Genomic DNA, 72,089 nt, shown 5'->3' on the forward strand with positions numbered 1-72,089 from the left:
TATATAAGAATTTGGGTAAAATCATCATTTTTAGAACGCTACATCTGCCAAATAAAGATAAATGGAAATGATCAATGCGTTCTAAAGATGACTGCACTTTTTTAAGCATAGGTGTAAAATTAAGTTCTGGAATAGCGGCAACTGGGGATGTAATTTTTATACCCAAATAGGTAGCTGCTGAGACTATATTTAGCTGTTCTGGGGGATTCGAACCTGAAAATTTGTGTTTTTTGTATATTTAATCTATAGCCAGAGAAATTACCAAATTGTGATGCAAGGTCTTGTATTATTGGTATTGCCCCCTTAATATCTGTTGTCAATACAACTATGTCATCTGCATAGGCGAGAGCTCTGTATATTGTAGCAGACACTTGAACTGGTTTTATGTCCTCTGTATTATTAAGTCTGTTTAAAAAGATATCAATATATAAGGCAAAGAGAAGAGGTGAAACGGGGCAACCCTGCCGAGTCCCGCGATGTATACTAAAGGGCAGAGATTTCTTCCCACTAATACTAATACAAGAGAAAGGGGCAACATAGAGTGCTTTTAGAGCTGTAACCATTTTAGGGCCAAAGCCTTTTCGGATGAGAAGATCCCAGAGATATGGCCACGCCACCCTGTCGAATGCCTTTTCGACTGGCGAATTTCTCTGGTTTTATATGACCCAAATGTCCAACTAACTATAACGTCCCTGAAACCTATGGTTTTTTCAGTGAATATATATATATATATATATTTTTTTTTATATATTTCATACTGGCGGTCGCCAGTAGGTAGTTATAGTTAGAACCTTGTTTCCATAGGAAAAGCATTTTTTGATTTGCCAATAACTTTGGCGCCGTTAGATGAATCTTCACGAAATTTCCAAAACTAATTGTTCACTCAGTTCAGCTCCTGTCTTGAAAGTTTCGGGGTGATTCGTCAAGCGGGGGCCGAGAAAAAAGGGAGATCCCAAAACATGTTTTCTCCATGGTAATTTCCATAGGAAACTTTAGACATGGCTACAGTCTGAATTGCTGAACGGAAAATAACACAAATTTGGCTGAGAGATAGCTCTTGGTCCAGAAAGCACACTTTTTAAAAAATGGTGTAAATCCGTTCAGTAGTTTTTGAGATATTTAAAGATTTACAGATATCGATATTTGAGAAGTGTGAGATCTGATTGGCTGAGCCCTCCCGAGCACGAGCTTGCCTCTGATTGGCTGCCGACACTTCAAACCAGGAAGTGTTGGCAGCCATCATGTGACTCGGTACCGAGGGAGAAGGAAAAACGTGAGTGAAACATAAAAAAGAAGAAAAGGGGCAGGGTAAAAACACCCAGACCCACCAGGCCTGCTCAGGGTGTCCCACAAGGACAGCCAGGCCCAAAAAAAGCAATTTCTTTTTGCATTTTTGAGCAGGTCGCGCCGGGTGCACGAAATCCGTCGAAAATGGAAAAAAAACTTGGCCCCTGGGTGGGCCAGGTCCCGGGGCAATTCTTATTTCTGTAGCGGGCCCCCGCAGCCCCAAGGACCACTACCTACCTGGGGCTTTATTATAATAGGGTGGGGGGGCCTGGTGGGCCTCCCAACCCGCGGGAAGTGCCACCTCGCCGGGGCTTTATTAAAATACAGTGGGGGGGCCTCACAGACCCCCCAGCCCCGGGGACCCCCACCTCCCTGGGGCACTGTTTATTTAAATTTGGGCATCTGTTACAGAACCCCGGCTCCGGGGTCCACCACCTCCCCGGAGCTTTTCAAATGATGGGGGGGGGCACTCGGCCCCCCTCCAGGAGCCCTTGATGGCACTGGGGACCGCCACCCACCAGGGCAGGCTCCTGCAATTTCCTGGGGTGCCAACCCCCGGGACATTGCCGTTTGCTATGACAGGGTGGGAGCACGGCTCCCACCCTGTCATAGCAAACTCTGCTTTGCTTTTTGGGCGCGAGAGCAAGAAACCTGCTCTCGCTTCCAAAAAGCAAAGCAGATTGCTTTTGAGCAAGGGGAACTGCATGTCAGAAGCTTCCCTTGCTCAAAAGCACTGCCGGCTCCCGCAGGAGTCGGGGGGCGGAAGGGACTGTGGGGCATTGAGGCTCCCCCTACAGTCCCCAATTTGAGGGCCGGCACGGGGGATAGGGTACCCGGGGCCAGAAGTGGCCCGGGTGGGGCGCCACTCGGCCCCCCACCATTTAATAAAAATAAAAACGGCAGGCCGGCCCTGGTGGATGGGGTCCCCGGTGTCAATAGTGGCCTAGGGAAGGGAGGCCACGTGGCCCCCCTTCCCAATAAATAAATAATAAAAAGGAGGCCATGTCCCGGGGGATGGGGACCCCGGGCCAAAATCGGCCTTGGGAGGTGGGCCACGTGGCCCCTTCCCGTTTTTTTAAATAAAGGGGTCGGGCCCTGGGGGATGGGGTCCACAGGGCCCTGAAAATACTAAAAGAAGGGGTGCCACAGAGCCCCCCTTCTAAAAACATTTGTTTTTTTAAAAAGCCAGCATCTACCCGGAGGCCCTGTCCCCTCCCTGCACCACTCTGCAGACGCACCTCCTGGCTCGTTCTGGGTTGGGGAATTAAGTTCCCTTGAATACTGAGGGTCTCTGGGGGCCAACTAGACAACCAGGTACCTCCAGTAAGAGCCACAGAGCTGGATTGCTGAGAGGTGGTCTCCGGCCATGCCCCTTTTTACACCACTCTGCAAACGTGCCTCTTGGCACACTGCTGGTGGGGCGATGAGGTCCTCTTGTATCCTGAGGACACAAGTGGACTTCATCCCCCGAGCAGCAGTGCGCCAGGAGGTGCGTTTGCAGAGTGGTGTAAAAATGGTGTGTGGCCTCGGAGCACTCTCAGTAATCCAGCTGTGTGGCGCTTACTGGAGGTACCTAGTGGGCTAGTTGGCCCCCAGGGACCCTAAGGATTCAAGGCAACTTAATTCCCCAACCCAGAACGAGCCAGGAGGTGCGTCTGCAGAGTGGTGGAGAAAGGAGGTGTGGCCTGGTATGAGAAGTTAGCAATACCACTGTGTGGGACTTACTGGAGGTAATAGGAGGGGTAGTTGGCCCCCAAGGTTGACGTTGGGGGCTAACTACAGCCCCCTGTTACCTCCAGTAAATTCCAGACAGTGGGATTGCCATGAGGTGTTCAGAGGCCACCCTCACCTTTCTCCACCATTCTGCAAATGCGACTGCTATGCTATAGTTAGAAATTAGCATTTAAAAACCTCCGAAATTCACTGAAAACACCAGAGGTTTTAAGGACATTATAGTTAGAAATTAACACTTAAAAAACCTTAGAAATCCACTGAAAATATCATAGGTTTCAGGGACGTTATAGTTAGTTGGACATTTCACTCGTAGAGAACCAGAGAAATTCAGCTGTTATAGTCAGTAGAGCTAACCATAACTCGCGCCCCCGCAATGCACTGATGTTAAGCACTAATGAGTCTACATGCACCTGGAAGAATATCTTCCTTCCAGTATAAAAAATAGCAAACTGTCATGTCTAGTGGATGATATCATCAGCGATGTGATCAGTGAGTTATCAATTATGTCAGTTGAGATATCATCATTGATGTCAACAATTAAGTCAGTTGAGATATCATCAGTGATGTAATCAATCATGTCATTTAACAGAGTATAAGTGAAGTAATCTGTAAGGTCATAAGCAGGGCATGGCTGGGCGAAAGTTACAGGTAGCTAGGTAAACTATAACTGTTGGGTGTCAGTTTTTTTAATCTTTAAATGCTGGTTTTCATTTTATTACAAACACCTACATATAACACTTTAAACTTTGCTTTTCTCATCGAATTTCTAGGTTTTTTAAAACACAAGCTAAAATCTTATTAGCTTACCTAACCATAACATCACTTTGATTTTGTTTTATCAGTGAATTTTTAGTGCTTCTTTTAACATAAAGTAAGATCTGATTACCATACCAAATTATAACATCCCTTTAATCTTTGGTTTAATCAGTGAATATCTTTTTTTTTTAATCCTATTCAACCAACTCCCTCACTGCGCATAGTTTCTGACAATGCATAAGAGAGGGTTGGATGCAGGGCCTGGATAACCCATATTTTTCATTTTTTTATTTTAATGTTTTTTACGGTATTGTGCTACTCCCACAATACTGCCACATACATTACACCAAAAAAAACATGGGGCATTATAAACTTCACTTTTTAGTGGTTGCATTACCCGCAGGACTCCTGTGGAACTACACAAGAGGTCCGCACAGACCTCACATGGGTCCCACAGGAGTACTGCAGTACTCATGGCACAATTTGTTTATTTTGGCCCCAGAGGGCCCCACTGGGACCCTACCCCAGGGTCAGGGAGTCAGGCCACCCCTACCCTACTCCCTTGTATGTTACTGTTTTAGAAACTCAGGACATGGAACTGAGTCACTGAGACCATGAGTCCTGAAATGGTGGCTGCAACATTTCTGTTGATATTGAGGCCTCCCAATAAGACTGCTTGGTACCGCGGGAACGAATGGGCATACAGGTAAATCAGCCAATCAGAGCAGTTTATTCTCTGAATCTGCAGTACTGCACTACCATCCGCGGTACCAAGTGCCCAGATATCACTATATTTTGACCTTTCATTTCTCAAAAATGACTGAACTGATTTATATCAAATCACAAAAAGCATGCTTTCTGATTAACGATCTAGGGCCATATGTACAAATTTAGGGATTGCCATTTCCTAATTGCGATTCTATGCAAATCACAATTAGGAAATCGCAATTCCTAATAACGTACTTGTAATTTGTGATTCCTAATGGGATCGCAAAAGTCCTACCTTATGAAGTTAGGTCGCATTTTGCAAACCATTTGAAATTTCAGTCATCACAGGGATGGTGGCCTGCTTTCAGCAGACCATTATGTCTGAACTGCTTTTTAATGAAGCAATCTTTTTAAAAAAAAAAAAAAATACAGCCCGTTTTCCTTTAAGGAAAAAGGAATGCATTTCAAAACATAAAACTAAACTTTTAAGTTTAATTTTTTTTTAAGTAGGCAGTGGTCCCTTGGCACAGTAACAATTGTTCTATCATTAATTTCTCTATACTATGAATTAGGCGCAGGAGCGATATGTTTCTTTTATGTCTACAGTGGTAAAAATGAGGACTTAGATAATCCCCTCTTTATGACAATGACGCACAATAGCATTTTGCAAGTTGTATTTCACTTTTTTGTAAGCTGTATTTAAACTTATTTGTGGGACACACACTTTCATGGTGAACAAGGCGCTAGCCGAAATGCCTGGTCTTCTGTTGCTGCATTAAATAAATAAGGAACTTAGAGATAGATATACAATTGATAAAACACCAGGAACTGTTCAAGGAAAATAGGGAGGCTGCAGTAATCTTTCCTTTATATTTACCATGACCATGACCAAGACAGAAAGGAGAGGCCCACGGTGTGGAAAAAAATAAAATAAGAGCAGAGTCGAGCGGCCAAACTAAATAGGAAAATGAGTAGTGAGCTAGGAGGAAAATAAAAATTGTGGGAAAGGAGGCAGGAGGGTGACACCGCTTTCATGGGAGGGAGTGTGGTGAGGAGGAGACAGAAAGAGGGATTTAAGGGAGAGGAAGTGATAGAGTTTCCATCAACAAATTAGAAGGGAAAAAAATACAAGGTGGAGAAGTCAGGAAAAAGAAAAACCTGGAAAAAATAATTTTTCACCTAGATGGGTATTCACCAGGTTATTTTTGTCAACCTAGTGAAAGTCATTCTTGGTGACAAATTAGTCACAAAAGGTTTGAAATTTTTTTTAAGCAGGATTGATTTCTCCAGGTTCTCTTTTTTCTCAAAAATATATACAACCACTGCTGGACAACTGAGCTTTATAATCCTTTACTGTCCTCTGCACAGGCTAGATACGCATAGGAAAATGGTTCTCAATTCTGCTTCTACAAGATCTAGAAATAAAGAAGTCCCTGAAAACATTCTTATATTTCTTTTGTTTTATTTTGCATATTAAAAGTGTTATCAGTCTGTAGCATTTTTTTAACTGCGAAATTCAAGACCCTTTTTCTGTTTTATGGTTCTTTTTATTTAGTGTAAATAATTTAGTACACATTCTCCCACCTACTGCTTGTTGCCAGTGGGGAACGAACATCAAACAAACAGCCCCCACCGCTCAACCTTCACTTCCTACTTTTCAAAGAGGATTACTCTAGAGGTATGCTCCACATGATTAACCTATCTCAGAATTCCTTCGTACTCCTGTCCATCATGGGTCACACTTGTCTCTGCCGATCCTTTTTGTTGAACTATCGTCAGGTTCTGTATATTTGAGTGCATCCTGTCTAACTCTAATCAATAGTATTGTAAGGAATCAGATGCAGGATAATCCCTTGAATTTTTGTGCCAGAAATGGTATGCAGGATGCTTTCAACAAATTTGGTCAAGTGCTAATGAGTGTTTTTCTATGCTCAACAACTCTCATATCTTATCAAATCAGCTATGGGGTTCTGGCACTCTCTCAGTACCCCACATAGCTGTGATAGTCTGCCTAAAGGCACAGAGAGTAAGTGTAATCCCTTCATCTCTGGGAAAATATTGTGGATATGTTTGCTTGTTCTAGAGGTCCAATATCATGTCTGAAGGAAATTATGGGATCTCCATCGATCTCTTTAAGACAGTTTGTACATCCTCCCAATACCTTTTTAACTTTGGATTGTGCCACAGTAGATACTGCAAAGTACCAGCCCCTTCGCTCCCCTCCAGAACTGCCCAGGCTTCGTGGCATCCATGTATGTATCCTTGCAGGTGTATAGTAGCAATGTAGTGTGGCTGTCCCCCTGTGTTCTATAAAAGATGAGTGACCATTATTTTTCTGTAAGTGAGCAACCCAATTCCTCCTTCCATCTCTACTACGCTGGGGATATGCCTAACTGCATCTTGTGTGTGAGAAATCATTTATTTTCTCTTTTTGCATGAAGTCACTTCTCAGATGTCAACATGGGTCTACTAGTGTATGGTCTGATAGAGCCCAGAGCCTAATCTGGAGGTGTTTCCGTATCTTCCCCTCTTGAATACCAAAGTCCTTCTTTATCTGTTAGAAGGCACAAGGGTCTTTTTGGTTGTAAAACTCTCCAATTCATTTACAGACTGCTTTCTGCCATGCACTGATGGCATCTCCTGTTGCAGCTAGGGAGAAATCCAGGTTGCCTTTGGTAGGCGTAGGTGGAGAGGGAAAAGGTTGTGATTGCTACCTCATTCCAGGTGGCCAAGGTGACCTAGTGATCAGAGAGAAATACAAGCCCCACATATGATATTTTTGTGGCCCGGCTGCTTCCTGGATATGAGTCACGCCAATTGTCTGGTCTATGAAACACCAGTGTTTTTCACACACTTTCTTATTCGTTATTTTAAAATAGATGTCTCATTGTTCATGAAGAGCAAATAAGGGAAAATGCTGCGGTTTTTTAAGAAATTAATTATTTATTGTTTGCTTTTATTAAACAGTCTGCCCCTTGCTTGTCCAGGGGCTCTTCAAATTAGGAAAGTGGCAGTGAAAAAATATAACACATACGCGCAATGTTTTCCAACTATGAGTCTTCTGTAGTTAACAATCAAAGACAGCACTATATTTAATGTTTATATGTAGGAAGCCACATAGGTAGTCATCACATACTTTGTAGAGCAAAACACCACAGAATTAGCTAAAATATAATTTACTGTGCCACAACAGAATAATTTCAGTATGCGCTAAAAGATGGATGCTCCCTATCCAAAGTAGTGTCTATCTTGTTAGTTACCCACCCATGCAGCAAGATGTTCTGCTATATGGTTAAAGAACCTTATTCGAACTAGAACATTACTTTTTAAGAATACATTATAATTAACCCTGAATGTGGTCATTTATAAGACAAAGAAGCTGACACATTTTTTCTCGACACTACATACATTTAAAGATATATTTGTCATTTCAATTGTACTTAACATAAAAACATCTAAAACCAGTGCACTTTCATATAACTTGCTGTCCCTTTAAAAATCTACGCCTATGTATTAAAACAGAAGACAGAAATACCTGCTTTGTCTGCCAATTTGTTCCTATTTTAAAATTAAGGCCGTATTAAGCAATGTACAGAAGGAATAGTTTTAGGAAACAGCTGTGGAAAGAATGTAGGAGAGGATCTTTGCCATTAACTGTTTTAAGAAATTAAAAAATATATCATGCATAAATGACTAAAACTCTATTCCCTTCACATTTTTGGAACCATCTGGTTTAATTTATGAATTAACAATATACAGTACATTTAATGCCCATATTTTACTTACTTATGGCAACCTTTGCTATAGGAAATGCTTTAAGTTCAATAGGTTCTATTTCAGTAACATGGTGTTCAGGTGTGACTGAAGTTTGTCGTGAATATAGAATGTAAGCACTTCAGCTAATCATTTGAAATCTGTGGTGAAGCTGTAGTTAGTAATAGGGAATCGATTGACAGACTGCTGCATCTGTTGCAAGTATACAATTTCTCAGTGTGTCAAGATTTTTCCTCATATGGATGAACAAGAAAAATCATGAGTCAAAACTATTTTGACTCAAAGAGGACACAAACTCCAACCATGAATGAACATTTTTACATGGTTTAATCCCTTTAAAATTCACAATCAGTAATCTTAGTGTGGCACTGCCAATATACGATTTAAACTGTCACAAAGATCTGTCATCACCCTTCTGATTTGCTCCTTTACTGTAACCGCCAAAAATAGCATTTACTCCTATGCATTATGACGGAAAAAAATGGTGGCAACTTACCATCAAAAACACAGAGTAATGACAAGTACATTTCTATCCATAGAATACTATGCGAAAACACCATCTAATAAAAAACATTTTATGAACTGTACTAAAAATTGTAAATGTGTGATTTACAAGGGAGAGTACTCCTAGGTATTGAACGGGGTGGAATAGGGCTTTTGGTTTCGAGTCTGGCATTCTAACTCCATCTGCATTAATGATTATCAGGGAGCTCTCCTCAGCTAAAATTGTTTTAATATTAACCTCCACTAACTTTGCTGTCTTCGGCAGAGTACTCAACATTCCAGATCTCAAATTAAGCATCACAGTTCACTGTCAAGGGCAATAAGTTGTTAAACACCCTATTCTTGAGATATGGGCCTGAGCCACAGCCCGCAGTCAAGGAACTATAACAAGGTATGCCTTTACTACTCACAACAGCAGGCAACAATAGCTGGCAAATACCTGCCCTTGTCAATATAGGACAAAGCCACAGGAGAGAGCATATAATGTGAATATTTAACAGTCCTTATTTCTCTGCAGGTCAGTACAATAAGGCTATTAGAATTTCCGAAGCCAAAACTAGGGAGGTAGAGCAACAGCGGGATCTGTCTCACCTGGAATGTAGGAATAAATACTCCTTTCCCCGTCAGCACTCCTCCTGCCTACTTCATAGAAGCTGTTATTTCAGACAGGGTGCTTTGCTTAAGGGGGATCTAAGCCTGATTGCCACATGGTAGTAGAAAACATAAACAAACACGGCAGTCTGTTTACGTTTTTTTACTTTTTCCCCCACAGTGCGCTCACAAAGGCATAAATGAAATGGTAGCAGCTTTTGAGGAAGCTTGGGGCGCCATGAGCGGAAAGGAGACAGTTTTCCCTAAAATCAAGGTGAGAAGTAGCTCCTGCTCCAATCAGGGTAGGGAAGTTAAGTAAGGACCACAGGTACACGAACATTAGAGGGGCAGTGAGCTGGCAGTCACAGTATGCTCCCTGGGCAGACCTTCGACAATTGTTATAGCCCACAAAGTGAGCATTCTTACAGGCTGCATGACTTTCAATATTCTATCCTCGGTGGTAATATTGGTTAATATTCAGAAACAGTATGTATATGCACTCTGCTGTTCTGATAGACCCAATCTACAGAGCATTGCAATTCCTTTGCCACAATTTCTGAAAAATTAATTTTATATTAGTGAAAGATAGTCCACAAGTAAGGAGTCCACAAGTAAGGTGTTAACTCATTAAACTACAATGTTGCACAAAGAACACCAAAACAAATAGAGATTCGTCCATAAATGGATTTGCAGTGTCCAAATGGTAATAATCACAGCACAACACTATATAAAGTGTATGCATTCAATGATGTATCTATAATCCAAAGTCTTTTTGTGCTTGAAAACAGAAACATCAAGGTCTAATATGGGAAAATGGATTAACACTGCTGAGAGTCACCAGCTTAATGATGTATTGACAGTCTATGGGTGGCTTCTGCTGACAGTACTGCAGATGCTTAAGAAACTCATGAGAACCTGCCTTGTTCAGGGGTGTCAAATTTAACAAAATATGTAACTGTCCACGGTGCAGGTTGCTTCACAAATCTACTTGTCCTGTAACACAATCCACTTACCCCTTTTGGTGCCATGTAGTGCAGCGACAAATTATGGCAGCAATCTCATTATATAAGAGCTCTGATATAGCCTCTCTGAATATGCCAGAGCTCATACCATAGTAGTGTTTGAATACTTGCAATCCCCTTATGTTGCCACGTTTACGCAGATCTACATACTGGGGCTGAAGGTAGTGGTAAGCAATAGTTCCAGGGTTAGAATGCCCTTTTGAGTCGGTGCAAACCTACTAACTTGCATGTTTAAGGTATTTCAACAACTCTTCTCCAATCTTTTCCCATACTGAGAAATGTTGGAAATTTATTCCTGACAATGGCAGACGTAAACCTTCCTCCAGAGTTGGGAAAAAAGTGGTTGGAGGGAAAGTGAACTTGCAAACACTCAGAGTTTTGCATGAGCAAATCTACACATGCAGATTTGCTCATGCTATAATTCAGTTCACAAATATTTTCTAGGAGTGCTATTTCTGGTCCTACTTCTGAAAATTCTTGGGAATTCACAAAAACTGTATAGATGCACTTAATGCAAGGACATATACCATGGGTGCACTTTTGAGACTTTCTTTAATAATTGGGCCCCTAATTTGGTCTGGCATTGACCATGACATTTGCGTTTATTAAAATTCTGCCTCTGTGAGTAACAGCATTCTGCTCTTTCACAAGAAGCATATCGGCACACAAAGCAGTTTTGTTCAGTACCAGTAACTACTGTGGAAGTGTGAGCTTTTTGGGACCCAAAAAACGTTTTTGCTTTTGTCAATGTTTGTTATAATGATGAGGGCCCAGCAGCTCCCACAGCAATAAGGTTTTACAAACACCGTGCCAAAACAAGTCACACATTGACAAAACTAAAAAGCTGACCACCAATTTCAGACCTACTGGCTTTGCCAATGCTTGTTTATTTGTGTTTTCCATAATCTTATTGAAACTGGTTACACTGATTTTCCATTGTGAATATTTTTGGGAATTACTAGCATGCATCAACACATGTTAATAAATGATGCAAAGAAATGGTACCTGAACTTTTACAGTAATTTAGCAAAAAAATGTTTTTCCTGCTTTCATTTTTTATGAACATTTTTTTTTTTTGAAAGCAAAGAATCATCAATCTTGCTTTCAAGCTTCTGCAATATTTTCATCCAATCGGAGAGCATTCTGGGAGCCTCATATTGCAAAACTTTGAAAACGTGTACACATTTCTTCACTGGAACCACTGTCAGTAGTGCAGTTAGAGCTTACAACATTTGCTTAGAGCACTCACCCTAATAAAGGCTTTCAATTAGTGAACCATATATACAAGTTTGAACAGCATTAACATATGGGGAAAATATTACCTTAACTGCAGACAGTGCCCTTCCCTGATCCATAATGTGGTACCACAAACTGGCAGCCAAAGGGTTTGTGCTACAGGGGGTTGGGCCTACTTGTCCCAAGGACAAAATACACATAAAACCTTGCTGCCCTTGACCCCAAACAATATGTCCTGGGCATTGGGCTATAGGAATTCCACATCCCTGCTTGTTGCACCCTCAATACATACCATATTTGTGCCAATGCCACAATTTCAATCATCTTTAGGCCATAATTGTATATGATTATCACATTAAGTTGACCAGTGGTCCGTACAAGGGATATTGACACCTATTAAAAAAAGCAATCATTAACTATTTTTCAAATCTCTTATGGCTAAAGGTGGTGTTCAGCTCCTCTTAAGACTTTCAAATTATTCTGGGTTCCTCAGAATCTGGAACGGGAGCATTTCAATGTGAAGGTTTATTCAGAAAATATAATTATGAATTCTTACCTGGAGGTGTAGAAGTAATTTAGGTACACTGTACCAGTAAGGCCCTTTTTAGGTCTCGCCTAGGCAGCGCATGCGCTATCTCTCCAAGACCTAAAGTAATCTATATGTTGAGTGAAACTCTGCCTATTGGTGGCTAATATGTCCTGCTGCTTGCCATTTGTTTAAATGTGGCAAACCTTGTTATCTGGGTTTTAACTGGCTGTTGATCGGATACTGACTTCCGTTTAGTCCGGAAGCAGCAACACCTATGTACTGTTTTCATTCGCTTTCCTGTTTGATGTGTGCTTCAGGGGAACTTTGTTGTACGTTTTTGGCAGCCCAGCATGCTGAGTTGCAGTTAATGGGTTCACTTTCTGGCCACTTCGTTTACGGTTTATTTTTTTTGTGCCTTTGTACGTGATGCTAGGGACTGTCTTTTTTTGTTTTTTAAATAAAACATAGTTTGCGCTTTTCAGAACCGCTACAGTATACATGTTTCTAGACTCTTCTCTTCCATCCCATGTCTCAGCTCTGGCTCCCCCTCTCTTTAATTTAGCCAGCAGGCTGCAGCCTGAGCCAACGTCGCAGAAGAGCAGCGGAGCCAGGCGGATGAAGGAGGGGTCTGCTAGGGTGAAAACACAGCAAGACGTTAGGGGGCTCATCGCTGCCTAACACTTGCCTGCTGGCTTACTACACTGCAGTCTCCAGCTTGAGACGACATGGGCTGTTGCCATACAAAAGCATGCTAAAGTTAGACTGCCTAATCCGACAGGAACACCTAAATTTACAGAGCCAGGCTCAAAGAGGGTCTACCAGTAATTTAAAGACAAGCACCTAGAGAAGGGCTTCACATTTTATCGTACAACTCTCTGCTTGCCCACAACAATACAAAGTGAATCCCTCAGAAGTGTTGCATAACATCACGAAAGAACACTTTGTTACTTGCTTAATTACTGTGCACGGGCGACACGCTTTCTTTTAGCGTGGCACCCTCTTCTATATTTACAACACAGGTGCTGCACTTTATGTTTAAGCACGCCGCCCATTTTTATGTTTAAAAAATAAACAATACCTTTAAGTCTTGTAAATACTTGGGAGAAACTTTAACTGCTAGCGAGGTGTCCGTGAACATACTTTAATCGCGGCTGCTGTTTTAGGAGCGCTTTGCTTAGTTGAACCATCATTTAAGTTGGCGAAGGTTGTTTATGTAAGTAAGTGTAAATGCTTAAATGTACACTAGAATTGCTACAAAGCTCATTTAAAAAAAAAAAAATCATTCAGTAGCGCTAGTACATTTGCTAACGTGAAGAAGTGAGTTTTATTTTTCACCGGAAATGGCATGCTAAACTCTGTAGTTCCACCCGCGATTTGGTTTCATCCTGTCGAATGTTCTGCTTCCCTTGGGTGTCGCTGCACGTTCTCAGTGGTTGTCTGTACTCCGGGTTCTCAAAGGAGGCAAACTAGACTTTTCTGCACTAGGGAAAGTAAAACAAGTGATTTTGTTTATCATTAGCAATGGTTATTGTTAATACCAGCACGGAGGAGGGTAATGAGGGACTTCAAACAGTATGAGCACTCAGGCTCAAAAGGGCTCAAATTATATTCTCAGCCGTGCCGACCCGTTTAAAGCACTGGTTTTAACACCCCTAAAGGTGCGAGCTTTGTTTTTTTAAGTATTCTGGGCTGGCGAAATGCACACTCCCCACACTGCATGCCATGGGCACCGTGAAGCTGCTTGGGCAAACATAGAAGCTACATCTCACATTAAGCAGGTACTCAGTGCAAACCCATAAGATGCAATCCCTTCTAGCCTAGAGCTTCTGCAGCAGTCCTGATGGGTGTCAATAAACAAGGCAGCCGCTTTGTAAGAAGAAGGGAAGTTATTTATGGATTCTTCAGGGCCTGGTGTCGCTGTTGCTATGAACAGGATAGAGGCACCGCCCGCTGCGCAGCTCTAGGCACACAAGTACATTAATTAAGAATCCCTTGTCTGGGATGGGGGCGGCTTGTGCCTGGCTGTCAGTTGATTTCAAAGCTGGAATGGACAGCCGAGCACGGCCTGAAAACAGCCTCCACAGCCCGCTGTCCTGGTAGGATAAGACAGCGCAAAAAACAGCACACAAGGAAGTGCTGTCAGAACAATCTAGCACAAGTGAGGCTTGCAGCAGTCTTTTTTAGACGCATTTTACAGTGCTGGGCTTGCATCATAACAAAGAAGTGTATAAAAACAATGGAGCATAGCTTTTAGGTAGGTAAAGTTATGCTTTATTTGTACTGGTTTGTTCTGACAGCATCTGCTTTTTTGTGTTTATTTTCTTGGGTGATTTTTAATGTGTTTCCCATTAATTACGCGAACCAGGAGATCTACACTTTATTGAAATCAATGTGTAAATATCAGGCAGTTGCTTCCTTCCGAAGTGTCTGGAAATGCAATGTCTGCCTTGAAAGGAAGTTGCACATTGCAGAATTGGAAAGCTCGAACACGCGCTGAATAGATTTTGGAGAGGTTCATAGCAGGTGCCATGTTGAAATTTGCATGAAATTGTGAATGAAGTCAACATGGGAAGCAAGTTGCGTCATTGATCGTCTATAAAGTTTGTGCAAAAAAGTCTTATTGCCACAAGTCAGATGAGCATCAAGGTTCAGATGGTAAGGCCCACGATGTAGATCTGGGGGTGTGATTGAGGCATACCCAGCAGGCTGGCTCTCCAGGGCTGGGAGCCCCCTCAGGCCTGAAGAGCGAGCAAAACAATCATTTGCTATGCAATAGATCTCACATTTACGCAAGTTTGAGCTATTGGCATTGTAAATGACAATGCCTTTTATTTATGTTTTGGTTTTTAAAACATAAATCAAAGGCATTACCATTTACAATGCCAATAGCTCAAACTCATGTAAATGCGAGACCTATTGCATTGTAAATGCTTGTTACTTTCTGGTGCCCCATGAAACAGTTGCATTTGATGGACAAATTGTTTTAATGCAAACATCAATGCATTGGATACATACTCAAATCATTTGCCACTGATGCAGTCCCGGATAGTTTTCATAATCATAAGAGTAAACAGCACTGAGTGATAAATAGGAGGAATTATTTATTTAAAGTTACACACTAACAATAATGTCGGTGGGATCAGCTCACTGGAAAGAAAGACTTTACTTTCAATAGTTACTCTTTGCTGTATCTTTCTTGTTCCTTATTTAGCCTCCATTTTTTCCATTGATTTTTCAGATAGCTAACCAGTCTGTGACTAGGAATAGAAGACAGTATCAGCAGTAGAGCGGTGATTATAAAATGGAGCCAACTTTGATGCACTAGTTAAGGTCAAGTAAAATGTTTGTGAAGGGGTTTGTGCTAGAAATACTGCCTCCGGATTGAAAACTGACCAAAAGAAGCTAGAAATAATAATTGTCTACCAAGTTGCAGTATGAAATGGCTCCTCTGGGGAGCAGAATTTTAAATCTCAGCTCATATGCTTGGTTTGGAACACGTTTAAGAAGAGTAGGTAGGAGTAATATGATGTGTAAAATATATGTGTTTACTTTCGTAAACATAAGCTACAGAGGTATGACTTCAATAGAACACGTGCCCAGAATTTCTTATAAAGTTCCATTTTGGAATGTGTGTGAAAAATCAAGATTGACAAAAATAGCTCTTTTTTTAGAAACAAAAGTCTGCCCTGAGACAATTTTGGGTACACATTCCCGCCCAGTTCTAAAATCCTAATATTAAGTGCAAATTATCAAGAAAGTGAAGGAGCAACATTGTACTGTCTCACTCTATCTAGAAGTAGAAGACATCGGCTTTGTGAACATTCTGCTGCAGTTGCGTTTAAAAGTAAAATGTTTTCTAGTAATATGTAATGGTTATAATCTTACTCGCTAAAGTGCACATATCAACTGAAGCAGAAGTTAAAAGCGGTCACACTTCTGGATACTAATCCAAAAAGATGACAAAAGGTAAAAGATGAGCGCACATCCTAACGTATATTAAAAGTGAAACAAGACCCAATTCCAATCCAACGAGTGCTACTTGTGGTACGGAAATCTGTTACCAAACGTTGCCCATGAGTTCACCAGGTAAACAAACAGATTCTTCACAAAACAGGTTGCACACCACAAATAGTACAAGTACTTAAACTCCTTCAATAATTGTATTCATATGCTCCACTGTCCATCTGAACTGTATAAGTCTTATTTTCTTTCACAGTGTTGATGGATGAGCATTTATTTTTCTGAAATCCTCCATAGTATTCATTCAATTTTAACCAACACACACTTCGCCATAAGGCTCCACACTATTAAACCATCAAGTCTATCATTTATCAATTCATTTTACTCTTCAGCTGTTAGCAACTATGGACTTAAGATGTTCTTCATATAATTAACATGCAATTCCAAAAATCATCTTCCTCCGGTACAGTGTTTCATTGACTCTACTTGTTTTATCCAGTAACCACAAGTATTACACCTACAAATCGCCCCAAGAGAGTTGCATTGCCAGGAAACACCAGGGCGGCGGCCTGTACCTGACAGTGTGATGTGGTCTACACACATAAGCCTTAGGACAAAGTATGTGTTGGCTAAGAATTCTACATACATTGTGGTAGAGTCAGAGAAAAAAAAATCAGTGCTCATACATCAACTCTATGAAAGAAAAAAAATTAACTATGCAATACGGATGTAGGAGACAACATATGAATGACATTGCTCGGATACTGTTTATGCAGAAATCGATCACATACACAAAAAGAATCCAGATTGATGCGAGGTCATGAGGTGGTGGTCAGAGATTTCATGAAAATGTCTAGGAATATGTCGGTACCACTGATCATCTGTGATTCGAGCAAAAATCTGCAGTGTGTACTAGGCATGCATGCATATATGTTGTATGTATGCGAGGGGAAAAGAGATCCTCATCCCTTACTCATCATTTAATAAGCGAATAGCCTTCGTGTACTGGTTCTTGCCCAAAGACAGGGGGAGATGCCCCTTTCCCCCTAAATTGAAACGAGTTTTTTGATGGTGTATCTGGGCTAGAGTGTAAATTTCCGTTGTTTGGGATAAAATCCAATTGATGCAAATAGATCCGGTTAATGTTTGTATTTTTTATTCTTATTAGTAGCTGCAAACGAAAAAAGGATGGCACAGCCAACACGTGTTTCGCCCCCTAATTGGCCATCAGGCCTGGGGCTTCCTCAGGGCAGGTATTCAAGTAAATTGGTATTTTTGAGCGGGGGTTTGTAAACCCGAAGATTTCTCTGGTCTCGGCTAATGCCAGGTGCTGCTGGTGTCCGTGTTGTGGTGGTACAACACGGACACCAGCAGCACCTGGCATTAGCAGAGACCAGAGAAATCTTCGGGTTTACAAACCCCCGCTCAAAAATACCAATTTACTTGAATACCTGCCCTGAGGAAGCCCCAGGCCTGATGGCCAATTAGGGGGCGAAACACGTGTTGGCTGTGCCATCCTTTTTTCGTTTGCAGCTACTAATAAGAATAAAAAATACAAACATTAACCGGATCTATTTGCATCAATTGGATTTTATCCCAAACAACGGAAATGTACACTCTAGCCCAGATACACCATCAAAAAAATGCATGCATATATGTCTAGCCATCCATTGGTGTGTTCCTCGAGCAAATCTCTCTAACGCACATCAGAAAGGGGAAATAGGATGCTCTCATATCTGGCATTCAGAAGAGAAAAACCGTGGCAGAGTCCAGATTGAGGTCAATGGGTTCAGATACATGCACTGGTGGGTGTGACTAACTTATGGCCTGGCAAAGGTGACTGAAGGGTGCCAGGGGGTAATTAACAAAGTAGCCCCTGAGATTCACGTTTTATTCAGCTAGGAAGCACAAAGAATTGGTGTTAGTTAAAAAATTAGTGTCAGTTAAAAAACACAGGTGTAAGATCAACCTTATTTTACCATTTTAAAAACAAGATAAAACAGCAAATCTCCCATATGCTTGACATGAACTGTAGATTTTTTTTTCATGTACAGATGGATTATTAATCAGTGATGGATTACAGAAGCATTTCCCAGTAGTGCTACCTACACCCTGTAATATGCACGTGATTCTGAGACCAATACAGCACAGGTTTCATTTGTCTCTAGAAACGAGATAAAAATAGTGAAATATGACCTTAAGCAAATGTTCTGATTTGTCTTAATAGCAAATGGCACAGAAGTAAAGGTGTGCACGTGTGTCAGAAATATATGTGAATAAAATTCATATGTAGTATCATTCCAAAGATTGAGCTCCATGTAGCGCCTCGCCACCTACTCATAGTGGTATTCAGTCTTGGGCCTTCGTAGGCCGGAATATAGTGCAGGAAATACAGGTTAACAATAATGTGCGCACTCGTCAGTGTAAAGAGTTACAACGATCTAAAACCCTGGGATAGCCACAACCACAGATGCAGGAAAACAGCTTCTCGGTCTAACATAAGTATTGGAGCATTATATCGCAGATATACACTTGTATAAAATAAAAGGGTACGAAATCAACCTTAATACTTATAGGAGCTTTGATGCTGCATATAATAAAGTTAACATTCTGAGAGCCTGCAATTTCTTGTTGAGGTTGCATCAAAATGGGCCAAGCAGACACTTTATTTAAAAATAAAGTCGATGTATTTGACAGTGAATTCCATGTGTACTTGGTGGTCCTTAAACAAAACAGGATCACATGATGCAGAATCAAGCAAGGGGTTTCGATTCATCATTGGAACACCACTAAGATCTCACCAAGATGACTATTTTTGCAGTACTGTGTGTATCCTCTGCAGCAGTGGTGAAACACTGGACAGGAAGCACACTGAAAGGAACTTGTCAAGCACCGTTTTCACAAATACCAGGTAAGCACGGCACCAATCAACATCTAACTCCTTTGCTGTGTTGTAGCCCAACTGATCAGAGCCCCTGAAAGACGAGCGACGAATACACATACTAATACATACACAAATCCCAGACAACCATTCACTTTGACACCATTTTGACAGAACTAGGGTATTGCACTCCCTTTCTGCTCGATATTGTTTTAGCATATCTACAACACGTTTCCTATTCATTAGCAGCTTATTGGCTTAAAGTTGGGGTGAAACCTCGAACTAATCTACAATTTGAGTGAGGCTTAGCAACTACACATAGAACAGCCTAGCTTAGAAACACTTGAATCGAACACACAGAACATTCTTGCAACCACGAAAACAAACAAAAAACACTGACTTGGAAATGTATACACTTGTGGCATAAGTGAGCAACATTTACAGAAAACAATATATCATTTTCTGGTGAAATACCAACAGCCTGCGGTTCAGGAGCCATAACAATAAGCTATTTGGTATTTGCACTTTGCAAATGTTCATATGTTATAGACCCACTTTTTCTAACATTAAGATACAGAAGGTTTTAAAAATATATTAACCTTTTTTCGACAAAGAATCAACTTTCTGTACAAAAATAGCAACTAGTGAAATGATACAATGTTCCTATTGATTCACCAATAGGTGTGCGGACTAGCAGCAACGTACCAAAGAACAGCTTCATTAATGCAAAGTTACTCAGTAATGGTGCTGGGAAGGTGAGCCTGTCAGAGAGGTAAAGACATCAGTTACAGCACTTTAGGGCTAGTGGGATCTGGGCTCTGCTTCATCTAAAACTACAGGAGGAGCACTAGTTATGTCACCTAAAAACTTGACCCTTTCAGTTAAGCTGTCTTTAAAAAGTGCAACCATCGAACCCAAAACAGCCCTTCAACGACATAATATTGTTACAAATTTCTCACAAAACTGTTTTTCTTCAGAAGAACACAGCCACACGCTCGTTGATGATCCGGAAAGCATCATGAGTGTCCACTGGGACATTGAATAATGAATCTTTGAGAAGAGCGCAATTAACATCCATGGAAAGACATGAATCATTGGGGACAAAGCAAAGGGAAATTGCAGCAAGAAATCAAAACATCCAGACAGCATTTCAAAATCCTGTAGCAACTACCCCAACCACGGAGACTGAATTTTGAAGTACTGAGAAGATACTGTTTGTGTTCTTTGAGGGGACAAATATTTTGAAAACCTGTTCTCAGTACTAAAGGGTTGCTTGGGGAGAATGCATTATTTATTTTAAAATAGTCCTTTTGAACCGTCCAGTGGAATACTCTAAAAAGTTTGTGAAATATGAATAACCAATGCACTTGGAATCCTTATGGGGGAGATCAGTGAAACGCTGTGAAGCATAGTTCTGAATCTCTGAAGAGAAAGAAAACAAAATCACTGAGGAAAATGCATTGCGTTTTTGTAAAAATGACACTAAAGAATGGGTCAGTTCTTTAAAAAACATTATACTTTGGGTTTTCTTTCTAGGTCTCCCCCATTTGCACGACTTACCAAAGAGAATATTGAATCGGACATATTTAAGGAGGTTCCAATGAAACTCAGACATTAATGGAAGCCAAGGCCACCTTAAAACAGAATGTTGGTGCCTTTAATGCTGAAGGCAAAATGCAAGAGATATCAATGGCAGCCCCTTCTCTTAACTGGAATGGTTTCACTAGCGCTCTATCAAGTGACATGGGTTCATGGTGGGTGGAATTGGCTCTGTGATAAGATGCAGGTCTAAAGTGGGGCGGATCAACACCATCAGGCCAGTACTGTAAGAAGTGGAGTAGCCACAACAGCCAGAGAGAGCTTACGTTTTTTTACCACTATCAGTTAGCAGTAACCATTTTACTTGGGAAATCCTATTTTTTCTAAGGCCAGGATTGTCTGAAGTGAATGTGTGGTTATTTGCATCAGCCTGGCTCATTGTTCCAAGAACTGAACTCTTTAAACTTCGGGTACATCGAAGTCTGCTTGGGTGACAGAACATAATCCGAAAGCCAGTGTATGAATTAGAGCGACTGTGTTCTTGGGCTGAGCCTGAGTGAAGTTTTACATGAATTAGTCTGTCCTAAACCATCAATTACTTGGTCTATTTTCTATGAGGCATTGCAGTTTATTCAATTGCCTATTATTAATATAAGTAGTCTTAATCTTTGGTTGTGTCTACCATAACGTCTAGAATAAATGATCCAACTGTATTTAACTTGCTCTAAATTATCAGGGACCACATATTTCTGTTTGGACATTTTTTTCAATCTTCTGGTGTGTTAGTGAAGCAACAGTACAACTCACCGACTACATTAAAGTGCTAGAGAACTAGAATGTGTAGCCTAGAGTATGAGAGTGGGTACAAACACCAATATTCTACATTGCACTATGAGATATATGAAGGCGCTGCTTTGATCAAGATACCAACAGGCAATATATGAAGTATAGTTAGGTGTTGTTCTGTGTAGGGCACATGGCATGAAGTAACTCAGACAGGTGCTGTATGAAGAGTATCTAGGTGCCACCATGGTGCGGCCCACCCTGGGAGAGAAGCGAATGTGGCCTAACGGCCAGAGCTGCCGACCTTGGAGCTGAGGAGCCAGGTTCGAGACTGTGTCGACTCAACATCCTGTGATTCTGGGCATATCACTTAATCTACTCATACCTAGGAACAGCTCCTAGAAACCCTCACTGGTGATTAACCGCGCTATAAAAATCTGAATATTATTATTATTACAAAGACGATAAACCCTAGTACATGGTACTATATAAATACATCTAGGCACTGTTCTCTAAGCTTCAGACAGGTTACATATAAAGAACATGCTGAACCTTATCTCTGGGTGGCCTTTGATAAAGTGCATCGAAGTGTTGTCTTATGAGGCCAAACAACTTTCCTGTTACAAGTGCCTGGGAGTCCCAGAGGGTGCCTTGTCTGAAGCATCCAGAAACTGTTCCCTGATGATCTCAGAATGGACATACATGAAGTGCATCCAGGTGCGGCTCTCTGAGGCATATATGACAGCCCATATAGGAAGTGCACCCAAGAGCTACGAACTTCCGACGGGCCAACATTATTTACCCAGGCGCTGTTCTCCAAGCTCTTCAAGGCCTACATGAAGTGAGGTCCAACAGAATATGAACTGTATCCAGTCGCCTTTCACTGCGGGCCTCGGGGCGCCCACACGTTCTCCTAAGAGTATTCCTGTGCTCTTCTCAGAGGGCTACAAGTGTCCTCGGGATGGTCCAGAGGCCACGTGGAGTGTTTCCAGGCGCTTTCCTAATGGGCCTCGGTGGTGCTATATGAAGTGTATCCAGGCGCTGTCGCAGTCCCGGGGCGGGGACAACCGCAGGCGGTGGCTGCGCACTTTGTAGTTGTGGCCCTCGTTGTTGTCCCAGTACTCGGCCCCGCACACGCAGTAGCGGATGGCGAACTCGAGCAGGCCGCCCTTCTCGAGCAGCGAGGGCGTCACCAGCTTGAAGCTGAAGCGGTCGGTGTGAAGGTCGCTGGAGCCGGGAAGGTAGGAGGCGGCGCAGTCAGCCGAGGTGGCCCAGCGGTCCAGACTGTAGCGCACGGTCACCGTTTTCTCGAAGGACTCGTTGATGACCCGCACCTGGCCGCTGACGCTGAACTGGTCGGTGCGCAGGCTCTCCAGGCACAGGTGCTGCTGCCTCACGCGCTCCAGGAAGCCGGGGTCGGCGCCGGGGTTGGGCGGGAAGAGCGGCTCGAGCAGCACTGACTGGACCGGGGCCTGCAGCAGGACGCTCAGCTCCCCCAGCGCCGGCGGCCGCGGCGTCTTCCGCAGGCCTATCAGAACGTGCGCCGGCACGCGCGGGGCGTCCGCGTCGGAGAAGTGGCGCACGGCGATCAGCTCCAGGCCCAGCGAGTCGGCGAAGCGCACCTTCTTGCGGCGCGACGGGCTCTGCGCCGCCGCGATCTCCAGCTGCAGCCTCCTCTCGCCCGGCGTGGGCAGCGACTTGGCCCTACGGCGGGCGCCGGGGCTTTGCGGGGCCAGGGTGGGCTCCCGGCCGCGGCTGGGCTTGTCTGGGGTGGGCTCCGCGTTGATGTCTGGCGGGGACTCATCTTCCAGGTCTGGCTCCTCTGGCTGGGGCGGGGGCAGAATCCGGCATCCGCGCTCCTCGTCCCGCTCATCTGCGCCCTTGCAGGGATCGCCCAGGCTGCCGTACAGGCAGGCGGTGCAGCTGAAGTTCCGAGGCAGGTAGAGTCTAGGAGGCGGCGGCATGGCTGCTGCCTTTTCCATGCAGGGGAGGCCCTATGAAGGGCTGTTGCTGGTGCTCTATTTAGACGTGCAAGGCTTTGCTGTCCTTACTGGGGCTAGACCTTGCTTCTAAGGGATTTCAAGTCCTAGGTGCCCTCTCTGTTACTTGTGGCAGATCCTCGGCACCCTGATGTTAGTTTCCGGGTTTCCCAAATTCGACCCGTCTCTCCTTGTCACAGTCTTCCAAGGGCAGCGTCAGCTGCTGTGCCTACAACCCGGTGTTTGCTTGTCACCTAACTTCATCTCCCGTGTTCCTAGAGAGCTACTAGATAATTCCCCCCCTCTCCCATCCTATCTCTAGTGATTCATGTGCCATGGCCCAGTATCATTCCCTAGTGGTGCTGCATATGTGACGCACTGCAACTCGTTTCTACGTGTCTGTCACCCAGTTTCTCGTGCTACCGTCACTTTTTCCCCGCTGTCTGCACCAGTGCACAATTCTTAGTGCTGCTGTCTTACTCCCCGCAACTCGTTTTGCTGCTGACGTGTCGTTGCCGCGCTGTCTCATTCGTGTGCGCTCAATGTCACTTTCCTACTACTGGGTGTCTGACCCCCTATTTCTACTGCATGACAGACTTCTTGTCACTCTCCTGCTGCGGGCGCCTGTCTCTCTATTGCCGCTGCCAGTCCCCTGTTACGGGTGCCCGCTTCTCTGTTGCTGCTGCATGTCTACTCGCAGCCCCTCTCCTGTTGAGGGTCCCTGCCTCGCTATTGCCGATGAGAGAGTGCCAGTCTCCCCGCCACTCTCCTATTGCGGGTGCGTGTCTCTCTATTGTTGCTGCGTGTCAGCTTTCTTGCCACTCTGTTGCTGCTGCATGCCTACTCGCTGCCACTCAATTCCTGCGAGTGCCCGCTCCTCTGTTGCTGCTGCATGCCTACACTCGCCGGCTGCGGGTGTCTTCCCCCAGTCTCGCTCTTCCTTGTTCTGCTCATTTGACTCAGTTGCTGCCTCTAGTGAAGTTGGGTACTACCTTCTTGGAAATAGATGCCGACTATCCGGCTTTCATGCCGCCCGCTCCTCGTACCGAGTCCTTCTTCTCTCCTTGGTGCTGAAGTGTTCTCGCCCCTTTGATGAGTATTAAGTAGCGTGGTTCACAGGCCATTCTGTCCTGCCCAATGTCTGACTGGTACTCGCTGCTGTCGGATGTATGCCATCTGTCCCCGGTGTCGAGAGTGCCACGATCCAGTTCAGTCTTGTCCTCCGTGACGCTGTAGAGGATTCTTTCCTTCTCCAGCCGGCCCTTCCCTCGCCCAGGTATCGGGACTCCCTGCTCCGAACGTGTGGCCCCGTTTCATTTATTCCCTCTGACTGCCTTCCGCCGGTTGCTGCAGACTGTGCAGAGATGACGCGCAGGCTCCGAGGAGGATGCCGTGTGTGGCTCTGACGCTCCTGCTCCTCTGCTGGCTGCTGACGCACTTAGCAGGAATCGCGTCCAGCACTCCTTCTGCGCCCCCAGGAACCTTGTCATCTTCCCTCATGATCACCCAGGACCGCCCTCTGCTCCCCCTCCCTGTTAACCCCAGATTCGAGGTTTCCCAATGAATGCGCCAAACTGAATCAGGTGCTTGCTAGTGCGGCCAGACACTGGCGCCCGGCGCCCATTCATACAGTACTGAGGAAAGTGAGTCTGGAAGTACGTTAATACCCGACATCACAGACTTGACATTTTATAGCAGGCCAGCTTCATTATCCAATCGGAGTGGAATCGGAGGCTGCTAGCCTATCCGCTGTGTGCTTTTTTGTGATACGTTTCACAGTGTTGGCGTTTTAAAAGGGAAACTAAGTGTTTTTGGAGCGTTACTATCTGGCGCGTCCATTTTAATGTATGTTTGGACAGTGATATATTGTCTCACTGCACACGTTTACCCGTCTGCTTTGTTTGTACTAGTACACGACCCTTCAGCAGAACTTTGTGACATTATTCCTTAAATTATCCCTATGCTGCAGAGTGGCACGTCCCAGTTGTCAAAACTATAACAGCAGTAGCAAACGTGAAGGGGTAGTGGCACGTTCACTGTCTCATAATAATACTCTAGCCTGGGCTTCAGCTCTTAACCAATTACTGCCCTCATTAACATTATGGAATTAGCTTTTCAAGAATCGTCAGCAGTGGCTCACTGGCTTCTGTTCGCTGTACTGCAGTGTACAGCGACGTTTCTTCCCGCTTCCCAAGTTCACATCTAGTTTTCTTTCATACCTTGCAATATCAAATAAATAGGAAGTTGCGCCAAAGAGCAAAGTCAGCTGCGGACTTTGCAAGGCCACACAAACAAGTAATATTTGTACTGAAAACCGTGCTCTTTTAGTTCACAAGGCTGAGGAAAGAAGGGGGTGGGGGAATTCAGTGTTTTTCTCCAGGTGGTTGTGTTGTACACCTGTCGAATATGTAAATGACACCTATAATTCAGGGTCTGATTCACGAAGTGCTCTTGTGAGTAGTTTTGTATGAATTTTAGCTTAGCTGGGATTTACTCATGAATTTACAGAATTAAAACTTGCTTAAACACGGAAATAAAGGTTTGTGATACAAAAAGCTTTCCCCCCATAAGTAAGCATGCCTTACTCCCACAGATGTATGATTGAGCCACAACTAAGCTTAGAGTAATCACAACCTCTGACATAAATGACGTGCGACTCAGTCCTGGATATTCAAGTGTCATTCACATGGAAGATAGGAATACATCGCAAGTACTTAGAGATAACGCTTTTTTAATTGGGTGCATATTTCTGTAAGAAAAGTAGCACACGGCAACAAGATGAGTACACACCACGTAAATGAACCTCATGGCCTGGATGCAGGGCTTTAAGTGGGCCGGGTCTAAGCACCGGCAGTTTTTAAAGGGGGCTCGAAACGGAGCTCTATCGGGTTCTGTTTTGTGCCCTGGCACAGGCGGTCCGTTTTTTTCTGGACTGCAGTGACAGCAGGCAAATCGTGCGGGTGTGTACACCGCTCACTTCTCACTAGTGGCGAAGTTACGCCATGACGTCATGCCAGGTGAGCGTTTTAGGGGAAGGGAAATTCTTCAAAGCGTCATTTTCTCTCTGGATTTCCCTTCTCCTTTTGAAACTCAGGAGCAGCAACATTGTCGTGGTGTCACCAGGGCTTTAAGTGGAAGCTTTTTCAATATTATATACAAGCCATAGTTACTGCTTATTTATTTTATGCAACTAACAACTATTGACTAAGCCAATAGTATTGACTTGTTGTAGGTATGATGTTACTTGTAACATATATCTGGATGCAATGACAGAAACAGCAAAAAACAAGTCGGGCAGCACCCTATGCTAAACACAGATTTTTAGTTTACCTGTTTTAAGCCACGCCCTTAATTACACTGGCCACGCCCCTTTATGAGACCCCCCAATTTTGTAATCCCACTTAAAGCCCTTCCTGGATGTCACTCTGTAGAGCCGCGCTGTCTCTGTTCACTCCAATGCCCGATGCACCTTTTTATAGCACCTATCTATAACACTGTTGTTATTTTTAATAGGCTATACAACTCAATTAAAACACTTAAACCTCTATCTCCCTTTTCCTGTTTGTCTCATTTCTTAATTCCTCCACCTCTTATAGTGAAAAATTCTTACACTCTCCCATTTCTATTGCTCTGGTGTCACTGTCGCTCCCCCATTCCTTATGTTCACCATCACACTCCTCCCCCCTCACATTGCCTTAATCCTCATCGCCTGATCCAAAGTCCTGCTGTAAGTAAAGTGATCAGAGGAGAGCAATTCTGCATCCCATGTCGAACCGGAGGTAATAATCAGCATATTTAAGACAGATCAACAGTGTAGTTTAAATCCTGATTGCTGTTCTGTTTTTTTCATTCTGTGCTTTGGAAAGCATCCAAATATGTCAGTGGCCGTGTGGAAGAATTGTCAGGGCGGTTTACCTGGACTTGGGACTCGAAAATTCTGCAGTTGAACTGTAAACATTTTGAGACTGAGGGTGCTGAAATTAATGTTACATCACTGAAGTCATAGGAATTTTGAAAAATGCAAAGAACAAATGTAGCAAATGAGACGTCCATTCAGCAGGAGAATGGCAAAGGTGTAGTATGTAGGCAATGATGCATTTTGGAGCACACAGTCATAAATATATTACTAAAACATGGTGTGGTAGCACACAGTTATTTATAGACAGCACGTCTGGCATTGAAATGGCCATTACATTTACACAGATAAGCAATTTTACTGACAAAAGTATATAGTGCACAAACAACAGCGTTTGGAAATTAGGTTCAAATGAATATTTTTAATTTATGTATTACCAAGTAAAGTGTCTAAAATGTATGTGTCCATCAAATTTCAGAAAAAGCATATGTGCATAATTTGTGCTTTCCCAATTGCGAATATATTTTGGAATATTTGCACAGCTCAATTACAGGTATTAAAATGTCATTATTGTGTTAAAAAACATTGACATCCTACAGCCCTTCCTTCCACACCCTGGTACACCGTCAAGATTGTCTCATAGTTCACTTTACAAAATTCTCACAATATGTATGTAGAGGAAAAAAAAGTAGACCGAAAACCATGTGTTAAAAGAGTAAGCAGCAGTTGTCACAATGTATACCCTGACATTTGACATCTGTATTTGAAGGCACAGCAAATGTGATAAGATAAAAACAAAATTTAAAAGCATCTTTATAGCTCATTCTCTTCCCGAACTCCAGAATGGTTATGTTAGGAGTGCTGAAGCAGCCCGTGTAACCCTACTTCCTGTGGCTATGCTGGACACGTTTGTGGCAAGTGTTGCTTGTTGCCTCTCACCTCAGAGCCTTGGTACTGCTGTGCAACTCACTAACTTAGTAAGAGCTTCTTATAGGACCTTGACTCGTAAAGTGGTAGAGTTAGCTGTGGGGGGACGGTGGTGACAGAATAATTATTGTTTAACAGTTTTTAAATCTTTTTTGCCTACTTTCACAACCATGAAACCTAATCTTGTACTACATAGCTGTGCAGCAGTGTTTTCAAAGTGTGTCATTTATTAGTGAATTCGGTGTCAACCAGGAGGTAAGCCTGGGAGGATCCAGACAAGCTGCACATAAGTTTGTAAGATTGCAGTCCTGCATTCTAATTTTAAGACTCCTTAAAAAAGAAGTCGATTGCAACTTTTTAATGATTCTGTTCTCAATTAAATTTTTGTTGGGTTATATGCTGGGCCAATGGAATTGTTTTGCAAGAACGACTAAATAATGAGGCAATAAAAGGCAAACAATATGGGGCTATTGCAGCACCTTCTGTGGCATTATTTTGTGATTTTAGCAGACATTAGTAAGTCTGGTTAACAGTGTCATGTCATTGGTATCGGTGAACACATCAAAGGGGCATGGATTGGGCCTGAGCAAGATGGCCGCTTGATCCGACCACTCTGCTCCCTGCCTTGCAGTACCAGAATCCTGGTGGATAACTAGTGCTGCAACTCACTCAAATACGAATGCAGGAGGTGCCTCCTTCCGAGGATCAACAGATGTAGTGCAAAGGCACCCCCTGACCGACAGATTATTCTGGATTAACATACCCTCTACACAAGCCTGAAAACGAAACATGGCGACAAGATGACGGCCTCCGATGCGACCACTACGGAGGCCCAGTTAACTCAACTGTGATCAATGGTGCTATAGATGCTCAACCATAAGTAGGATGCAAACTGGGTGCATGCCCGTCTTACTAGTAAAACGTAACTCTAAGTGCTTATGCATCCTGAACCCTCGCAGTATCCACCACCCATCCAATATATGCGAACCTGCCCCCTTTCCTGGTGGAAGTAATTGCAATCAAACACAATACTCACCATCCACAAGGGTGGAGATCCCTACTGCAGAGTTAGACCACCCAGCAAGGGCAGAGCTGAGGCTGGCCACCCTGACCACGCCCCTGAACCGACCGCAGTGAATTCCTCCAGCGGTATCGTCTGCTAGCACAACAGATGCCGGATCAATGCCACGCAATTCACTGTGCCCCACCTCTCTGTGCAATGGGACGGGCAGCCCTAAATGTGATTGTTAACATCTGTAGCCCTACGTACCACTGAAGCACTGCAACGTAAGGGAGCCAGAATGCGATTCCTGCAAATTAGATTTCCGCTTCTAACAAGTTCCCTATTCATACCTAACACTCTGAGAGCACTGCTCACCACTGAGCTTCCCCTGGTGAACTGAATTTGACATAAATCTGCATTTCCTGCTTGCTGCCAAAACTCAATGCAAAAAAATTATTTTCGGCCTCACAGGTACACGCCACTCTGAAAGGTCCTCGCAGCTGCTGGGAATGATGCTGCTCTCAGATACCGGCTGGTGACCTCTTGGCGACTTCCTCTATCCTTAACCCACCATACCCAGCAACTGCTGCCTAGCAATTTAACACAGTGCAATGATCAATAACCTCAATTAAGGTCAAACCCTATGTCCATCCTTCTTGCGACATATGCAGTGAGCACCAAATAAACAGAGCCAGCATAACCAGAATAACCAACAACAGTGAGCTCTGGCAATCATGTGGTGGTAAATAACTCTCACAAGGTAGTGCCCCCCACCATTACTACTCAGCAAGGTAAAACAAGATGGTGGCCGCCTATGCCTGATAGCTCAGTGCTCTGTCTACCACATGACTACCCCTTAACAGCACACCTCACAAGCGCACTATCCAATTTTGATAAAACCATAATTCGCCACGACATGCCAGAACTACCAAAGTTATGATGAGACAGTTCTACCCGTCTCAGATCTGGGGCACGACTCATCAAGCTCACTAATCCAGCTCATCAAACGCCATACAATTCACCGGCAATCAAGTGTGGAGGGGTGTGACTAGACAGCTGGCTATCAACATGCTAGCCGGATCCACAAAGGAAAGAAATAAGATTACAAGGGACTGAAATACCCCCCTCTATAGACTGAGCAAGTGATACCACCTAACGACCCTATGATGGCGGTCCAAGGTAGAACCTCCCCTGTCGGAATCTCCAGTCAAATCAACGCAAGACTCGGGGGCCTGCCTACAAATGATTCTCCAGCATCCCAGCGCATTTCATGACTTGGCTCAGGACACTAAACGGAATATGGATACAATGCATCTGGTCACACGAGCTCTGAGAAGAAACTTCAGAATATGTCAGGGAGGCTCTCAGAAGCAGAAACAAGAATTGTTACACTGGAAGTCACCGCAGCTCATGAGAAAAGCAGAGTTAACAAAATCAGATCACTCATGAAAGATATCAAGGAGTTGGGGGATCGAAAACCGCAGAGGGAATCTGTGCATCTTTGTATTACCGGAAAAAGCAGAGGATGGCGCAAACTCGTGTGTGGATTCCTGGAATCCTGGCTACCACGCACGTTGGGTATCACATTCGATAGGGAATTCGAGATAGAACAAGCCCACCATGTACCAATGGGCAAGCCACGCCTCTCTTCTTCCAACACCCGACCCAGAGCCATGATTTTGAAATCACTGAGTCTGTCACATGGAAATCATACTTGCTCATATGAGAAAAATCAAAGAGACGTACAATGGCTAAAAAAAACTAACATTGAGCTGCAGAAACTTCTAAACTCCTCCGTTCCATCTGCGATCTTCACCTTAATACCCACACCAGCACCCTCCATTTACAAGGAACACTGAGCGGTGAGCTGTGAACTGAGGAACACACGCAAATTATCAATGTACAATGATCAAAGTATATCAGCTAATGATCAATGACGGTGGGGTAATGCTGTATGGATTGAACAGCAAACAATGGTGTCAGAAAAAAACAAGTCTCCGTTAAACTGGGATCCGGGGCTGCCCTGGACCCAGCATCGTTCTAGGATTTCGTCCTTCCAGCATGTATCTTGACAGGACCAACCCCCCTCGACCATCCTGATTTGAAGCCTTGCCACTATACTTTTTTCTTTCTTAGGCCCTGTCAGCGATGACTCACTCTATCACTCGGGGCCTGCACCTTCAAGTTGGTCCTACGAAGCAAGCGTGGCACCTTTGGCCAACTGATTGGTTATGTAAGAAATGCAAGACTGATATGTATGTATGAAGTTACATGCCTGTTATCTGTACCTATGTATATGCTTACTGTAGTACTAAGTTTCACCTGATATGGCACCATGCAGTATATACAGCCACGTGTTATTATAGACTGTATGTCAGGATCCACATGGTTGCTGGCTGTTGAGTGCTAGCCTAAAGGTAGGAACTGTCTGAGGGATACCCTACAACATGAAACCTAACTGAAACCTAGTCACCTCGACTGGAGGATTTACCCCCCGAATAGCAATTCACGGGCACTCGCTTGTCTCTATATTTTATTAATCTGGAACAACATCCAGTGGTTCTTATTCCTCTCCCATCGCTGCACCAGGATACACCTTTCCCCTTACCCTCCCTTATTTACCCCATATCCCCCCTCACACTATACCCCTCGCTCTGACCCTCCTCAAGAGTTTCGCAACAATTGCAAGTAAGTGCCGGGCTGGGTAGCCCCCCCTCCCTGTCCAATCTTGGAATTAGGCCTCCTTGTGGCCCAAAACTCCCCACTTAGAGCATGGATGGGAGAATGCATCATCCACATTGGGGTGGCGGGTGGGCAGGGCTGGGGGTTGTCAGTTTTGTTATGTTTCTGTTTTTGCATATAGTTCTCATGCCTCTGGTTCTTCTCGCCACTATCCCTCTCACTTGCCCCGTCCCTCTTATCTTTGACCAGCAGGCTTACCTACTCTCTCAGCTACCTGTGACACCTTCTCGATATTATACACAGAGCAAGACTCTCAACCTTTCTTCCTCACAAAGCTACCAAACCCTACCAAGAGACATCTGGGATGATCTGAAAATCGTACCTCATCACCGACCTGGACTTATAGGCTTAATGCCTTTCCTATTACTACCATCCATTCTCCTAAACCCCCAACGTCTTGTTTGGCCCATGCACTGAACTTACTCTCATTAAACACAAAGGGCCTCAACCCCCCAGTCAAGCGAAGAGTTGTGGAGGAATATTGTCACAAACTAAAAGGAGATATCTTCCTCCTACAAGAGACCCATTTAAAATCTATCCATGCCACAAAATGTGATAGTCCTTGGGTCTTCGATGTTGGCATCTCCCCGGCCCATCACAAAAAGATTGGGGTAGTAACACTAATCTGGAAAAAATAAGATTTATCCGTCATTTCTCACACACATTATCAAGGGGGCAGATAGCTTATCTCCAAGATGAAAAGGAGGGATTTCGAATTTTATATAGTGAACATTTAAGGAGCAAATGAAAACGCCTCTGACTTTTGGAGGAATCTTGACAGACCATTATCGGACCTCCCAGACAATATGGGCATTATCCTAAATGGTGGCTTAAATCTACCTATGGATGGCAACTTAGATAGGATTTCGACCCAAAAATTTAGAACCCATAGAGCGCATAAGCAAATGTCTTGCTGCTACAAAAATAATCTAGTGGACATATGGTGCCTCCATTACCCCACTTGGAGTTCACGCCTGTGTCTCAACTCAAATATCACTCAGTGACTCCTCTCCACCTCCTTGCCTATGGCTCCTAAAAGATGATTTACTTGAAAGGTTTTATATAGCGCTGGCTAGACCCGTTGGTATCAGAGCGCTTTACAGGAGCAGAAGCAGTACAAAAAATAAAAACAATTGCTTAGGGTAAAGCATAATCAGTCAATAACCCCACCACAATTGAATTAGAAATAAAAAGGGAGAGGGAAAAGAAATTTACATGAGAGGAGGGAATAAGGTTAAAACATAAACAGTCAATTACAACATCACAATTGGATTAGAAATAAAAAGGGACGGGAAGAACAATTTACATGAGAGGAGGGAATAAGGTAGAGCAATTTTACAAAGGTAATACAAGCACGCAGGTAGAGCTCAACAATTGAGTAAAGAGGGGGGCCAAAAATCTGGGTGGATTAACGTGATATGAGCAGCTAAATAATATAAGTGTAGGAGAACAATTTTAAGGACTAGAAGAGAGAAACGATGGAGAAAAGATAAAGGTAGTGATGGGGGAATGGTAGGAGGACAAGGGGAGGGGGCAGAATGGGGGACAGGTCGCAGTAAAGAGGGTGGATGTGTAACATGGGGAGCGAGGGGAGGGCAAGGGAGAAAGCAAAGGATCATCAATAAAGGGGAGGTAGAGAGTAAGGTCCAAGGAGAGATTATGGACCAAAGTATTTGTTGAGGAGGTAAAATTTAAGGTCTTTTTTCAAGCTGAAGTTGGAGGGGTTACAGCGCATGTCCTTAGAGAGGGAGTTCCAGATGTTCGGGGCGTTCCCGGAGAAGGAGCGGGATACAAAGGAGGGACGAGGAGGAGAGCATTGGTGCTCTCATCGGTCGGGAGCACCCCGCTTTGTTGAGTTTATCTGTAAGGTACAACGGTGTTAGTTGGTGAAGAGCTTTGTGCGTAATGCATGCAGTCTTGTAGAGGCATCTTCCTTCAATGGGTAGCCAATTGAGGGCTTTGAGGGTCGGAGAGATGTGGTCAAATCGTTTACAGTCAGTGATGAGCCTGGCCGCCAAGTGGAGCACAGATCTAAGGGGGGCTAGGTGTACTTTAGGGGTTCCGGTGAGGATAGTGTTACCGTAGTTGAGTTTGGAGAGAACTAGAGATTGGACAACCCATTTGAAGTGATCTAATGAAATGAAGCGTTTGATTTTCTTGAGGTGTCGGAGAGTGAAAAGAGCTCCTTTGCCACGTTTTGAGGTCTCGCCTGAGCCAGCGCATGCGCTGCTCTGCGAGACATTTAGTAAGTGGGTTTTCAAAGTGCTACCACAGGGTTTTGCCGGCATCAAGCTTGCGGTTACGCGCGCGGCCATGCGCGCAGTCATTATCTGCCTTTCCGTCATGCCTCATTAAGCACATCGCTTGCAGCACCCTTCCAGCGCGATCACTTTCACTTTTTCCTACTCACGCGCATCACTAAAGTTTTTTTTTTTACAACTCCCGGTCGCAGCCGCACGTCTTGCTTGTTATCAGATGGGCTCTCTTACTGCGCTGCTCCCTGTTCAGCGGCAACACCCATGTCTTCAGGCATCTCAGGTTGGCACCTGCGACATAGGCAGGTGTTTAAGTAAAGCACCAGGAAAGTCAACCGAGATGTGTTTCTTGAATGCTGACCGTTTCAACAAGTACTTTCACAAATATGCCATCACTTACACATACTGCCCCCCAGTTAAAGGCATAGTGCTGCTTGCCTCCACAAACCAAATACAAAATACCAAAGACGACAGACTGCCCGTAGCCGTCCTTCACCTCAAAGGCACATAACTTCAGGTAAAAACACTGTACCTCAATCCAGCCCAGATGGAATGGCCACATCGTGCAGCACGTATTGGGACATTAATACACACAGTATCCCAAACACCACCAAACGAAACTACCCACAAGAAAAGACACTTCCCCATCCCCACTTAAAATGCTCCAAGCACGGCACCCGCCGCTGCCTAACACCGCCTTCCCACAGACTGCACGCCAACTCTACGCTGTGCTTTCTTTACACAGCCTTACAGCAAAGCCAATCTAAATATATCACAGCGAAACATGACACATTGCATTGGGCCGGTATGTTTTGACAGCTTTTCCATGAGAGCTACATTAATGCAAGTAGCTGCCCGCTACTTACGCGGACCGTCCAGGCATTTGGTCTAATGTCCGCCACCCGTTGTTCAAACCCATGTCATTTGCCTGCAATTGCAACACTTCCGAGTCGTCTGGAAGTGGGCGGTAATACCACAGAGTAAGATTACCTTGGAATGGAGCACTGGAATGACTTTAGCCAATCCTAGTACATCGCACAAAATTCCAAAGTGCCGATTGGCTATGGAATCCATACTTGCTTCTGTCTAGGCCTATCTACAATAGTAGGCGGGTGCAACTTGCTCGGTTGGAGCAAACTGAGCCTGGTTGGTGTGGATCACCTGAGGAGTCAGGCACGACCCGGGCAGTGATGGCTTTGGTTTGGCTGTGTTGGCACATGCCGTCCAGCTTTGGTGGTAAGGGCGGTCAAGGGTTCGGTGGCTCTAGGGTGATCGATGCTGCTGACCGAGTTCCCCGATTTCTGGTTTTCCTGTTCATACCGGCTCTGTCTTTTCCAGCCCTCTTACTCTCCTGTTGCCTGTCTTTCTATCCCGAGTCTGTCTCCTTCCACCCTTTGCCGTTCATTCTATTTCGTTCTCAGCCGCTCTTAAGAAAGTGCTTAAATCAGTGAAATTGATCTTACCTTTTGACTTTTTAAAAGTTCGTCCTTTCGTTTTACTTCAGAAGCACCACAGATGTACCCAAGTAGTTAACGGCACAGAGACCCTATTTTTCCCCTTCCACACTGCCATCAACTGACTACGATCACTGCATCATAGCCAAATTATAAAATAAAACACTGCAGCCCCTTACCAAATCCGACCACCAAACTCCCAACATTATATCGCAATTATTAGAACGTCAGCACACCCAAAGCCGACAAACGAGACTCCCCATGAGTAAATCCACTTTTCCACTCCTACTTAAAACTATGATCCAAACACTTCCCTCCTCCTTTACCGAACACAAAACACTGCCCGTCAACAGCAGGTTGTTTGACAACTCTAAGCTCTGTTTTCTTTCCTTTACAGCCAATAAACCCTAAACATATTACAGCAGAGAACAGGAAATTGTCTATTTTTGGCAAACATTTTCTTACATACTTGAAGACGCGCTTCACCGCTGCTTCGTTTAAAGGTCTTTGCTTTTTCTGCCTGCCATCTGGCATGCATCTGGTGTGCAAGTCAGCACCACCACAGCATCACTCAGGGCCACCACAGCATTACTCAGGGCCAGCACAGCATCACTCAACGCCAGCACAGCATCACTCAACGCCACCGCTGCATAACTCAGGGCCATCACAGCATCACTCAACCACTGCAGCATCGCTTAGTGCTTCTTACACTTTTTAATTACAACTTCTCAACATGCTGCACAGCAGCCTCACTTCTCTACAGCACAGCTTAGAAACATTGGCAAAGTCAATAGCTCTACCTAAACACTTATAAGGCCCCCCCAATGCATAGCCAATAGGTCTCGCCTTTGGGACATTATGAGTGCTTTGTTAGCCAGCACAATATCCTTCATTAAACAACATCAAGTGTTGCATGGCTAATCACTTATAAGGTCCCAAAAGCGAGACCTATTTGCTATGCCAATGCTTGTTTATATGGTCATTAAGAGTAAGGTATTTTGTCAAGAGTGAAACCAAGTGATTTTGCCGAGTTGGATAAGGAGAGCGAGCAATTGAGGGCATTGAGGTCCGAGATCCAGCTTTGGATGGGGAGACGGTTGTTTATTGGAGAGAAGAGAATTATTTCTGTTTTTTAGGGTTCAGTTTGAGATGGTTAGAGAAGAACCAGGCTTTGATCTTACTCAGGGTGTTGCTGAGATGAAGTATGTCTGAGTGGGATCTAATCTTATAGTAGAGTTGGGTATCATCGGCATAAAGGTGATAATTGATTCCAACTTGTTTCAAAATGAGGGTAAGGGGTTCCATAAAGAGGTTAAAGAGGGAGGGGGAGAGAATAGAGCCCTGGGGGACACCAAGGGAGACAGGTGTAGGTTTGGAGAGGCAGTCTTTGATTTTGATTTGTTGTGCTCTATGTTGAAGGAAAGAAGCAAACCATTTGAGGACCTGACCATTAGGGTCAAAGTGAGCTTTAAGTGAATTCAGTAAGGAAGAATGGTTAACAGTATCAAAGGCTGCAGAGAGGTCAAGGAGTATATGAAGGCAGGTCTCACCATTGTTGAGGGAACATCTCCTGGACAAACCTGACAATGTAACACAAATAGAAATGGGCATTACTAACTTAAAAGGAAACCCACCAGAAGACACATCTCCCATGACACGTTGGGATGGTCTTAAGGCTACAGTAAGGGGGCTACTAATAAACATCACTGCAGCTAAATCTAAGACCCCTTTGAACTGCTTCAAAGAACTTGAGCACTCAACTCAAACAAAGAAAAGGCTCAGCACTTCTCCCAAAACTGCGCACTTAGTTGTATGAATACAATAAAATTCTGAATCAGAGGCCATAGGAGCGGATTGACGTGATAAAGGCAGGTAGCCTTTGCAACAAAAACAAGGTGCGTAAATCCCTCGCAAACGATCTCAAATATACCAAAGTCACAGTCTAGAATTGATCATCCACCGACTGATCCCCAATTCTCAAACAGGCTTTCTCAAAGGCAGACTGGTGGCAGATATAAAATAAAGACCTTCTGCCGTGTCCTAGAAAGAGCTAAGTTATCCCTCTCCCCAACTGCTGCCTTGGCTCTGGACGCAGAAAAGGCTTTCAATAAGGTCTCATGGCCATTTTTACTGGCAACCCCACACATATTCAATTCAAGTGGGAATTTCATACCCATAATCATGGCCCTCTATGCAGAAGCGACAGCTAGAGTATGAGTTATTGACCACCTTTTACAACCCTTCTCTCTCTCCCAAGGAACCCGCCAAGGCTGTCCCCTCTCTACCCACTACTTTTCCTATTGGTCATTGAGCCACTCATCTCCTCCTTTAGGGATAATCTATGAATCCCAGGCATCAATTTTGCCTCTGGCAGACAAGTCGCTGCCTCCTATGCAGACAATGTCCTGCTGTTCACTGACGATGCCCGTGAGCCATTCCAATCATAATGGAAGAAATAATAAATACTCACAGGTGGCGAGCTATCTTCTAACTATCCATTGCAGGGCTACAGCTACTGGTGAATCATGCCTGAAATGGCAACCGAAGCCCTTAATTACCTAGGCATATGGTTTTCACTGGACCTCAATGTGAGAAGTTGGCCTGGCCTTCTGACCATTGATCATAGGCTCTTGTCTGTACCTGCCCAAGATATTGTGACTCATGGTAAAGTTGGCAAACCCCATGCCACCATCACAGGCTAGAGTTGCTTGTGTAGGGGACCTGGTTAGGCCAGAGTCCACCTGAGTTCCCCAAGAAATCCCAACTAATTTTTTGGGTGCACTCCCACCACCTGGGGGATTACTACTGGTAGTAACAGGAGGTGTTGGAGCTGCAGAGGGAGGAACATTTTCTTTATTGCCATTCTTTGGACAGCTGGAGTCAGTTTTCCAGTGTCCAGGTTGCTTGCACACATGGCAATATGGTTTCTTATTGGAAGAGGAAGGATTTTGGAACCCACCCCCAGAACTGGGTTTTTGGGGCCCTTCAGAGGACTTTTCTGTTTTATCATCCCCGCCTTTCTCTTTGGGCTTAGTGGAATCTTTCTTCTGGTCACCACCTTGGTTCTTGGGCCTAACCCTGGTTCTGACCCATTTGGCTGCCTTCTTTCCCAATTCTTGGGGAGAGGTCAGATCAGAGTCCACCAGGTACTGGTGTAAGAGTTGGTTTTGACAATTATTAAGGATCTGCTCTCTCATAATCAAATTATACAACCCTTTAAAGTCAGTGACTCTACTGCCAACTATCCAACCCTCCAGAGCCTTGGTAGCCCAATCTACAAAGTCCACCCAATCCTGAGTCTGTGCTTTCTGGGTGTCTCTGAACTTGAACCTGTACTGTTCAGTGGTTAAGCCAAACCCATCTATTAATGCACTCTTCAGGGATTCATAATCATTTGCATCCTCTTCTCTAACAGTGAGGAGCTTGTCTCTCCCTTTGTCTGAAAAGGAGAGCCACAAGATTGCTGCCCACTGTTTCTGGGGGACCTGTTGAACTTTACAGGCCCTCTCCATAGCAGTTATCCATTTGTGGATATCATCCCCACTCTGGTAGGGAGGAACAACCTTGGACAGGTTCCTATGATCTGGCATGTAATCTCTGCCTCTAGGGACACTGTTGCTGCCACCAGGGGCATCTAACCCCTCCTTCTTTGAAGCTCTTTGGAGCTCGAAGGCTTCCCTATCTAAGGCCAATTTCTTGGTTCTGAGGGCAAGCCTAGCTTCCTCATACTGGAGCATCTTGAACCTTCTTTCAGAGGAGGACTCCCTGGGAAAGTTGGAGTTCCTCTGTGGAATAGATTCTCTTCCAGAGTGATATGACCTGTCAGAGTCCCTTGAGAGGGACCTAGGCCTGTCTCCCACTCTGTCAGCTCTCTTAGGGAGATTTCCTCTATTCTCTTCAGACCCTTCTGGGTCTGTCCCTTCACCCACAGAGTCCAGGTCATCTTGATTGTCATCATCAGACCCAGAGACTATGTTTGACCCACCCCCTGATGCAGACCCACTAGCTCCTAGAGCTTGTCTCAGGTCATCTGCTACTAACAGATCTATCAGGTGTTGTGATGAGGGACTCCTGCCCACCCTCAGATTTCTTTAAAAGCATAAGGCCTTCAGTTCAGTGTAGGCTATATCTTTGTACTGAGATGGGGTGGACCCTCTGGCTCCATCCTAGTGAGACATACTAGTTTTGTGCAGTGTTGTACTACCTACACTAGTTGAGGCCTAATGGACCTAGCTTGAGCTGTAGCAAGGGTGTGCTTGTCCCTTCACAAACAGCTCTAAGTTCAGTAGAACGTATTGATACTAGCTTGACTTTACGTGTACCTTGAGTACCTTAAGTGGTTTTCAGTTAGTAATTCAAATAGAGATTTTCTGGTAAAACAATGGCAAGCTGGAATCCCACACGCTGCCCACCAATGTGAGAAGTTGGCCTGGCATATGCTGGTCACTAGTTATAGTGGCCACCTTGCACCAGTCCAATTCGACTCTTGGCAGATAGGTTTAAAGACAACCTTTTAAAGAAAGCTATCCTAGTGGTAGCTGTGGAGAGCAGCCTTCAGGCCAAGTCTCGGAGGAATGTAAAGCAGCTTGTTTTACCTTATAATCTCTTGAATTACCAAATGAAAAGTCACCACACAGGTATATATATCAAATATATATGTATTTATTTCTAAATATACTCTACTAATCTCTTTATGAGATTAGAGCCAGGTAAACATTCAAAAGATGAACAGTTCTCAATAAATTAAGCACAAATATGGATGTAGCCCTAGGGGCGTACCAGACCATATACTAAAATAGTGGTTTAACAAACTCGACTTGCAATATGAAGAGGCCTAGTGCCTTGGGAATCGCTGGGGCTTCACTTCTGCAGTGTTAACAGGTAAGTAATCAGCCCACAGGAGACGCGTGCAGTGTCTAAACACACACAAGGGTTTTCAATGCGTTTCAATGGCAAATGTCGCGGTTTGTATTTTACAATTCTAGGGCACTTCGGAGTGGACAACAAGCAGACAACTTACAGGGTAAGTACTTTGAGAGCCAATGCACACTTGGGCACCGTAATGCAAGAGTTACCTCACCCAGGGAAGCTGGGTGCATACGTGTCCTTTGGTGTCGGGTCGCGATGCTGTTTTCAATGGAGATCGCTGAAGACTTGCTGCTTATGTCGTCAAGACAAGTGTCCGCTGGAATCCGAAGATGGATTGGAGTTGCAGAAGACCTAGAAATTGAGGGGACAGAGTTCAAAGTCACTTGCCAGTGACCGGTGGCCAGCAAGATGGATGACCACAGCTGTCACGTCTCTTCAGGTCGCTGATGTCGTTTTGTCTCTTCGCTCACGAGGACCAGGAGGGATCGAGGAAGACCAGCAGCTGTATTCGGAGGGTCCCACGACGTCTGCAGCTGTTGACGTTGTCGGCACTTGGTTTGGAGCCAACAAGCCATGGCAACTGCAAGTCTCGTTTGGATGGAAGATTGTTGATGGAGCAGACCAGCAAGGTCTGATGGACCTACCCAGCGATGGTAAGTGAGGGCAGGCCCAGAGCAACCAGGCGAGCCCTTGAAGGTGATGTGGAAGTCTTCTGGAGAGTCACTAGCCAACGGGCAAGCAACCGCGAAGACGCCTGTGCAGGAAAAGTTCACCAACAGCCCACGGTCACTCGGGACGAGGTAGGCCGCTGATCTTCCATACTAGACCTGCTCGGGACTTGGACAATAAGTGGTCCAAAGCACAACTTCGTTGGACGTAGTTTAGGGCTTGCACTCGAAATCAGTGCATGGTTCCCTGGTATTGCTGTTCCTCGCCACTCGTGGGGTCCAGATGCCACAGCTTCGCTGGGGACTCAAAACGGCCGTTGAGAGGTCAGGAAATCCGCTTCAGGGGACGCAGGGACTTCAGGCTCCGGCGGGAGCGGTAAAGTTTGCAACCGTTGTAGAGAGTTTTGGTGCCTGCCAAGCAGGGAGTCACTCCTTGACTCCAAGGGAGATTCTTCAGTCTTCCAGAGATAGTGGAACGTCGAAGGGCCAGGATTCTTCTTAGTTGAGCGTCGTCCAGGTGTAATCTAAATTACATTGGCAATGTGTGGTATCTTATAGTGAAAAGATGGGAGGGACTAGCTCTATGACCACTCCTCTAGGAGGGTCAGGGTAGTGGGTGGTTACACCCACTTCCCTTTGTCCAGTTTCGGCCCAGAGCAGGGGCAGGTAGCCCCTGAACCGGTTTGAGCTGGCATATGCACAGAGGAGCCTACTGCTCCCCCAGTGCAGGACATCAAAGCAATCTAAGAGTGCACCCACCCAGCTCCAATACACTAAATCCTGTCTGGGAGGTGGTGACACCTCCCTGTGACAGGAAACCCTTTGTTGGGCTCCCTCCACTGCGAGTTTCGGTCAGCAGCAGGAGGGCAGCCCGGTGTCTGTGCTGGTGGCATCCATTTTGTGATGCCAGGGCTCTGAAAGATTTCTACCGTGTAGTACAGTGTGTACATGTCGTCCCCTCTAGAAGGGTGGGATCCTACTCCCACACCAGTTACTGGTGTGGGGGTAGGATTCCAAGTTGTTTGACACCAAACACGACATGTTTTGATGCAGTCATTCCAAAGTTAGCATTTACCGCGAGGTTATAATGCACTTAAGAGTATATGGTTTAACCGCATCCACAAACAGCAGCAGAGAATAGACTCTGCCAGCTTCAGAGGGGTCCTGCTCAGGCAGAAGCACCCCCTCACATAGTAAACCAAGCACCCTGCCCTTGGGATTGATAGGGCCTACCTTAGGGGTGACTGATAGGTTTATATGTGTGTGTATGCTGAGATATAGGAACCTATACCTCAGTGAGGAGTGCTAACACTACCTCACACAGGCTGCAGTAGCAGGCCAGTGGTGTCAGATTGTGAATGCTTCCCAGGGGTGGCATAATACATGCTGCAGCCCCTGGTAGGCCTGTGAAGTACCAATGCCCTAGGTACCTAAGGTACCATATACTAGGGGCTCATAAGGTACCACAGTATCCAATCACTAGTGCATCTAATATGCACGCCAATCATTTAAGGGAGTAAGCAGATAGGCTGGGGTCCTGGATAGCAGGATCCCAGCCAGACTAGTAAAAAACCATTCAAACACCAGGAAAAAAGTGGGGGCAACAATATAGTCAGATTCCACCTTCCTACACTCAAACACTCAGTAGCATTGAACGAGCAAAAGACTCTGACCAAAATTAAAGAACTCCTCTCCACATGGTGTCCCCTAAAAATATCACCTGGTGGGGTCGGGTAAGTACGGTGAAGATGATTGCTCCCGTGATTAATTTCACATCCAGCATGCTTCCGGTATCCCTATCCCCTGCATTCTTTAAAGCTGTGGACACCACTATCTCACAATTCTTATGGAAAGGGAAAACACGGTGGATCTCCATGAAGGTCCTGAAGAGTAATAAATCCTCTGGAAGTATAAATATCCTGGACTACTCCTGCTACCAAAACTGCACCCAAAAGAACCCAACCCTCCACCATCTCTTAACATTGAGACTTACCATCCACAACATCTCGAAGCTCCTGCTCAGACACTCCAACCAAATCATAATGGATACTGTTAATGCCCTTCTTCTTGAGAAGCGATTACAAAACCGAATAGGTGGCTCAATGCTTGCCTCCCTATGGGTTAACGGCTCAGTTAAACTAGATGGGAAAACTCTCTTTTGGGACACATGGGGACAAAAGGGGATAAATGTCATACTCAGTCTCGGATCCCCTGTCGATCCGATCCCCTTCTCATCCCTTCAAAAAGACACCAATCTACCTAATATTGACCTCCACAAATTCCTATGTCGCAAGAGTGTGCTCAGTAAACTGAAACCACCCCATGAACCAGAACCTCCAACTGTGTTAGGCACCATTAAAAGAAAAGGCCACACCGCATCCCACCTTTATATATTACTCAACAACATAATGGACACACCTTGAAACTATTTAAAAGGAAATAGGAACCATACACCCACCGGTCGGGCTCCCCAATATTGACGAAAATATTTGGAGGAAAATTTGTAGCTCCCCCTTTGAAGCCAGAATCACTCCTGTCTTGGCACTGTCCAGATTCTGGTCCACCCACAAAACTTATTGGACTCTATCCAAACTAATAGAGTTTATTCATGTTCGATTAATTAAAATCATTACATGTGCAACCATGTGATGCAATTACACGTAAATACAGTAACCAGCCATTATTAATAAAAGCTAATAAGAAAATGTAAAATACTATCAATAATAGTTCTAAACAGAGCACAACGCCCTGTAAACAGTGTTTAAAATTATTTAAGAATAAAAGGATGAAAAATAAGTCTCTATAGTATCAACAGTTGTGTACTTTGGAGGTCCATCCAAGGTTCTGGAAAAAGGGAAAAAAGGGAAAGGTGCAGGCTTGTTGATCCTAGTTCAGTTGTGTAACTCAAGGTGCTTAACAAGTGAGTGCATCAGAATGTTGGGCTCGGCTGGATTGGTGTCATGGCCCCTCTTAGAAGGCCCACAAAGATGGTATAGAAAAATAAAATATACAGGGCAGTCCTCTTGTAGTGCACTTGCAGTAGGATTTTCCTTTGTCATGATCAGTTAGTCAAGGCTTGTATTTACTTCACCGAGAGTCTCGCTGTTCTTAATTGTTTTCTGCCAAATGGGCTAGCCTTGCAAGAGACTGTGGGGTGCTATTAGTAAAGCAATTCAGATGCCTCCCTGCAGGGTCTAAGGCTATTGCCTCGACAGAGAGGAAATAGGAGACAACGTCATCATTTGCAAGGTGGGGACAGCAACACAGCAAGTGTAGTCAAGTCTAGAGATAGTTATAGCATAACCTCAAGGAGATAGCCTGTTCCTGTGTGCCCAAAACGGATTAAAGTTAACAATTGGTTTCACTAGAAGCCTCATGTATGTGATTTTGTTTTGAGTCTGAGGACATGGTGGGTATTTGAAATATGGTTGGGCTTCCCTTAATGGAGGAAGCGTCCGGAGCTGTGAAGAGTGACCAGCGTTGGAGCTTTTCAATGCTTCTTTCAAATGAGGCTTGAGTAATTTGCTCATTCACTGTCTTTTTCCATGTTGGCAGGGAGTTGCTCGGATTGGTCAAATTTGTTATTTTGATCTTCAGGACACTGATGGCTTGTAACAGCTGTAATTGCTATGGAGAGCACTCGTCTGCAAATATTGTTTGTAGTTGAGCTTTCAGAGATGGAACTGGAGCATGCAAGGTTCTGATCTAATATTTCATTAGGTCTCCTAGCCAACTCCAGCTTCATCCTGGCCCTCCTTGCATGCAGAGGATAAGCAAATATTTTTTGATATGCCATTATTTGAAGATTTGTGAGACACCTGCCAAGTTTCCCTGGTAAAGCTAAATGTCCGTAGTTCAAAGCAGGCACTGGTTTGGCTTGTAAAACATTTAGTATAGGATCGGCTGTTGGACTGTGTAGCTGATAGTTTAAACGTCTCAAGTTGTGGATGACCCCAGCTTCCTTTGAACTAAAATGTTTAAGGTGTACCCCTGTGTTGGACCTATGTCCTAGGGGTAGCATGACTTACGTTAACAGGCGTTCTACTCAACATGGCGTTTCGTGCTTGCATCCTCCTCAGTCCGCAATCTAGCGTGACACCACTCAAAAAGGACACTACACTGAATATATTTTAACGTTTACTAGAATTCTTCCACTTTTCTTACGTTACAGGAACTCTCAGTTCCGCATGACAGAAATCGACATTTCACATGCATTTAAAATGACATTAATATTCCAACAATACAGTTCCTAGAATAGTCTCTAAAACACCCTCTGAGCTTCTCCTCCCGCCTTGAATCTGGAGACCCAGTTACATTTCTACATGGTGAGTTTCAAACCACATTTCCAAAAGCACATTTAGACTCCTCTAAACATTCCCCTCACAGCTAAACCTCCTGACTCCTATCCTGCCAACCCGATCCAATCTCTGCCTATGAGGTATTCAGCTGGAGGTTGCTTGTTGCTGGCAACCAAGGGGGACCCTTCAAACAATTCACCTGTAGTCTACATGTGGCATAGAGGCGAAACCATTACGTTCTAGCCGTATCTTTAAGTCCCGGTTTTTACTAGACTGGAGACGGTTGTTCTCAGCACTGGAGATCTGTACTCCCCAGAGTTTAGTCTCGCGTAAGGATACTTCAGCGCTCCCGTCCCCTTAGTCAAAATTCGGACTCCCCGCCCCTCCAAGGCCCAGCTTACTTCATAAACTTGAGGTCCTCCTCCGGCAGCGGGGCTCGTTAGTCTCCACAGCAAGGGGGGCTTCCTGACTGGGGTTAAGGGAGAAACACCTATAGACTACCCCCACCCTCAAGGGATTTCCCGTGAGGTGAGCTTCACCGATCAAATTCTCCTCGGGCACTTCCCGACTTCTCTCACTCTGTCAGGCGCTCCCGCCACTGCCGACCGCAGCGCGACTTGCGGGAGCGCAGCCCTGACTCCGTCAGGCACTTCCGCCGCTGCCGAACGCAGCGCGACTCGTGGGGGGTGCGGCCTCGTCTCACGGCTGCTGGGAGGGGCGGCACTTCCTTGATGGCCCGGCTCACGTGACCCGGGCGTCAGCTTCCAGGCCAGCCCCGACTCGGCTTCCTGGCCGCAGCTTCTTCAGACAGATGATCGGCGCGTTGACAGCTCTCCTCACAGCTGATGTGCGCGATGGATGCAGGCCACACCGGAGAGTCCCAGCACCCCACCAGACTTTACGGCTCTCTCAGGCCTCCACCGGGGACTTGTAGATAGCCCCACGCCTCGGAGCCACGGAGGTGAGGATCTTAGATAGGGGCCAGTGCCTGTAGGCAGAGATTAAGGGGGCATGGCTCACAGTAAACCAGATGAGCAGATCTACTAGCCCGGGGAGTATTTGGCACAACTCCCTGCCCTAAAGCCCACGATGGTGTGCCGTCGTTATCGCCACTGGGGGAGGTCAGATTCCCAAATGACAACCATGGAGGTCAAGGCAGTCCCAACGGCAATTCATCCCCGTGATTCCTCTTCAGGCTTTCAGATTACGCTAGGGACCCTTGACCAGAAATCAATGCCTCCCAGGGTCGTTGGCTGAGTTCAGGGACTGGTCAAATGGTAGAGGGTGGTGTCAGCTAAGTAGGGGATTCGCGCAGACCCTAGGATCTGTCCACTCCCAGTCCAGCGCAACCACCTCTCCACTCAGGTGCCTCACTCCTGACTACTCCACAGCCCAACTTGATTCTAAAATGGCCGCCCTCCTGCCACCCCTATTTATCACCTTGGGCTTGACTTGCCAGAGGGGTCCAGAAGGTTCCGGAACCTCCCATGGCAGTCATGGCCCGGTTGCTGAAGTGACAGTTGGAGCCACCATTTTGTGAATCCCACCTTCCTCATCTATTTACCTCAGTGAAGCACCTTGCGCCTTTTCCTCAGGTGGTGAGGATGAGGCACCCAGAACCTCTACACCAGACCCCAAAAATTTTGGTAGACAGGAAAAAAAATGAGAAGGGGAAAAGGGACAAAAAAAAAAAAATATGAGGGGGGGAACTGCAAAAGGGCTGACAGGTCTAACACGCGTCCCCCCCAGCTGAAAGTGGGGAGAGCTACCCAACCCCTTGGGAGTCCTCTTCACTAAGGCGGAAATACCTGGATAGACCGTCAGCATTGGCGTGGTCCACTCCTGGGCGATGTTCCACCCTAAAGTCCATTCCCTGTAGGGAAATGGACCACCTCAATAGCTTGGGATTCTCACCCCTCATTTGCATCAGCCACCTGAGGGGCCGGTGGTCTGTCTGAACTAGGAAGTGCGAGCCAAACAGGTATGGCCGCAGCTTCTTCAGAGCCCACACCACAGCAAAAGCCTCCCTCTCAATTGCACTCCACCTCTGTTCCCGGGGGAGTAGTCTCCTGGACAGGAAAACCACCGGTTGGTCTAGACCCTCGTCATTGAGTTGCGACAGCACTGCCCCGATACCGTGCTCCGACGCATCTGTCTGGACAATGAACTCCTTGGCGAAGTCAGGGGCCCTGAGAACAGGTGCAGCACACATGGCCTTTTTCAAGTTGTCAATAGCTTGTTGACATCCCTCGGTCCAGATTACCCGTCGAGGGTGCTTTTTGGAAGTGAGCTCAGTCAAGCGGGCAACGATGGTACCGTACCCCTTGACAAAGCGTCTGTAGTAACCAGTGAGGCCCAAGAAGGCCCGGACCTCCGCCTGAGTCTTGGGGGGCTCCCAGGCCATGATGGTTTCGATCTTGGCCTGGAGGGGTTGCACCTTACCCCGACCCACCAAGTGACCGAGGTACACTACCGACCCCTGCCCGATCTGGCACTTACTGGCTTTGATCGTCAGACCTGCCTGCTGCAAGGCCTGAAGAACAGCCTGAAGGTGACACAAATGGTCCTCCCAGCTGCGGCTGAAGACAGCGATGTCATCCAGGTACGCAACTGAAAAGGCCTCCATTCCAGAGAGGACCTGGTTCACCAACCGCTGGAACGTAGCAGGGGCGTTCTTGAGCCCAAAGGGCATCACACAGAACTGGTAGTGACCCTCAGGTGTGGAGAAGGCTGACCTTTCCTTGGCTCCATCCGTCAGGGAAATCTGCCAGTACCCGGATGTAAGGTCAAAGGTACTGAGATATTGGGCAGCTCCCAACCGGTCAATGAGCTCATCCGCCCTCGGGATAGGATGAGCATCTGTCTTTGTCACCGAATTCAGTCCCCTGTAATCCACACAGAACCGGAGTTCTGGGGTAGTGCCCGGTGGGGCAGCTTTAGGTACCAGTACCACCGGACTGGACCAGGGACTACTTGATGGCTCAATCACTCCTAGCTCTAGCATCTTGGTAACTTCTCCATGGATGCTAGCCTTCACTTTATCCGACAATCGGTAGGACTTGGACTTCACAGGTGGGCTGTCCCCTGTGTCCACATCATGGGTACACAGATGAGTCCTTCCCGGGATAAGTGAGAACAAAGTCGCGAACTGCTCCAGTACCTGGCGACAGTCCTTCCGTTGTTCAGGAGTTAGGGACGGTGAAAGGATCACTCCCTCCACCGACCCATCCTTCTCATGGGACGCAAACAGATCGGGAAGAGGTTCACTTTCCTCTTCCTCTGACCCATCAGTCACCATCATTAACGTGACCTCGGGTCTCTCTTGGTGAGGCTTGAGGCGGTTGACATGGAGCACCCGATGGGGCTGCCTGGGGGTCTTAAGATTTACCACGTAGGTAACCTTGCCCTTCTTCTCCACCACCTCAAAGGGGCCTGAGCAGTGATCCTGGAGGGCGCTAAGCTCTCCAGGTTCCATCACCCACACCTTCTGGCCAGGCTCCAGCTCCACCGGGTGAGCGTTTCGGTCATACCATTCCTTCATGACCGTTTGGCTGGCTTCTAGGTTTTCAGAAGCTTGCTTCCACAACCTAGCCATTTGGCTACGAAAGGCCAGCATGTAGCTCACCACATCCGGGGGATGTTTTCTGGGAGTCTTTTCCCATCCATCCTTCACCAGGCTGAGGGGTCCACGCACAGGGTGCCCGTACAACAGCTCGAAGGGGCTGAAGCCTACTCCCTTCTGTGGTACTTCTCTGTAAGAAAACAGCAAACAAGGTAGGAGGATGTCCCATTTCCTCCGCAGGCTCTCGGGCAGACTCCGGATCATGCCCTTTAAGGTTTTGTTAAACCTCTCCACCAGACCATTGGTCTGGGGGTGGTAAGGAGTGGAGAACCGGTAAGTGACTCCACACTCTTTCCACATGGCCCGCATATAGGCCGACATGAAGTTGGTTCCTCTGTCCGACACCACTTTCTTGGGGAATCCCATCCGGGTAAAAATTCCCATAAGGGCCCGTGCCACCGCAGGTGCAGTAATGGTCCTCAGAGGGATAGCCTCTGGGTACCGTGTGGCATGATCCACCAGAACCAGGATAAACCTGTGACCGTCAGACGTTGGTGGATCCAATGGCCCGACAATGTCGATGCCCACCCTTTCAAAGGGGGTACCAACAACAGGCAGTGGTTCCAGGGGAGCCTTCAGCTTCACCCCTGTCTTCCCACTAGCTTGGCAGGTTACACACGTCCTACAAAAAGTATCGGACGTAATCCTCATCTGAGGCCAGTAAAAATGAGGGACAAGTCGAGCAAAGGTCTTGTCTTGTCCCAAGTGTCCTGCCAAGGGTATTTCGTGAGCCAGTCCCAATAGGAAGGCTCGGTAACGCTGGGGAACTACCAAGGCCCGGGATGAACCATGCACCGGAGCCTTGGGTTCGCTATACAGGAGTCCATCTTCCCAATATATGTGGAAGTTCCCCGAATCGTTACCCGCTGCCTGGGCTTCGGCCTGCCGCCGTAAACCCTCAAGGGTAGGGCACTCCTTCTGGGCCCGACAAAACTCTTCCCTAGTAGGTCCTCCCTCCACCTGCCAGTCTGCAGGGGTAGGTAAGCCCTCCAGGGAAGTTACATCCCCCTCCGTAGACTCCGGGACCACTTCAGTTGCCCCATCCACCTTTGGAGGGTCAGATGCCAGGGCAGGATTCCCCCTACCCCGTTTACCCTTTCCGACAGCTGCTTGGGCCTTGGTCCCAGACTCCAACCTCGGCGTACTCCCTCTTCGGGCAGTCACGGACCGGGTGTTGGCACACGTCCATTCAGGGGTCCCCAACATTTCCATGTCTATGTCTATGTGTCTATGTATTGAAATTTGTAAGGCGCATATATCACCCGAAGGTCTCATAGCGCCAGCAGACTCTCAGATGTAAGATGTAAGATAAGCAGAATTTAGAAAAGCCATGTTTTTAGGAGTTTACGAAATTTCTGATGGCTGGGTTCCAGTCTTAGGTGAAGGGGGAGAGCATTCCAGCTTTCAGGTGCAATTTTAGAGAAGGACCTGTCCCCATTTTTGACAGTACGTACTTTTGGCACCCTTAAGAGGTGCGAGCTAGAGGATCTCAGAGTTCTCGTTGGATGATAGTCAATAAGTTTATTTGCTAGATAGACTGGGCCTTTGCCATTTAGGGCCCTGAACTGAACCTCCTTCCACGCCGAGTGTTCAAGGTCGTTTCCCAACAGGCAGTCGACCGGCATGGCAGGGCTGATCGCAACTCGTAGAGGACGCGCAACCCCTCCCCACTTAAAGGGTACCTGGGCCACCGGATAGTGACCCTCTCGGTTGTCAGCCATCCCAACCGGGTGGACTACATTGGGAACCACCTGCTCTGGGGACACCAGCTGACTCCTTACCATAGTCATGCTGGCTCCTGTGTCCCTCAGAGCCTCCACCCTCTGGGCATTGATGGTGACCCATTGCCTGTACTTAGTAGTATTCGAGGGCATCTGGGTCTTAGGAACCATCTCACAATCCCCTAAGGACACTAGGGTTAGCCCTGCCCACTCACCTCCCTTATCTAGGGGCAACTCCTCCCCGAGCACTACACTCGCCACCCCAGGGGTCTTTCCTCCAATGGGAGGGTGTGGTCTCTTGGGACACTTGGCATCCCCCTTATAATGCCCAACCTCGCCACACTCATAACATCGGACAACCCTAGGCTGCTGACCACGGTCAGGATAAGGGGGTTTGCGGGGGCCAACCTTAGGGGGGAATCCTACTCCCCTCCCTTGTGAACTCTTTTGGGGGCCTTTAGAGAACTCCCTCTTTTTGTCTCCCCCCTCTTTCTTCTGGGGGGTGCCCTGTCCAGCCCCTTGGAAATTCCCTCCAGTCCCTTTTGAGGATACCCGGGTACTCGCCCAGATACCCGCCTCCTCTGCAAGCTTCCTGGGATTAGTTAGCTTGCTGTCTACCAGGTGCTGACGCAGCTCCAGAAAACTTTTCTCGAGGAGGTGCTCCTTTAAAATTAAATTGTACAGTCCCTCATAGTCCTTGACTTCACTGCCCTGCACCCAGCCCTCTAAGGCCTTCCTGGCATAGTCCAAGAAGTCCACCCAATTCTGGGTGGACAACTTCTGACTGCCCCGAAACCTCTGCCTGAATTTTTCAGGGGTCAGCCCAAATTTCCTCACTAGGGCTACCTTCATGACGGGGTACCTGTTCTGGTCTGGCTGTTCTAGCGCTAACAAGGCATCCCTCCCCACCGGAGGCATAAACCTATACAGGCCACCCCCCCACTGAGCTTCGGGGACCCCTTGGGCTCTTAGAGAAACCTCATAGGCAGCCAGCCATTTTACAATGTCATCCCCTACACCATAGCTAGCAACTACATCTTTGGGCAGGTAGGGCCTGGACTCTCTCGGGATTTCTCTCGGTATGCTGCCACCATTAGGACTGCTGGGGGTTCCAAGTTGAAGGGCTTTGAGCTCTAACTCCTTTAAGTGGAGCTCATGGAGGAACCTCCTCTCCTCCCTCTCCTTTTCCAACCGGGCCAGATCCATTCTAAGCTGCCTCTCTTCCCTTCGGTCAACTAGGTCAGCAGAGGACAGGCTCCCCCCTGAGGCGCTACTTCCCACTCTTGATGGGGCCTGGGACCCAACGTCCATGTGGCCGCTCCCAGGGGGAAAAAGGACTTCCGGTTCTTCCAGGGGGTCTAGTCCTGGTTCCTCCTCCCGTTTCCCGCTAGGGTGGGCCATGACCCAGGCTCTTAAGCTTGCTTGGAGCTCTATTTTCTTCGCCCCCTGCTTAAAGAAGACCTCCCGCTCCTGGCAGAATTCCTTCAATTGGGCCACCGTATATTCCTCCAGCCTACCCAATTCGAATTCCATCCTACCAGATGGGACCCCAACACAGTCAAAAAGAACTTTACACTGGAAAACTTTCCCAAGAAAGGAGGTAAAACACAGGACAATTTTGAAAACCCCCAATCAGAAAAATAATCTGGAGAAAACTCCAGTTAAAACAATCCAGTGTAGGTGGTGATGCGCGCCAAACTGCCACTAAGCGGATGCAAGCACTGAATAAGTAATCCCACCGCTGAGCACCAACTTGTTGGACCTATGTCCTAGGGGTAGCATGACTTACGTTAACAGGCTTTCTACTCAACATGGCGTTTCGTGCTTGCATCCTCCTCAGTCCGCAATCTAGCGTGACACCACTCAAAAAGGACACTGCACTAAATATATTTTAACGTTTACTAGAATTCTTCCACTTTTCTTACGTTACAGGAACTCTCAGTTCCGCATGACAGAAATCGACATTTCACATGCATTTAAAATGACATTAATAGTCCAACAATACAGTTCATAGAATAGTCTCTAAAACACCCTCTGAGCTTCTCCTCCCGCCTTGAATCTGGAGACCCAGTTACATTTCTACATGGTGAGTTTCAAACCACATTTCCAAAAGCACATTTAGACTCCTCTAAACATTCCCCTCACAGCTAAACCTCCTGACTCCTATCCTGCCAACCCGATCCAATCTCTGCCTATGAGGTATTCAGCTGGAGGTTGCTTGTTGCTGGCAACCAAGGGGGACCCTTCAAACAATTCACCTGTAGTCTGCATGTGGCATAGGGGCGAAACCATTACGTTCTAGCCGTATCTTTAAGTCCCGGTTTTTACTAGACTGGAGACGGTTGTTCTCAGCACTGGAGATCTGTACTCCCCAGAGTTTAGTCTCGCGTAAGGATACTTCAGCGCTCCCGTCCCCTTAGTCAAAATCCGGACTCCCTGCCCCTCCAAGGCCCAGCTTACTTCATAAACTTGAGGTCCTCCTCCGGCAGCGGGGCTCGTTAGTCTCCACAGCAAGGGGTCTTCCTGACTGGGGTTAAGGGAGAAACACCTATAGACTACCCCCACCCTCAAGGGATTTCCCGTGAGGTGAGCTTCACCGATCAAATTCTCCTCGGGCACTTCCCGGCTTCTCTCACTCTGTCAGGCGCTCCCGCCACTGCCGATCGCAGCGCGACTTGCGGGAGCGCAGCCCTGACTCCATCAGGCACTTCCGCCGCTGCCGAACGCAGCGCGACTCATGGGGGGTGCGACCTCGTCTCACGGCTGCTGGGAGGGGCGGCACTTCCTTGATGGCCCGGCTCACGTGACCCGGGCGTCAGCTTCCAGGCCAGCCCCGACTCGGCTTCCTGGCCGCAGCTTCTCCAGACAGATGATCGGCGCGTTGACAGCTCTCCTCACAGCTGATGTGCGCGATGGATGCAGGCCACACCGGAGAGTCCCAGCACCCCACCAGACTTTACGGCTCTCTCAGGCCTCCACCGGGGACTTGTAGATAGCCCCACGCCTCGGAGCCACGGAGGTGAGGATCTTAGATAGGGGCCAGTGCCTGTAGGCAGAGATTAAGGGGGCATGGCTCACAGTAAACCAGATGAGCAGATCCACTAGCCCGGGGAGTATTTGGCACAACTCCCTGCCCTAAAGCCCACGATGGTGTGCCGTCGTTATCGCCACTGGGGGAGGTCAGATTCCCAAATGACAACCATGGAGGTCAAGGCAGTCCCAACGGCAATTCATCCCCGTGATTCCTCTTCAGACTTTCAGATTACGCTAGGGACCCTTGACCAGAAATCAATGCCTCCCAGGGTCGTTGGCTGAGTTCAGGGACTGGTCAAATGGTAGAGGGTGGTGTCAGCTAAGTAGGGGATTCGCGCAGACCCTAGGATCTGTCCACTCCCAGTCCAGCGCAACCACCTCTCCACTCAGGTGCCTCACTCCTGACTACTCCACAGCCCAACTTGATTCTAAAATGGCCGCCCTCCTGCCACCTCTATTTATCACCTTGGGCTTGACTTGCCAGAGGGGTCCAGAAGGTTCCGGAACCTCCCATGGCAGTCATGGCCCGGTTGCTGAGGTGACAGTTGGAGCCACCATTTTGTGAATCCCACCTTCCTCATCTATTTACCTCAGTGAAGCACCTTGCGCCTTTTCCTCAGGTGGTGAGGATGAGGCACCCAGAACCTCTACACCAGACCCCAAAAATTTTGGTAGACAGGAAAAAAAATGAGAAGGGGAAAAGGGACAAAAAAAAATAATCAATATGAGGGGGGGAACTGCCAAAGGGCTGACAGGTCTAACACCCTGGGTTTGCCCTTTCATTGAACCAGGCGTCCAAGTAATTATACCTGGTGCAGGTGGATATTTGCTGGTCACCTATTTGCCATTGAATATATTGCTTGTGGGTGTGTTTGCCAAGCACCATCACTTTGGTCTTCAATTGGTTCACCTGAAGTTTTTTCTTTGTTATACCTGTGGAGGGCATTAGGGCTCTCTGTAGTCGTATTTTTGTGTGGTCCAAAATGATGATATCATCTGCATATTGCAGAATCTATAGGCGTGAGCTCCTTAGTCTAGGCGTTATTAGACTTGCGCTTTCCAGAAGTTTCGGCAAATCAGTGGTGTAGAGATTAAGAAGTAGAGGGGCCAACACGCAGCCTTGTTTGAGAGGGTTATTTGATGGTATTTTTGCAGTTGATGTCGTAGCGCTAGTTTTAATCTTGACCCATTCCCCCTGATACAGTGACATTATGGCTTGAAGAAGTTGGGGGAGATCCCCCAGGAATTTAATTTGTTCCACAGGATATCCCGGCCTACTCTATCGAATGTTGGGCGGTAGTCCACGAAGCGACTGAATAAAGGTGGCTGCTTATCCCGTGTGGCTTGTCTGGACAGGTAGGGAGTGCTAGTATGTTGTCAATAGTTGAGCAGTCTGGTCTAAATCCTCACTGGGTGTTGGGGAGGATGCTGTTTTCAACTGCCCAGGTTTCAAGTTCACCCAGTAAAATACAAGCATAGGCTTTGGCTTCGAGGTCCAGTAAAGCTATCAGTCGATAGTTGTCCGGGTTTGTACACTCTTCCTTTTTGTATATTGGAAGTAGGATTGACCCTTGCCATGTGTCTGTAAGGAAGGCATGATTGAAAAGCGGCATGAGGACCCCTGCCCAAAAGGTTTGGGCAGGTTTAAACTCTGCTGCTGGAACTCCATTTAGTCCCGGCGTTCCATTGTTTCTCATTTGTTTGATGGTTTTGTTGACTGTGTCCTCTGCAATATGGAAGTCTTGCGTGTCTGGGGAATTTGATGTCAGTGTGGGGCTCTGAGTTGTTATTTCCCCTGGCTCTGAGCAGTAGAGCTGTTTGGCAGAATTGATCCATACACTGTCTGCTACTCCATTCTCCTTTGACTGGCTGTGGTTGTTGAGTTGGTTGATATGCTTCCAGAATAGGTAGTGGTTCTTCTCTTTGAGAAGGGAGAACATTTTTAGCCATTCAGTTTCTATCTGCTTGGTTCATTGTTGCCAACCCTTTTCTTGTGCTCTGCTTGGAGGGCTATGAGGTTTTGGCCTTGGTATGTGTTATCGCCTCTCAGTCTTTCCTTTAGGGCCTTTTTCAGAGCTTCCTCTTGTTTGCCAGCATCTCCTTAGGTTCATAGGATGCAACACAGGTTGATTGAATTTGCTTCCGCCGTGTGTGAGTAGCGGGGGGCCTTCAACGCCAGTTGTAAGTGGGCTAAGAAGTCGGCACAATGTTCTAGGAGGGACTCTGTCAGAACCCCACAGTTCCTTAGTAGAATTGGAAGGAAATCAGAATACTTGCCCAAAATTAGGCATAAGAACATTTGCAGGAATCTTAGAAAAAGAATCAGAAACTCCAATATGGCCGCCGGAAGACTACGATCCTCTTTACATTCTAGTGTTGCCTCTCGGAAGACAGGTTTGAAATGTCAAGCGCGCGAACCCTCAGAGCAGTGCACTTCACTAAAGACCTCAACCTAGTCAGGTGTAATTCCCGTGAGCTCCGCAAACGTCTAGTCAGGGTAGTGACGTTGCAGTAAGTAAGGACGTTTCGTTTGTGTTTTAATTATCCATTCTCTGCTAATTGAGAGACGCTAATCCAGTGAAGCTCCATATGTTGGTGAGCATAATTAGCGTTCCTCTCTGTCGTTGAACACTTTTTCAGAATCAGTCTGGTATTAAATGCCCCTAGTTTTCTTGACGTCATCGAATTAAAATCAAATTCTGTGGAGAGTCTTATAAGTCTTTCCTAAAATTACTTGCGGCTAGGCTTTTTGGACGTTCAATGTACCACGGCTAAAAATAAATATAAAAACTGAAGAACATAAGAAAAGAAAAGCGTAACGTTTACCTGAAGAAGGAGAAGTTCTGTTCCTTTTTGTTTGTTTCAAAGACACACATGTGCCCTACAGGAATACAACCAAAGATAACATTTATGTACATTGAAAAAATGAACAGTTGTGTTTAGAGAGTTCTGCAAATGTTTAAAAAAAGTACTAGTGAATGAATATTGAGAGAATTTAAGAATTGACAAGAACTAACAAGAAGAGAATAAAATGAGATAGAAAGGCAAGTTAACAGAAGAGGGGCAACAGTCATTAAAGAATTGGGTAAATAGAGTCAAGATTAAGAGTCATTTGGTAGGAAGAGTAGTAGTAGGGGATAATCATTGTATTGTGTTGTGTTTATTTATATCTCTTCAATGCAGATTTCCTAATAATAATTTGTTGTTATCCAGGCAGTTAGTGTGAGGCCTAGGTTTGTAGACCATTTTATTCTGTGGAGAACTTTATGGCTTTCCTCTACTGTTGGTTGTCCAATTGATGTGAGATGGAATGCTGCTTTTGTAGTGAGCCTGAGAGCCACTCCAAGGGGTCTGTGATCACTCATATTCTGATCATCAATGTCAAAATGGCAACGTTCAGTTGTCAGCAATCTGCTAATAAAAATGCAATCAATTATTGAGATGTTTCTGAAGGTTGGAAGCTGGAGCCATGGTGGATCTTGGATCTATTTGATATTATGCGCAGAGAGTAAGCAGTATTTGTCTTTAAGGGTTTGCAGTTGGATGACCTCTTTTGGTGGTCTGTATTGTTTTAATGGCTTGCCAAGTGATCTATTATTGACGTCCCTGACTATGATTGGGTTGTGATATGGGTAATTAACAAGGAGGTCTCTGATGATGTCAGCAAAGTAGTCCAGGGCCTGGCTCTTTGTGTTTAGGGCGTGGTTGATGTAGCTGTTGAGTAAAAGCAGTCAGAGCAAATGGTTGTTATTTTTTTAGTCCATTTATAAGTAGAGCTGGTATTTCAGAAGAGGTAGTTGAAATTGCTGTGACATCAACCCTTCAGGCGTGTTTGATTTCGGTGGAAAGTTCCCCAGATAGTCTCCTAAATATATTCGCTTGTTGGCCACAGTGTGCATCAAAGAACCCTGTAAATAGTGTTGCGTCCATTGCCCAAGTCTCCTGCAAGCAAATGATGTCACTATTTCGAAGATACTCAAGAACTGAATTTGCCTTGATGAGTTTCTGAATGTCAGCTACATTCCAGGAAGTGATGGATAGATATGTATTTATGCCAGTCTGGGAGCTGCTATGGCTAGGGAGTTTGGAGATGCCATTGACAATTATGGATGCCTGACTGGGCCTGGCGTCCAGGTTGGTTGTAGTTGCCAGGTTTGCCAGAGAGAACTGTCTTTTGATCTAAAGAATATGTGATTCTCAGAGCGTCATGGTGATGGAGTTTGTCAGAGAGGTAAAAGCCCAAGCGAGTGCCATCAATGCATTTTAAGATGGAATAGGTCCCCGGCTTTTGGGCATCAGTTGTTAAGACATGGGGGTATCTGCCTTGAGGCTGCGAGGAAGGCCACGGGAACATACATCACATGCTCTTCCATTATAAGGTGACTCATCCCCTATGGATAAAAATTCAAGACCTGCTGCACCAGAATACCAACAGAGATCAATTTCCTAACAAGTGCCATAGAACTATAGGCCAACCTCCATGTGGGAGATTTTGACAGCCACACCTCTTCACTTCTCCTCTCCCTAGGCACAAAAACTGTCCTATTGGACTAGAAGTCCACCACCCCAAGTGCATTTGATAAATGGTGGAACTTGCTCTGCTCCGTCAGGGGTGCTGATATCACCTTACAATCCAAATTCCATGGCCACTCGAACCCTTGATGATTATGGGATGCGTTTGCCGAATATCTACAGAAGAACAAACCACCATAAAACCCCAAATCTCCCTCACATCCCCTCGTGTGGAATAACATCCACCCTGGACCCCACTTTGGACTTGCTCGGTATTAGACACTTTCTTAAACTCAAACCCATGCCACTCAGTGTAGCCATACCCTCCCACTCCTCCTCTCGTCTCTTTCCTCTTTATTCTATCTCTTTCCTTCATAAGCGAGAGGACTTGGTGTGTGGTACAACCCACTTTGTATATCTCCATTACAACTACCTTGACTTATCGATACCAACTGTAAACACTTATATACCTATTTTAGAATGACACTCTCATGTTTTCTTTCATTCACCTACGATCTTACACATACAGTTGTCAATGATACCTCAAATGGAGATTGATGTCTTATTGTTCATAACCTTGGACTCCTAGTGTTTACGGCTTCCTTATGGTGCTCTGCTTCTTGTTTTTTATTGTAAACTTAATAAAAACGATCTGAACAAAAAAACACGTTAACACATCAATAGTAACTGAAAGGTGACCAGTTAACCTTTGCAAAGTCTCTACAACTCCAATGCACCATGTTTCACTTTTTTAAAGTAACTTTTGATCGTGTTTGAGCTGGAAACACTTTTTGTTTGAATCTGCAAATTATGCATTGAATAATGGATTACATGGCAAGTGTGGTAAATCTATGACCAGAGCAGTAAAAGTGCATAATTCTCGTACCCTGGGATATATGGAAGTACATAGCTAATTCATCACTTATATTTAATGGGATGTTGAACAATATCACATTAAACTATACTATTCAGTTGAAACTGTGAAACTTAAATATGTGTATTAGTTTATTCAAATTGCTAAAAGGGGTAGACAAGGGAATAGTACATTGCCTGATTCTGTTTTCTGCATTGGCTGTTTTCAAGGTATTTATTGGTTAGTGCCAGTTGGCCAGAAACCTGTAACTCACTGTCCCGTAAATGTGTTGTTGCACGGACTGGTTATTATCATTATTATTATTAGTAAATCTTTAGCAACAGGTAGGGTCTAACCAAATCATGCTGACTCTAAATATCCATCTCTTCAAGTGTTTTTGAAAAGTGGTCAGTGAGATGCAACTACTCAAGAGTTCTGGTAGGGCATTCCAAAGCTTAGGGCCCTTGTATGGAAAGGACGGCCTCCCATGTGTGTCCATTTGACTCTGGGAACAGTGCATAGGGAAAGTTTGCTGGAACATAGGGGACGAACCGGGTAACATGGCCTCACCATTTTTTGAAGATATTGGAGGCCGACCACAGATCTTGCTCTGTGCACATAGCACAGGGCTTTTAATGGAATCCGTTTCTTCACCTTGAGCCAATGAAGCTTGTGAAGCAGAGATGAGGCTGGTGAACTTTTCGGGAGTCTGTATAGCAACCTGGCTGCTGAGTTTTGGACCATTTGCAACGGTTTCAAGGATGCTTTATCTCTCCCCAAATAGTATAGTCCAGTTTCGGCACGATGAGTGCCTGGATGACTTCCCTTTGAGTTGAGAATGGGAGTATCCAGATGACTTTCCACACCCATTTCAGGACGGTGAAGCAAGTAGCGGCCACTTTCACTACCTGAGGCTTCACAGACACCTTTTTGTCCTGCAGAAAGCCGAGGTTCTTAAACTTGGGAGCCGGAACAGGAAGTGCTCCCAAGGTTTCTGGCCAGTGCTGTGTACCCTAGCTAGATGGGTTCTTTCCTAGCACCAGTACCTCAATCTTATTTCCGTTAACTTTAAGTGACTTATTATTAATTCACGAGGCAACCAGGCCCAAGCAGGAGTTCAGGGCCTCAGGGTTGCGGTCCTGAACGGATGCCAGTGAGAAGATGATTTGTGTAGCATCCGCATAGGGGGGTAAGCTTTCAATCAGGTCCGCCAGTGAGCATACATAGATATTAAATAGCGCTGGGAACTCTTGAGGTGAGGGAATGCCATCCAGTATAAAGCTGTTCCTTGGAGACCCAGGTAGGCCAGTCTCTCTAAAAGCGTGGCATGAGACACAGGATCAAAGGCAGCGCTGAGGTCAAGTAAAATCCGTGCTGCCATCTCGCCTTCATCCAGGAGTCTTCAGGAGGTGTTCTGTGACTCCTAGAAGGACTTTTTTGGTGGCTCTGCAGTTTGAAAGCGTGGTCCAGCAACCACTGATATTTCTCTGTAGTCCAGTGTTAAAGAAAATTGAACGGTTTCCTGGGGCTGTTATCCTAAGAGGAAGTGGTGGACTTACAGTGTGTCCTTGTTTTGTGGATTAATTTCAAAGGTGTTAACAATTGATTACAGTGTGTTAGCTGATCTGACATCATTGGCACTGGTAAGGTTGCTAGGGAGAGTCTGTTTTAAGGTGATGGCTATTTTTGGCATGGTTTTTAATGTGAACATGGACTTAATCCTACATTTGGGACAATGACATTGGAAGTTCAGGCCTTGCAAGGACTGCCTTTGGTAACCAGCTGTTTTCCACCTTATGTATTATGCCCTAGGACACTGTTTCCCAAACTTTTTAGAACCACAACCCACTTTTTAGAACAACAAACTTTCGAGGCCCACTTACCTTTTAATGGACAAAAGGCGGGGCAGTGTTTGATTTTAACTAAATCATTGGATGATAGGTTATTGTCACTTACAAATAGCACATTTTCCACTGAAATTGCCACTAAATTTGCACAGGCCAGCAGCGGTCCGTGGAGGGAGTTCCGTGGGGTGGAAAGGCGGGGCAGGGGAGGGGCAGGGTGGGGGGGTACTAAACACCGGAACATGGATAATTGGAGGTAAGTAAACAATTAAATAAATAAAACGAATTTCGTAGCGCGCCCTGCATCACAAAATGCGGTGCAGCGCGCGCTACGAAATTCGTTTTATTTATTTAATAGTTTACTTGCCTCCAATTATCCATATTCCGGTGTTTAGTACCCCCACCCTGCCCCTCCCGCGCCCCGCCTTTCCGCCCCACGGAACTCCATCCACGGACCGCTGCTGGCATAGGCATGCAGTTTTACTAAATAAACTATATCATGCACAATGATAATGTGTGTAGATGGGGGTTTCTGTGCATATTTATTATCTGTGCATCCCCAAGTTAAGTGTCTTCATTTGTTTTGGTCCTGTTAAAATCTGTTTCATCAGACTTCAGAATTACAATAAAATGTGCTTCATTTTTGCTTTGCTAATTGTTGAAAGCATACATTTCAATAATAAACTGTTGTGTTTAAAAAAAAGCAACGTCCTACATCCTTTCCTTTCACACTCCCTGTACTCCAGCAAGATTGTCACATAATTCACTTTAAAACTCCTGTCACTTTACTGTCAGAGAAAGAAAAGTAACCACCTATCCCATGTTAAGCAAATAAGTAGCAATTTGTCAGAAGACATAGCCTGACATTTCACCTCTATCTTTAAAGCACTAGCAAATGTTACAAGTTAAGCACTGAATTTAAAGACACTCTTTATTTATTGCTTGTACTTCCCTGACCCATCAAAAATTGGCTCGTGACCCACGGTTTGGGAAACGCTGCCCTAGGATAACCTTTGGAAATCTTATCCCCCCTAGTGCAGGATGTGTCTTTTTGGGGTACACAAGCTTATTGAGCCACTTTCATAGATTGCAGTGGTAGGTTGTTAGTCAGATATCTAGACACTTCCATGGCGAGGAGGGGGAGCCGCTCGGTTTGGTGTTTGTGGAGCAGGTGTAGGGTGTGTGGGTATTGGCGCTGCCATGCTGTTTCACGTATCCTGGGATATTTGACCAACATTCAGGTATACATTTTAAGTCCCCTTGCAGAGGATAGAGACCACTGCTGTCTGCAATATGTACATCTTAAGGTGAGAAAAGATATTGAGCTCATATGGTAGATTGAGATGTGAATATTATTCCTTTAGCTGAAGCTAGTTAGTTGGAGCCAGAAGAAATTAAAATCTGGATAGGCTGATAATCAGAGGTTAATGTTGGTGATATTAGTGGTAAGGTGGTGAAAGTAGCTATTGAGAGTAAAGGAGCCCCCTCCTTATCAGGTTAATGTAGAAATTGGATTATATGAGAGGGTGGGCACACAGGCCCTTTTTAACCATGGTTTCAGGAAGAAGCTGAAGACAGTTTTCAGACGTTAGGAAAATCAGAAAACCAGGAGATGTGCATAGGCTGATGGTGATTGAAAAACACACAAGCAATGCAGGCATATAGAAGCAAAGGATGAAAAGGAAAAAGCTCCTTTTTGACATCTTTCAATGGGAAGGTATGTACCCTATTGAGGAAAATGTGGCTGTTTGGAGAATGGTGTCCAGAGGTATACAGTACTCTAGTAAAGAAGATGGTGGTGACCACAGTCCATGTTGGTCATGTCCAACTCTAAAAAGAGTTTTGGGCCGTATGGAAGCCAACAGCGAGGCAGAAGTGAGCCAAGTATGCGCTGAGCCACACAAGGCCATAAACTGTACACCATTGAGTTGTAAAGTGTTAGCATCTTATATTTGCAGTGGTATACAGTGACAAGTGACATATGAAAAAGGTAGAAGTATGCATTTTTCACTCCATTTACTACCTTTTTTCCTTCTTCGTTAGTTGATCATACTGATGTATTTGACCTTACTGTAGGCTTTTGATCATTTGACTGTGGCCCTTACTCGCTCACCTCCTCGATTTATTGTTTTGACTGTCTTCCGTTCTATACCATAAGGTGGTTTATTCAACCTCACACGTTTGTCAATAGCTTCCTTTCCATCATCTAGGCTGCCTGTCATTTACAGGTATTTCAGCCTGGGTTACTGATGCTTATTGTTTGAGAAAAACAAATGGATTTATGAAAAATAAAATCCTAATAGCATTTGTTTTCACTTGGTAAAGCAACCGCTTCCTACTGTTTCCCTGCCCTCAGAGCGGACTGATGCACTGTGGCTTGCATGCGTCATAACAGGCGAATCCCCTAAGTCAATGACTCGTACAGGTGCTGTCAAAATGTACTCCACGTCCTGCTGAGATCGATGCTCGCTGCGCCACTGAGGCGGAAACAGTCGCTCTAAATATGCTCAAAAAGACCAAAGCATTTTTTCATTACAGCAGTAATGGAACCCCGAAAAACTGTATAACCGCTGACCCCGCCTTGTATGTGGCGCAGACAACCATTTTGGTTTCATGAAAATGCTCACTGGACATAACATTACTAACCGCCCATAATTAACCAATTAGAAGGGAGGATGCTACAGAAGACAAATGGCCTTCATTATGTCAAGAAGTGCATCGTGTTTGCTCGTAACTCGGGTACTCTGGTGTTCTTTCTGGAAGGAAAACGTGTATTTGTAAGTAAAACACCCTGGCTCGAACGGTTTCAGAGGCTTTAGGGGAAAAACGTCAATTAAGCATTTTAAATGAAACGATTAAAATGAATACTTCACATTTTTGACAAAACTTTGACGTTTAAAATTCAAATGTCATTAAATATATTCAGTTAGCTCTCAATGAAGTCAGGGCCGGACTGAGAACCAAAACTGTCCCTGGCAAAATGCTCGGCCGGAACACCCCCAAACCTGGATTTTTTGTATATACTTTGCCATTCGAACACTTGAAGAGTATCTGTTTCTTCTATGTTTGCATCAAAATGTTGTCATCAAAGGTTTGTCTTTAATTCTTGGTGCATGAGGTGACAGCATTAGTAGCAGGCACATCAAAGCTTGGCTTGTTTTGGGCTCGAGAGGTCAATAGTTGATCTAGGCATCTGGCTCAATCTTTCAGTGGCCCTCTTACCTCTAGGTTTCACTAATTTAAATGTGAGCTCAACCCTTTGTAACTATGGCACTGAGCAGACTGGCTTAATGTAAGAAACTGTGTAAAGCATTTAGAAGTACCAAAACAGTTCACAAGTAAAAAATAAACACAAAGACAGTAAAAATCCCACTTAAATGTATCACAATAGAAAACAATTTAACCAACAAAATGACACCAAAACAACAAAAATCCAATAACAGGAACAGGAGATATGACTTTTTAACGTTTTAAATGAAGATAGAGCCAAAAAGCACTAAGCACCAATGTGGTTCAATAGGTCCCAGTAAACCAGGACCTAGGTGCGATTTCAGGCAGACCACGATGGATCACCAACAAGATTCGACCAGGTCGGAGATTTTATCCTGAGATTTAGGATTTTTTTCCGGAAGTCAAAATCCTTCAGCAGGTTGTATCTGAGGAGGGCTCAATGATGTTGATAGGCATTTAACTAGGTGCTGGTGAAATAGTTGGTGTTGACTGGAACAGCTGAAAGTAGGAAAGTTTAGATTTATCACCTGGGGAAGCTCTCTTGCCGCTTGGTGCCTATTGTGTTTAGATGCCTTTGCCTCGTCGAGATTTTTACCTTCGACCTTAAGTTCTTTTTTTGAGGCTAGGAAGGCTCTAGTGGGCAAGGCTGTGGGTTGTATCTGTAGAGGGCTCCATGAGACCTGCTACGTTCTCAGAGAGGGTCCCTCTGAATCATATTTGCTGTTGCGTAGAAGCTCCGAGCTGGGGAATCCTGTTTTTCAGCCCAGCACAACGCACCTTGAGAGGATCATGTTGGCAAGTTTGTCCTGGCTGTCCGGAGGTCTTCAAATCCTTATTCCCAGGTTTTTCAGGGAAGTGAGGTGTAGTCCAGTTTGAGACAGTCAAGGGTCACAGGACCTGAGGAACAGCACTTGAGGGTCAATACTGAATTCAGGAGAGGCCACCAGGAGGGTCCAGGTCAGGTCCTGTTGGTTCTGGTCAGCTGAGCGCTTAAGAAGGCCTCTTGCAGCTTGTTATGGCTCTGTGGCATATAAAGGTTAGCCAACTGACCATTGGAGTCCACTTCTTTGTCTTGGGCACAAGTGGGAGTAGGTCTAGCCCTTCAGGTCTCCAACAACAGGTGCAGTCCTTCTGTTCTTCTACAAGTCTAGAGTATTCTGAAGAAGGTGCGTAAGGGTGCCACATTTTTGCCTGGCACTAGCCCTTTTGACCCCTGGGCTCATCTCAATCCATAGGGTAAATGTTCCCAGGCATTACCCTTCCCACTTTTGTAGCAGTTCCTGTGTGCTCTGCTGTAAACAGACAAACCCATAATGCCCCTCTCTCATAAAACCCAAGAAAAAAAAACCCTTCTTCCGTTGTGTGAAGCCTGTGTGCCCACCTAGAAGTGTATCCACAGTAGTGAGCAGTCCCCTATGTTTTGGTCACTCGATGGAGCTCTTCCCCACTGGGTTTCGTGCCTGCCTCACTGGGAGTACAGAGGAGAGAGGCTGTGCGAATGTAAGCTACTGTGACAGGGGAGGCTCCTTTGAAGTAAACTAAGTTCCTAGGCACAGCCCAACTGGTCTTCCTGTCACAGAAACAAAACACCTACCCACACCAAGGCAATTGTCTCCTATCTGGGAGCAATTTTCACACCTCATCTGTTCTTTTTACTAGCTGGGAGACTGTTGGAGGCTAATGTAAATTAGCTCCCAGATGCTTAAGACAGAAAAAGGCAATTTTCTAAAAGTCCCTTTTCCTTAATATTCATAACAAATCCAACTTCACCATTAAGTTGGGCTGTCAGTAAATAATAATAATAGAGATTGATTTATTTTTCAGCTGGCCCTCAGCATGAGATAGCAGATTTGATATTTAATTTCACATCCCGGTATTTCTCTATGGGCCAGGCAGCCTTCGTACAGTGAAAATAGCATGTGGGTGCTAGTGACTGTAAGGACATGTTAACTTGCAATTTTTACACGTCCTGCTTTTAAATATCATGCACCTTGCTTTGTGGGATACAAGGACAACATAGGGGTGACTTGTTAATATTTGAAATGGAGGGTTTTACATGTCTAAAGGGTTTATTTTGACAGGTCATGTTGCAGTTTTAAAACTTCAGCAGCCAGGGTACAGTGGTAGGGCTGGAGTCCTGTTTGTCTTGTCAAACTGTTGGATGGCACAGTAGTGCTGTAGTCTATTAATGACATGTACCTTTGCATGCCATGGGTGTACTTTGGGCACCATATACTATTGCCTTAGAGTAATATGAAATATTCCAATTAGGCTTTTAGCCAATGTCAACATTTTTAGAGGTCAATCCACCTGCACTGGAACCAGTGTCTCAGTGCACAGAGTAAAAAAAGCAGCTGCATCAGTCCACAGGAAATGGGGTGACCACGCAAAAAGAGGCACTTTCTGGCACCCAACCAATTAACACTGGCGTTTAGCTGTTGTACCTGCTCTCATAATGTGTAAGCAACTCGGCAACGATGTGCAAAATGAGCTTAAAACATTTGTGTGAGTTACTCCCCATTTTATGTGCACCAACCCAAGATTTTCTGAAAAGTAAAAAAGAATGGCTATTGTGTTTTAGCATTAAGAAATTCTACTTTTTTCTTTTCAGCTCTCATTACCTCAAAACTCAGGATATACTCTTATTTCAGCCTTTACTGCTGAATTTAACTTTTAAAATGTTTTGCACTATATGAGCTGGGCATGCATACAGTTCTAGTACGTTATTTGTAATAGTATTGTGGATCTAATCAATATTGGTGTGACTGGGACCCAGGCTTATGGATGTTCAGAACAATAACTTGAGGTCTGTCCTTTTGAGAACAGTGCTGCTGACATTATCATAGCATTATTGCCATGGGGATTAGTGTAAGTAAGGAATATGGGCGCCCTGGCTGGTAGCTGAGCAGCAAGGAACGGCCATAGCCCAAAGTCAGTGTGCTCGTCAGAACACTGGGCCCTGGTGCTATGGCACCTGCTCCACAATTGATAGCTAGGCACCTAGATGCTGGTGAGTCGGTGAGATTGAGAAGAAGCTCATGAGAGGACTCCTTAAGTGTCCCTTTTGAAGGAGGAACCTACCTTGCCAAGGCAGACAGTAGCTCACCTGTCGCACCACACCATAATGATGCGGATAGCAGGAGTGGAGCTTGGAACTCAGACTGTTACTGTCTCTTATGAGAGTTGCAGCACAAGTCTTTGAGCAGCAACAGTGACACAGGTTGGACCTGTATTTGATAGCCTCTTAAATGAACTGTTCCGTATTAACTTTATACTGTTTCTGTTCCCATGGAATCCATAAAACCCAACTCGAACTGGCGGCCTTAACAATCACTAGGTGTTAATTGGAGCCCAAAGTGGAAGAGCAGGATTAGGCATTGGAACCTGTATGAGTGAATCTGTTAGCAGTTCAAACTCGCATGTTAGTGCTAGTAATTTAAGAGCCACTACATAGTTCCCTATTCTTTCTCCCTTAGCTTACACTCGCAGGAGGAACTTTTGTCTCTCCATTACTACATTCGACCATGGATCAAAATGAGTTTGTAGTAGTGAGACAGTCATTTCATATACATCACCAGGCTCACCAACCTGCCTTTCAATTGGTATTGGATTCAAATTGTCATAAATGTTTCTCCCTTCAATTCCGAGATTATGGAGCAAAACCGCTTGTTTTCTTGCAGCTGAAAACTTCTCATCACCGATTGCTATTAAATATGAGTCAAATAACGGTTTTCCATTTTTTCCTTGGAATCCCAGGTTCACAACGTTCTGATAGTAATTGAGGTGGTTGACTCATACCACTTGACGACATCCTGCAAAATAAGTTAGTTAAACAAGCTAACAAAACAAAACAAGATAATAGATTAACACAATAGCTACAAAATAATAATCTAGCACAAAGAATAAAACAAGGAATTAAAATAAATACATCCTTACTAGTGACTTCCTCTTCACATTGGATCTCAGTTGTTGTGGTTGTTTCACACTGGCTACGTCCCTTTTTCCACTACGGTTTTAAATCTATTTCTACACTTTCCACACTTTTTCAACAGATGCCTCCCAACCAGTCCAACTGATGACACATGACTCACAGTTGTGCACTGTGTTGGCTACAACTAGCATACAACGCAATGTGCTTGTCACTTGAGTAAACAAAATCAGCAGTCTTCGTTTCGTCTACGTGTCGCTTCTTGCTTCAGCGTGACACGCACAATGCCCCTTGCTGTGACTGCTTCAAAGAATCTATTTTCACACTCTGATCACGCCGGAAGCCTTCTCACGACGTAACTGTAGACTCTCCTTCCGCATTCTAGTTTCCGGCACAAGTACGGAATCACGCCTCCTTGCGACACCGTCACGCCTCCTTGCGATGTTGGTTGTAGTCACTTCAGAACATCAACATAACCAATCGACCATGCTCAACCCCAACCGTTTACTGCTGGTGAAATACAAATTGCTTCATCCACGTCACGTTCACCTTATTACAGTAACCCTTTCTTTTGCGCATGGATTACTTTATACTAAACGTGTCCTGTCTTATTTTCTAAAGATGGGATTAACGCTAACCTTTAACCAGATCGCATTGCACAATCCTCTTGTGCTCCACATTCCGGGTTCTCTGGTGGGTGCTGTCTTCAGCTCGTTGCAAGTAATAAAACGAGGCATACACCGGAGTTCTTGTACAACGTCAACGTTTAATTGCACCCACCAAGGGGCACTTCCAACCGCCAGATAGTTCTACCAACTCTGATTCCATTTGCCAGGTCACCTCCAGAGTTCTGGTGATGCACCTAACACTCTAATAGGTGTATTACCATTAAAAGGCAAGTTACAACACAATGACATCTACAGTGTTCAATGGTAAGAAGGGCAAGGGACCTGAGCGTGACACACTGGCTTTGGTAAAAACACTCCTAGTGAGTCCTTTTTGCCACCTTCAACTGTTCTTCCAAGGCAAACATACCCATGTAGTGGAAGATACACCAGAAGGCAGGAGGATTTGGGGGCTGTCGCTCACCTATATATTGGAGGGCAAGGTGCTTTTAGCATCTCTGTCCGCACTCTGCAAATTAAATGGTGCCCAAAAAAAGTTGGTACCTCTCTGTCCAAAGCAATCTCTAGTCGAGGGATGCTGGCCACTTTTTCCCTTCTCTAGAACAGACAACCTTACTCAGCCTTGTGATCCTTAACGATGGCTTCCCTTTGTCTCCATTTTGGGTGAGAGGCCTAGGGTCTGAAATGGAGACTGGTGTTGCATGTCGTCAAATGCCAGTTCTTCTGGAATCAACCAGGAAATGATTGGTTAGTGTTCCCACAAACTGGGAAAGGGATATCCATGGAGTCCTCTCATGATAAGTACTCTCACACAGCTACATTGGTGCATGGACTACGTTTATAGTGGTAGAAGTTCACTTGTGCTCAAGTTAACCCAATAACTAAAAGAAGGGCATGACAAGGCAGACGGCTTTCAAAGTGGGAAAGGGGACAGAGATTTGGTCCTCGATTTGTTACTGGAGATACAGAACATGGTGCCTGCTTTTGGCCCACATTGCTTTTCATTATTGTTTGGTTGTTAGGTTTACTGGGAAAGTGAATGATCAGTTGGGAAGTAAATCAAGTGAAGCTGCCAAAAGGGAAGTGTGAACGTTTCTAGGAAAGGTCTCATGTAAACCTTTGAGTTGAATGCTTTCTCATTAAATGCTGTGGGGCTAGACTTTTCAACTAGGAGGTGCATGATCCCCTCTTTCCATGCGAGAGAGGATGCTGACATAACAGCTCTGCAGGACACTCATTTGTTGAAAAGGATTGACTGGTTGATTGATTGAAGGTTGTGTAAGGGACGCTTGTGCCTATAAGAGTGTCCTGCCGCTGAGTGGAATCATAAAAGAAATGATAAATGAAATTGTTTTAAGAAAGAAGTTTTCATTTTCTTACAAAAGCATTGTTCATCAGTTACATCTGGCATTTATGACAGGCAGTTCACCACAGCAAAGATAAAAACTAGTGGGGTGGTCCTACTGAGCCAAATATGAGTTACATTTACATTAGAGAATAGTTTGTTAGATAAGGAGGACAAATATGTCCCCATTAAAGGGAAAGAGGGTGAGACATAAATTATTTTTCAGACTGCATTGCACCACAGTGAGTTTTGCCAAAGGTGATGTGATTGCCGTGGGAAAACTCAATGTTGGAATGCATCAAACTAAAATGTTCAGGGAATGTTATAATATGACTGCGAGAACAGGTTTGACCCCTTGCCCACATTGAATACCAATGACTGACTGAATAGAGGAAGTAAATCTGTGAGCAAGCCAGGTGTGGGTCTGGTTGAGATTTAGACTGGTACTCAGCTGTGGACACTCGACTGGTGAAGATAAGCGTTACAAATTTACTATCACTAATCTCAAGGAATATTACAGGTATGAAAAGCAAATATGATAATAAGGATTGGTTATTGTTATTTCGAGCACACAACATTGTGTGCTAGAGGAAACATGGTTAACAAAATCATATTGACTAGATGACTATGAAGGTTTTTTCTCCTACCTTCCAAGGGTAAGCGTGCAATCTGTGGTGTTTATCATCTTGGAGGCAGTCAACATAGAGTGTTGAGCTCTTATGTTGAAAACCAGGTCCAGTAATGTCTTGAATGTCACATTCAAGTTTTTCAATGGGGTGTGTTTTATAATAAACACCACACTAATCGTTTTAGTAGTAGTGATAAAATCAGACAGATCTGTGGATCTGTCTGATTTTATCAACCATTTATACAGTGCTTTTCATGCTGAGGTCGCTACTTGGTGTGGCACAACATTATTGGGAGATTTGAATGCTATGTTATCCTCCAGTAATGAAAGATTGTCTTCTGTAGTCTAGAAAGATCCTGTTAGAGGGATGCTGAAGACAGTGATGGTTGATCGAAGGGTGGATGGAGCCTGTAGAAATTTTCTGGAGTTAAAAAGCAGGGGATGCAGTAGTTGCCAGAAAATATATTAATCTTATACCTGCACAAAAATGTTGCATACTGATAGGATTTAACTGGGCCACATCGTAATGAGGCAGTTGGCTTTACTCATACAAAGTTGGGCAGAATCCATAAAGATAAGGTAAAATAGGCATTTTACAAACTGACAATTGAAGGAAAAAGGCCAGAACAGGAACAACATTGAAAGATTGAGATCATTCATGAGGGCTGTGACTGTAGTCTGTTTAGGACTTTAGTAGCCAGAGGATGCAGAATTCTTTGCTGGTCATCACCATCCTAGAAGATGTGGCAAGATTATTTCAAGAATTTATATGCCCTGCCTTTTTAGACTAATGGGAAAGCACTTTGTACTCCCTCTAGAATTAATGTGGCTATATTTGAAGTTGAAGAAATTGTAGGAGCCATGAAAGACAGCCCTACAGATAAGAGCCCTGGTTTAGATGCTTTCCACTGGACACATGCAGAAACAATCAGTGTGCACCGCTCCTGACAAACATTTGGAATATGAGTTGCAGCTCTGGTAAATTTCTGGGACCTGGGTTACACCTATCTTCATACCCTAGAAACCTAGGCCCGTATTCGATTAGTTGTCATGATGTTCGAGAGGATACTGTTGGGAATGTTACAGACATGGGCAAAGTCAAAAAAGTCCCTGAAAGCACCACTTGGTTTTCATGAGGGTCTGTGAACATGAGAAAAATGTATGAACCTTTATCATCTGGTTAGTTACTATGACACAGGTAGAACAGAAGTGGTTCCTCTGGCATTTGTGGATTTGTCAACTGCGTTTGATCTGGTTAATGCGTAATTCCTAACAAACCCTGAGAGCCAAGAGGTGAAGGTTGATTTAGTGAATTTTTAATGTGCACTCATCCCTGTGAGCCAAGGTTACATTTGTTCTGAATGTAAAATGCAGACTGGCCTTTAGGTCAA

At 45.2% G+C, this 72,089-nt stretch overlaps 1 protein-coding gene across 1 annotated transcript; it reads right to left on the reverse strand.

Annotated features, from left to right (window-relative positions):
• Positions 1–18,734: 18,734 nt before the first annotated feature.
• On the reverse strand, positions 18,735–24,774 carry PPP1R3E (protein phosphatase 1 regulatory subunit 3E). Its single transcript, XM_085637611.1, has one exon. The coding sequence runs from the start codon at positions 23,284–23,286 to the stop codon at positions 22,324–22,326; it is 963 nt and encodes a 320-aa protein (XP_085493737.1). The 5' UTR covers positions 23,287–24,774; the 3' UTR covers positions 18,735–22,323.
• Positions 24,775–72,089: the final 47,315 nt, after the last annotated feature.

The sequence above is a fragment of the Triturus cristatus genome, chromosome 12 (assembly GCF_964204655.1).
Source record: "Triturus cristatus chromosome 12, aTriCri1.1, whole genome shotgun sequence".
NCBI classification, from domain to species: domain Eukaryota; kingdom Metazoa; phylum Chordata; class Amphibia; order Caudata; family Salamandridae; genus Triturus; species Triturus cristatus.

Bases quoted from the DNA above. Each gene is read 5' to 3' on its own strand.
- PPP1R3E (XM_085637611.1), bottom strand. From the start codon at position 23,286: ATGGAAAAGGCAGCAGCCATGCCGCCGCCTCCTAGACTCTACCTGCCT.